Source organism: Nerophis lumbriciformis, linkage group LG20 (assembly GCF_033978685.3).
Source record: "Nerophis lumbriciformis linkage group LG20, RoL_Nlum_v2.1, whole genome shotgun sequence".
NCBI lineage: Eukaryota > Metazoa > Chordata > Actinopteri > Syngnathiformes > Syngnathidae > Nerophis > Nerophis lumbriciformis.
In genome coordinates this window covers 3,556,732-3,628,820 of record NC_084567.2, presented here as the reverse complement: position 1 = coordinate 3,628,820, position 72,089 = coordinate 3,556,732, and the positions used below count along the sequence as shown (strand labels likewise).

The 72,089-nt window shown below is 41.4% G+C and overlaps 2 protein-coding genes across 2 annotated transcripts in view; both read left to right on the top strand.

Moving 5' to 3' along the window:
- Nucleotides 1–2,789, top strand: part of LOC133619226 (uncharacterized) — a 12,862-nt gene extending 10,073 nt beyond the window's left edge. The window contains exon 2 of the mRNA XM_061980168.2: nt 623–2,789. Coding sequence (XP_061836152.2) covers nt 623–1,521 — 899 coding nt within the window. The 3' untranslated portion in view covers nt 1,522–2,789. The remainder of the gene's footprint in view (nt 1–622) is intronic.
- Nucleotides 2,790–11,960: 9,171 nt separating this feature from the next.
- On the top strand, nt 11,961–71,171 carry LOC133619742 (uncharacterized). The gene is made up of 5 exons (XM_072915502.1): nt 11,961–12,399; nt 24,137–24,947; nt 50,562–50,704; nt 56,628–56,879; nt 69,660–71,171. The coding sequence occupies exons 1-5, from the start codon at nt 12,216–12,218 to the stop codon at nt 70,817–70,819; spliced, it is 2,550 nt and encodes an 849-aa protein (XP_072771603.1). The 5' UTR covers nt 11,961–12,215; the 3' UTR covers nt 70,820–71,171.
- The last annotated feature ends 918 nt before the right edge of the window (nt 71,172–72,089 follow it).

The following is a 72,089-nucleotide window of genomic DNA, read 5'->3' as shown; positions in this document are numbered from 1 at the left end:
CCATGCTATTGACAGGACTATTAATTTTAATGAAGTTAGCTTACCATGTTTACAGTATGATAATTGTGATAGAAATGTGAATTTTAGGCACAGAATATTTTTTACAATTGAACAAGGCAGTAGATTATACAAGCTTGGACAGAAAGTTAATAATGACACCAATTTTTTTTTTTAATGGAATTGTTTAGTACTGTTTTACCATTTGTTTACTGTAAAAAGTGTTTATACTGTTTATACTTTCAATGAACAAATTGAAGTCTTGTGAAAGGTTGACAGGATAACTGGCATTAACTGTCAAAATAATTTCAAACTATTGAAGTTAGCTTACAGAATAAACATGTCAATCAACCCATATGATTTTTGCTGTAATATTTTTGTTTTGAAAAGTCACTGTGACTGATAGAAAAGTGATGGTTTTAGCAACATTTTAACCTGTCTGAATGCTAATAATCATTTTGCGTCGGGGGGCGAACCTGAACCCCCCACCAGGACTTTGTCCTGGACCTACCGGGGCCTGCGGCCCTTGGACCCTGGCTACTAGGTTTTTCTGATTTCAAAAGTTGGCAGGTATGGAAACATCTCATGGATCATGTCTGAACTAAAGTGTGTTTTTGTTCTGCAGACGTCCAGCAGAAAATTGGTCATCCGGACGAACTTCCCCCTCAGTCGCACGGGGAGAGTTCCACTTTAAAGAAGGAGGCTTCCCAGCCCCACCACCCTAAAGGAGAAGAGGAGGAACTCTGCATCACTCAGGAGGAAGGGTGTCTTTTAGGACCACAGCAAGCTGATCTCACCAAGTTGCCACTGACTGTTGTCTCTGTGAAGACTGAAGATGACGAAGAGAAACCACAACCAGACCACCTCTTAGCTCCACTATCAGATAGAGAGGCTGGAGACGAGGTTGAAGTAACTTTGAGCAGCGATACAGACTGTGAAGGTGATATGAGGACTCACGCTGACAACAAACACTCTGAAAGTTCTGAAAAGAAGAGAGGTAAAAAACGTTTAAGCTGCTCAGTTTGTGGCAAAAAATTTGCCCGAAAGAGCCATTTGGCTGAACACATGGGAACACACACAGGCGAAAAAACATTCGGTTGTCAAGTTTGTGGTAAAAGCTTTTCTCTCAAGACCTATTTGACGAGACACATGAGAATGCACGCTGGAGAAAACCCATTTAGTTGTTCAGTTTGTGGTAAACCTTTTTTTTCCAGGCTGGGTTTGACTCGACACATAATGAAACACACCGGAGAAAAACCCTTCAGTTGCTCCGTCTGTGGTAAGCGCTTTTCTCAAAGGGGCCATTTGACTGAACACACGAGAATCCACACAGGAGAAAAACCATACAAGTGTTCAATTTGCGGCAGAAACTTTTCTCGCAGGAGCGGTTTGACTGGCCACATGAGAACGCACACTGGAGAAAAACCATTTGTTTGCTCAGTTTGCGGTAAAGGCTTTTCCATCAAGTCCTGCTTGATAGGACACACGAAAACACACACGAGAGAAAAAACAATTAATTGTTGAATTTGCGGTAAAGCTTTTTTTTTTACCAGACAGTGAAACACACTAGAAAATAGCATGCCTGTGTGGTAAAAGAAAGACACGAGAGAAAAAACATTCACCTGTTTGTGTTAAAAGCTTGAATCAAATTAGCATTTTGTCTGATCACGTGAGAACTGTCATGTCTGTGTGATCATGTTTTTGTTTTGGTCATGTTCGGTTTTGTTTTTGGACTTTTTGTGCACTTTTGTTTTGTCACCATAGCAACCATTAGTTTTCACCTGTCACGTCACGCACCTGTTTCACGTTTTGAGTCACGCACCTGTTTTCGTTAATCATGTCTATAGTATTTAAGTTCATTGTTTTCAGTTTGTCGTTCTGACGACATCCTCACATTTATGCTCTGCACAGTTCTGACTCTTTGTTCATGTCCATCGTTCACGCTGCTCCTTTTCGTCCATGCCAAGTAAGTTTTGTTTATTATTGCCACAGTTAGTGTTTTTTGTTGTTCATAGTTTTTGCCTTTGTGCAAGTATTTGGTTTCATAGTTTGTTCTCCGCCATTGTGCGCGCCTTTTGTTTACTTCCTTTTTTTGTAGTTTAAATAAAAATTTACTCACGTTCCCGTCTCGCCCGAGCCAACTTTCCGTTGCATCCCAGAAAAGCAAACACCCAGGACCAAGTCATGACAAGAACACACAGGAGAAAAACCCTTTAGTTTCTTACTTTTGTTGTAGAAAAATAAAATGGTGCAATACATAATAAAACAGATTGAACAAAAGTTCAATTTGCGGTAAAAGAGTCTCTCTGAAATAACTGATGGTACATAAAAAGGCACATAAGTGAATCTGGTGTCATACACTCAACAGATCAACACTTTTAGGTGACTTCTCACATTACACTTTTATGCTTTGATGATCTTTTAGCACAAACCTGACAACTGAAGGATTATTTTTTCCTGCGTGTTTCAGCATGTGTCGGTCGGATCAAACTTTGCGAGTGCTAAAATCTTTACCTCAAACCATCCATCCATCCATCCATCTTCTTCCGCTTATCCGAGGTCGGGTCGCGGGGGCAGCAGCCTAAGCAGGGAAGCCCAGACTTCCCTCTCCCCAGCCACTTCGTCCAGCTCTTCCTGTGGGACCCCGAGGCGTTCCCAGGCCAGCCGGGAGACATAGTCTTCCCAACGTGTCCTGGGTCTTCCCCGCGGCCTCCTACCGGTCGGACGTGCCCTAAACACCTCCCTAGGGAGGCGTTCGGGTGGCATCCTGACCAGATGCCCGAACCACCTCATCTGGCTCCTCTCGATGTGGAGGAGCAGCGGCTTTACTTTGAGCTCCCCCCGGATGGCAGAGCTTCTCACCCTATCTCTAAGGGAGAGCCCCGCCACCCGGCGGAAGAAACTCATTTCGGCCGCTTGTACCCGTGATCTTGTCCTTTCGGTCATAACCCAAAGCTCATGACCATAGGTGAGGATGGGAACGTAGATCGACCGGTAAATTGAGAGCTTTGCCTTCCGGCTCAGCTCCTTCTTCACCACAACGGATCGATACAGCGTCCGCATTACTGAAGACGCCGCACCGATCCGCCTGTCGATCTCACGATCCACTCTTCCCTCACTCGTGAACAAGACTCCGAGGTACTTGAACTCCTCCACTTGGGGCAAGATCTCCTCCCCAACCCGGAGATGGCACTCCACCCTTTTCCGGGCGAGAACCATGGACTCGGACTTGGAGGTGCTGATTCTCATCCCAGTCGCTTCACACTCAGCTGCGAACCGATCCAGTGAGAGCTGATGATCCTGGCCAGATGAAGCCATCAGGACCACATCATCTGCAAAAAGCAGAGACCTAATCCTGCAGCCACCAAACCAGATCCCCTCAACGCCTTGACTGCGCCTAGAAATTCTGTCCATAAAAGTTCAGAACAGAATGGGTGACAAAGGGCAGCCTTGGCGGAGTCCAACCCTCACTGGAAACGTGTCCGACTTACTACCGGCAATGCGGACCAAGCTCTGGCACTGATCATACAGGGAGCGGACTGCCACAATAAGACAGTCCGGTACCCCATACTCTCTGAGCACTCCCCACAGGACTTCCCGAGGGACACGGTCGAATGCCTTCTCCAAGTCCACAAAGCACATGTAGACTGGTTGGGCAAACTCCCATGCACCCTCAAGGACCCTGCCCAGAGTATAGAGCTGGTCCACAGTTCCACGACCAGGACGAAAACCACACTGTTCCTCCTGAATCCGAGGTTCGACTATCCGGCGTAGCCTCCTCTCCAGTACACCTGAATAGACCTTACCGGGAAGGCTGAGGAGTGTGATCCCACGATAGTTAGAACACACCCTCCGGTTCCCCTTCTTAAAGAGAGGAACCACCACCCCGGTCTGCCAATCCAGAGGTACCGCCCCCGATGTCCACGCGATGCTGCAGAGTCTTGTCAACCAAAACAGCCCCACAGCATCCAGAGTCTTAAGGAACTCCGGACGGATCTCATCTACCCCCGGGGCCTTGCCACCGAGGAGCTTTTTAACTACCTCAGCAACCTCAGCCCCAGAAATTACCTCAAACCGACCATCGAAAAGATTGTTTTAATTCGGCGTGCTATTTATTGTGTTACAGTACTTGCCTTCTGGGTTCATCTCTTAGAGCAAAATGTTTTTTTCTGTCACAGTGATTCTAAGAACAGCAGCTGCACAACTTTGATTAGTTGAGAACAACATGGATGGGGTTTCCCCTCACCTTCCTTTTGTATTACAGAAGTAATGATCATGAAATTGTGTTTGTGTTGTATAATAGTGTTGTACATGCACACAGAGTGTAAGTCTATGCTCAACAACACTTACATTTGATTTGATATAGAATTAAGGACTGTCATGTGACACAAACATACGATTATTAAGGAGGCAATGACAATGTGGTGTCCTCTTTTGGGACATATGCTTTTTTACATATTTTTTTTCTTTCTAAATATCTGTGCTACAACTTTTTTTTAAATATACTTCAAAGAAATTCTGAGTCCTAGTTGATACTACAATTGCATGCAAATCTTATGTAATGAGAAGCTAAATGAATTAAATGTTTTTTAAGGCGCCATATACCGTATTTTCCGCACTATTAGCCGCACCTAAAAACCACAAATTTACTCAAAAGCTGACAGTGCGGCTTATAACCCGGTGCGCTTTATATATGGATTAATATTAAGATTCATTTTCATAAAGTTTAGGTCTCGCAACTACGGTAAACAGCCGCCATCTTTTTTCCCCGTAGAAGAGGAAGTGCTTCTTCTTCTACGCCAAGCAACCGCCAAGGTAAGCACCCGCCCCCATAGAAGAGGAAGCGCTTCTTCTTCTACTGTAAGCAACCACCCGCCCCCGTAGAAGAAGAAGAAGCGCGCGGATATTACGTTTCATTTCCTTTGTGTGTTTACATCTGTAAAGACCACAAAATGGCTCCTACTAAGCGACAGGTTTCCGGTTCATGAAAAGACGCAATCTCTCCATCCGCACACGGACTACTATTTCACAGCAACTGCCTAAAGACTTTCAAGAAAAGCTGGCTACTTTCCGTGCATATTGTAAAAACAAGATAGCTGAAAAAAAGATCCGGCCAGAGAACATTATCAACATGGACGAGGTTCCACTGACTTTTGATATTCCTGTGAACCGCACTGTGGATACAACGGGAGCACGTACGGTGAATATTCGCACCACAGGGAATGAGAAGTCATCCTTCACTGTGGTTCTAGCTTGCCATGCTAATGGCCAGAAACTTCCACCCATGGAGATATTCAAAAGGAAGACCTTGCCAAAAGAGACCTTTCCAGCCGGCGTCATCATAAAAGCTAACTCGAAGGGATGGATGGATGAAGAAAAGTTGAGCGAGTGGTTAAGGGAAGTTTACGCGAAGAGGCCGGGTGGCTTTTTTCACGCAGCTCCGTCCATGTTGATATACGACTCCATGCGCGCCCACATCACGCTGGTTTTTAATATATTATTAAAGTTTGACTGACCTATCTGACTGTTTTTTTGACATTCCTTTAGCGCAGTTAGATGCGGCTTATAACACGGGGCGGCTTATAGGTGGACAAAGTTTTGAAATATGCCGTTCATTGAAGGCGCGGCTTATAACCCAGGGCGGCTTATGGTGCGGAAAATACGGTAATATGTTTGATATACTGATGACTCAGTCAGTACTAGTGTTAGTGCAGCAGAGGGCGCCAGAGCAATGATGTAATGCTGACTATATGGACATGAGGGATGTGTGTTGAAGCAACGTGATTAAATTAACCAAAATAGCTATATAAAAAAAAGAATGTCACACCCTAGTTTGGGTTGCTCCTTAAAAATGAATGTTGAATCTAAAAAAACAGTTCTTGTGTGGAATAAAAACTGTTGGGTTCTACCTGAGCTGCCTACCTACCTCTAAAATCAGCACGTCCCTCGTGTTTGACAACTTGATTTAATTTGTAAGATTTGCAGAGCAACTCTGAAGTACACTGGATATTTAAAAGGCCACACCTTCTGTTCTTTGTTATGTGTAGATTTTTTTTTTAATTATTTTTATATCATCCTGTCAAACAAAAATATGTTCATTCATCATGTCTTTTCTGGTCTATGTCTAAAAATAAATATAAAATATATTTAACATGTGATGCATGTTTTTCTTTACTTGATCTTTGCCTTACATAATTTTTGGGGATAAATGTTCCATTCGTCCATGTTCTTCCGCTTATCCAAGCTTGGGTCGCGGGGGCTGCAGCCTAAACAGATGTAACGAATCTGGACTTGTGGTGACTTTGTAGACAGGACCTCTTTACAGGAGGTTTTATTCTGAAAATGAAGTAAAAATCCTTCTCTGTGACTCCTTGTACTGCTCTGCTTCCTACACATAGAAAACATAGTTTTTTACCAACAGGACATAGTGGTCACGTGACATGAAAGAGGACCGCTTCAAACAAATCGCGCCAACACTTGTCACTCAAACAAAACGCGTGTAGCGCTCAAAATAGCGGTTGAAATATCACAAAAACACTTGATATCTTAAGGGTAAATAAAAAGTAAACAATGTACGGCAATCATTTGTTTTAGTTAGAAAACGACACATCGCAAGCAGGAAGTGAGGAGGAAGGGGAGGAGCTACACAAGCTGGAGGAAACTACGGAGGCCTGACGGCTTATTTGAGACCTATTTGGGTTAAAAATATTTTATGCAAAGCAGTACCGTATTTTCCGCACCATAAGCCGCCCTGGGTTATAAGCCGCGCCTTCAATGAACGGCATATTTCAAAACTTTGTCCACCTATAAGCCGCCCCGTGTTGTAAGCCGCATCTAACTGCGCTAAAGGGAATGTCAAAAAAACAGTCAGATATGTCAGTCAAACTTTAATAATATATTAAAAACCAGCGTGATGTGGGCGCGCATGGAGTCGTATATCAACATGGACGGAGCTGCGTGAAAAAAGCCACCCGGCCTCTTCGCGTAAACTTCCCTTAACCACTCGCTCATCTTTTCTTCATCCATCCATCCTTCGAGTTAGCTTTTATGATGACGCCGGCTGGAAAGGTCTCTTTTGGCAAGGTCTTCCTTTTGAATATCACCATGGGTGGAAGTTTCTGGCCATTAGCATGGCAAGCTAGAACCACAGTGAAGGATGACTTCTCATTCCCTGTGGTGCGAATATTCACCGTACGTGCTCCCGTTGTATCCACAGTGCGGTTCACAGGAATATCAAAAGTCAGTGGAACCTCGTCCATGTTGATAATGTTCTCTGGCCGGATCTTTTTTTCAGCTATCTTGTTTTTACAATATGCACGGAAAGTAGCCAGCTTTTCTTGAAAGTCTTTAGGCAGTTGCTGTGAAATAGTAGTCCGTGTGCGGATGGAGAGATTGCGTCTTTTCATGAACCGGAAACCTGTCGCTTAGTAGGAGCCATTTTGTGGTCTTTACAGATGTAAACACACAAAGGAAATGAAACGTAATATCCGCGCGCTTCTTCTTCTTCTACGGGGGCGGGTGGTTGCTTACAGTAGAAGAAGAAGCGCTTCCTCTTCTACGGGGGCGGGTGCTTACCTTGGCGGTTGCTTACCGTAGAAGAAGAAGCGCTTCCTCTTCTACGGGGAAAAAAGATGGCGGCTGTTTACCGTAGTTGCGAGACCTAAACTTTATGAAAATGAATCTTAATATTAATCCATATATAAAGCGCACCGGGTTATAAGCCGCACTGTCAGCTTTTGAGTAAATTTGTGGTTTTTAGGTGCGGCTAATAGTGCGGAAAATACGGTAAATATAGTCTGCAAATGATGTGTTGTTGTTGAGTGTCGGTGCTGTCTAGAGCTCGGCAGAGTAACCGTGTAATACTCTTCCATATCAGTAGGTGGCAGCAGGTAGCTAATTGCTTTGTAAATGTCGTATCTTAACGCTTAAACCAAAAAAATAAACAAAAGGCGAGTGTCCCTGAAAAAGGCATTGAAGCTTAGGGATGGCTATGGAAAACGAGACTAAAACTGAACTGGCTACAAAGTAAACAAAAACAGAATGCTGGACGACAGCAAGGAATTAAACAGAGACAGAATTCAATTTAGCTCAATTGAGGAGAAACGCGTAGACAGTGTCGTCCCACGCTCTGATGAAAGATTGTATGCCTCCTCTTTTATTTGGACTTTCCCTGATTACATGGCAACCGCTGTTTCTAAGGGAGGGGGGTCGTAAACAGCCGCCGCCTTTGGTTACAAAACAGTTCAAAGAAAAGGCGCCTGGAGGGGAGTCAGGCCCTGTTACCTCTCCGCTTTGTAGATCTCGGGTCAAGACAAAATCTTCCTGTGGATTACAATACATCAAAGAAACCGACGTCTTCATGTCGCTCCCCGTCCTACACAGTGGAGTTTTACAAGCCTTTTGCTTGGTAAGATCAAAGACAGCTTTTGTCCTCTCGCCGGGAACTCATTGAAACACAAAGTTTTGTGACAACTTAGATACAATTATTCTGACAAGTTTCATGTCTTCCTTTGAGCACCATTCCCCGCGCCTGCTTTGTTTTCGCAATCAAGACTATTCCAGTAGTACGGACGCTATCCTTTCTTTGTGGACGCCGTCTGCTCCACACGCTGTAAGTCTTTGCTGTCGTCCAGCATTCTGTTTTTGTTTACTTTGTAGCCAGTTCAGTTTTAGTTTCGTTTTCCATAGCCATCCCTAAGCTTCAATGCCTTTTTTAGGGACACTCGCCTTTTGTTTATTTTTTTGGTTTAAGCGTTAGATACGACGTCTACAAAGCAATTAGCTACGTGCTGCCACCTACTGATATGGAAGAGTATTACACGGTTACTCTGCCGAGCTCTAGACAGCACCGACACTCAACAACAACTCATCATTTGCAGACTCTAATTTTGTATTTCTCCCCATGACTAATGTCAATTTGTTGTTCTTCGCTGACATTTGTAATGTATCGGTACGTTTTATTTTGACAGCGTTTGTGGAAGTTGCAATGCATGACGCATACTTGCCAACCCTCCCGAATTTTCCGGGAGACTCCCGAAATTCAGCGCCTCTCCCGAAAACCTCCCGGGACAAATATTCTCCCGAAAATCTCCCGATTTTCAGCCGGAGCTGGAGGCCACGCCCCCTCCAGCTTCATGCGGACCTGAGTGAGGACAGCCTTTTTTCACAACGGGAGGACAACAGGGTGACAAGAACTAAATCATCCAGATTAGAGATAAATTGTATTATTATGTTTATCTTACCTAAAAATAAATATATTGATTATTTAAAAAAAAAAAAACTAAATACATTTTTACTATATTTTGCTAAAAACATCAAAATTAATTGTATTTTTATTTGTATTTTTTATGACTCCTTATTACATCCAGCCATAGAATTATACATTAAAATAAACATATTTGAAATAATTAATTTTAAATGATCATAATAATTCATTTAAAATGACCATATTTAATTATTAAAATAGTTGTTTGTTTATCAACAACTTTAGCATTTTATTCATTACATTTTGAAACTCTCAGAAGCCAAGTTATGTTATATTCCTTAATATTTATATATGCAAGTTTGAAGTATCAATTATCTAAACACAGTTTTTTTTGCATATTTTCAGGATGTGTGTGTATATATATATATATATATATATATATATATATATATATATATATATGTATGTGTGGGAAAAAAATCACAAGACTACTTCATCTCTACAGGCCTGTTTCATGAGGGGTTCCCTCAATCATCAGGAGAATAATTGTATCTAAGTTGTCACAAAACTCTGTGTTTCAATGAGTTCTCGGCGAGAGGACAAAAGCTGTCTTTGATCTTACCAAGCAAAAGGCTTGTAAAACTCCACTGTGTAGGATGGGGAGCGACATGAAGGCGTCGGTTTCTTTGATGTATTGTAATCCACAGGAAGATTTTGTCTTGACCCGAGATCTACAAAGCGGAGAGGTATCAGGGCCTGACTCCCCCTCCAGGCGCCTTTTCTTTGAACTGTTTTGTAACCAAAGGCGGCGGCTGTTTACGACCCCCCTCCCTTAGAAACAGTGGTTGCCATGTAATCAGGGAAAGTCCAAATAAAAGAGGAGGCGTACAATCTTTCGTCAGAGCGTGGGACGACACTGTTAAGGGTACAGTGTCTAAGCGTTTCTCCTCAATTGAGCTAAATTGAATTCTGTCTCTGATGATTGAGGGAACCCCTCATGAAACAGGCCTGTAGAGATGAAGTAGTCTTGTGATTTTTTTCCCACACATACATATATTGCGCTCTACTACGGTATCGAGCACTATTTTTTGGATAACCTTATTAAGACATATATATATATATATATATATATATATATATATATATATATATATATATATATATATATACATATATATATATATATATATATGAAATACTTGACTTGGTGAATTCTAGCTGTCAATATACTCCTCCTCATCTGGTACAACCCCCCATACAGCAAAAACGTCTCAACTAACATTGGACACAAATTCCTCAATCTGATTGACAAACACTTTCCCAAAGGCAACACCCTAAGAAAAGTATTCAACAAGAACAACATTAAATTGAGCTACAGCTGCATGAACAATATACGACAAATCATCTCAAACCACAACAAAACAATTGCAAATGAGCCGTCGGCCCCCGGACAGAGCGACTCCAAAACCAACAAAGGCTGTAACTGTCGAAAGAAACCTGATTGCCCTCTCAACGGGGGGTGCTTACAAACATCAGTTGTCTACCAATCTAAGGTAATACGCAAGGACATTAACACATCCGACACATATGTAGGATTAACCGAGGGAGAATTCAAAACCAGATGGAACAATCACAAGGCTTCTTTCAGGAACCAAAACCTGCGGAATACCACAGAACTCAGCAAACACATTTGGGACCTCAAAGACAATAATGTTGAATATTCAATAACATGGCAAATCCTTGCATCCAGCACACCTTACAATAGTGGTAATAAAAGATGCAACCTATGCTTGAAAGAGAAACTGTTTATTATTTACCGTCCAGACCTGTCATCCCTCAACAAGCGCAGCGAAATTGTAACAGCATGCCGCCACAGACGGAAACACCTCCTAGGTAACACATGAGCCAATCACCACGCCCCTACGCCAGCCTGTACCCACCCACTCTGTGCCCTATATAAACCATGGTATGCGAATGCTCCCATTAAAATCTCCTGATGATTGAGGGAACCCCCCCTCATGAAACAGGCCTGTAGAGATGAAATAGTCTTGTGATTTTTTTCCCCACACATACATATATATATATATATATATATATATATATATATATATATATATATATATATATATATATATATATATATATATATATATATATATATATATATATATATATATATATATGAAATACTTGACTTGGTGAATTCTAGCTGTCAATATACTCCTCCCCTCTTAACCACGCCCCGCCCCACCCCTGACCACGCCCCCCGCCCCCCACCTCCCGAAATCGGAGGTCTCAAGGTTGGCAAGTATGGCATGACGGGAACACGTCACTTGTGTTTTAAGCCTTCACGCGCTTCAGAAAGTAACGACCCTGTAAATAAATAAGTTGATTGAGGGTTACAATTACAAGATTATGTCATTTTTAGGTGTCTTATGTTCGTTATTAGAGATCGTTTTATAGTGAGGCGAATGTATTCATCGGCGTTTGTCGCCATCTTGTGGTTGTTTTGGGTACAACAATCTGCCTGTTTTTTCACAGATTATTTTGTGACGTCATAACTGATGATACTACAATTGTTTATGCAAAGTATAAATGCTATTGCATGATCGTAATCATACATATTATGTGTATTCAAAGTATTTCCATGAATGTAACAACCTGAGTTGATGAAGAAATACCGCTAAAGACCAGCGGGGGGCAGCAACATGCCAACGATGCCTTTTGTCTGCCGGAAATCGAAAGAAGAAGAAGACAAGATTGCGAGGCCTTTTTTGACCGCGTGGGAAGCTCCTTAGTCGGCCACGTTTGGACAAAATCCACGGACGTGTTGTCGTTAAGTCTGCGATCATCTTTCATGCTAATTCTTCTAGCCTGTCAGGATAAACCGGACTCGTCTCGGTCAACTTTGAATCTTCTCTTAGCTTGTTGTTAGCTTAGCATTGCTAGCTGCTAACAAAGTGACGCGGACGTTGTCCTCTTGGGAGCGCAAAGTGTTGTGATCGCGTGGAAAATGTGTCGCGTACAAATGCTGAGAGTGTTGGTGAATCAGCGGCTAAATGCGGCCGTTGAGGAAATATTCGGCGTGTTGGAAAGAGCGCTGGCGGAGTACGAGGAGGAACTTTCTCGCACAAAAGAGGAGAACGAGCGACAACGTCAACTACTGGACGCTTTTTACAACAAGTCCCAAGTAGCAGGTTTGTTTTATTCCTACTTTATATTGGACTTTTCACATGAAATACCAGTTGTAACTAGATCGATCAATCAATCAATGTTTATTTATATAGCCCTAAATCACAAGTGTCTCAAAGGGCTGCACAAGCCACAACGACATCCTCGGTACAAAGCCCACATAAGGGCAAGGAAAAACTCACACCAGTGGGACGTCGATGTGAATGACTATGAGAAACCTTGGAGAGGACCGCATATGTGGGTAACCCCCCGCCCCCTCTAGGGGAAACCGAATGCAATGGATGTCGAGTGGGTCTAACATAATATTGTGAGAGTCCAGTCCATAGTGGATCTAACATAATAGTAAGAGTCCAGTCCATAGTGGATCCAACATAATAGTGAGAGTCCAGTCCATAGTGGATCCAACATAATAGTAAGAGTCCAGTCCATAGTGGATCTAACATAATATTGTGAGAGCCCAATCCATAGTGGATCCAACATAATAGTGAGAGTCCAGTCCATAGTGGATCTATCATAATAGTGAGAGTCCAGTCCATAGTGGATCTAACATAATAGTGAGAGAGTCCAGTCCATAGTGGATCTAACATAATAGTGAGAGTTTAGTCCATAGTGGATCTAACATAATAGTGTGAGAGCCCAGTCCATAGTGGATCTAACATAATAGTAAGAGTCCAGTCTATAGTGGATCCAACATAATAGTGAGAGTCCAGTCCATAGTGGATCTAACATAATAGTAAGAGTCCAGTCTATAGTGGATCCAACATAATAGTGAGAGTCCAGTCCATAGTGGATCTAACATAATAGTGTGAGAGTCCAGTCCATAGTGGATCTAACATAATAGTGTGAGAGTCCAGTCCATAGTGGATCTAACATAATAGTAAGAGTCCAGTCCATAGTGGATCTAACATAATAGTGTGAGAGTCCAGTCCATAGTGGATCTAACATAATAGTGAGAGTCCAGTCCATAGTGGATCTAACATAATAGTGAGAGTCCAGTCCATAGTGGATCCAACATAATAGTAAGAGTCCAGTCCATAGTGGATCTAACATAATAGTGAGAGTCCAGTCCATAGTGGATCTAACATAACAGTGAGAATCCAGTCCATAGTGGATCTAACATAATAGTGAGAGTCCAGTCCATAGTGGATCTAACATAATAGTGTGAGAGTCCAGTCCATAGTGGATCTAACATAATAGTGAGAGTCCAGTCCAAAGTGGATCCAACATAATAGTGAGAGTCCAGTCCATAGTGGATCCAACATAATAGTAAGAGTCCAGTCCATAGTGGGGCCAGCAGGACACCATCCCGAGCGGAGACGGGTCAGCAGCGCAGAGATGTTCCCAACCGATGCACAGGCGAGCGGTCCACCCCGGGTCCTGACTCTGGACAGCCAGCACTTCATCCATGGCCACCGGACCTGTGTCTCCCCCTCCACAAGGGATAGGGGGAGCAGAGGAGAAAAGAAAAGAAACGGCAGATCAACTGGTCTAAAAAAGGGGGTCTATTTAAAGGCTAGAGTATACAAATGAGTTTTAAGATGGGACTTAAATGCTTCTACTGAGGTAGCATCTCTAATTGTTACCGGGAGGGCATTCCATAGTACTGGAGCCCCAATAGAAAACGCTCTACAGCCCGCAGACTTTTTTTGGGCTCTGGGAATCACTAATAAGCCGGAGTTCTTTGAACGCAGATTTCTTGCCGGGACATATGGTACAATGCAATCGGCAAGATAGGACGGAGCTAGACCGTGTAGTATTTTATACGTAAGTAGTAAAACCTTAAAGTCACATCTTAAGTGCACAGGAAGCCAGTGCAGGTGAGCCAGTATAGGTATATATATATGTGTATATATGTATATAAAGGTATATACAGTATAGGCGTAATATGATCAAACTTTCTTGTTCTTGTCAAAAGTCTAGCAGCCGCATTTTGTACCAATTGTAATCGTTTAATGCTAGGAATTGCGTGTGAATAGAATAGAATGGACTTTATTGTCATTATATTCAGTGTTGGGTTAGTTACTGAAAACCAGTAACTAGTTACAGTTACTAGTTACTTTATTACAAAAGTAACTCGGTTACTAACTCAGTTACTTACACCAAAAAGTAATGCGTTACTGTAAAAAGTAACTATTTAGTTTTTTGTTTTTTTTAAAGCTCCCATTAATGCCCTTTTAGCCTTCATTTCAGTACTTTTATTGCACTGGAGAATAATACAATGTGTTGATCAACTTGACATGCATTTGCATCACTCAACTCTGCTAAGCAATGTGCTCTACATACAACACACAAAGACAAAGATATGTTTCAAAGGGCCAATTTGTTTCAGCCCAGAACAAATTGACAAAACTATTTTAAATAGCTGCAACATAACATACATAAGTAACAAACAGCATAATAACAACATAGCTGTAAACCTGGCTTCACCTAAGGAAGGCACACATGACATACACAAAGCCTAACCAGGCAGATTTGAAATGCAATTTTGGGCAGGAGATGGGGTCTTTGATCCAAGACACAACTTACATTTACAGACACACAGACACACAGAGCGCGCCTCCGGCTTGTGACGTAAGAACATTCGGAAGGACGACACCGCAGCGCTCCAATAAAACACACTCAGATCTTCTGTTTCTAGCCGATACTACATAAAAAATAATGCAGTAATGCATCATGTAGTAACGGTAACTGAGTTACTGAATATAAAAAATAACGCGTTAGATTACTAGTTACCGCCGAAACTAATGGCGTTACTTGGTAACGCGTTAGTCCCAACACTGATTATGTTTGCATATAACGAGATTAAGGACTCCAACTAAAGGTGTGTTAGTGGAAACAAATATGGAATAAAAATAAATCACACAAGAAGTACTAAAGATAAAAAATAAGAATTGAAATAAACAGAATACTATCCAATAAAAACAATAAGCAATCCTGTACAGCAGTGGCCCCCAACCTTTTTTGCACCAGGGACCGGTTTAATGTAGGCATTATTTTCAGGGACCGGCTTTCCACTTGCAACATAACATACATAAGGAACAAACAGCATAATAACAACATAGCTGTAAACCTGGCTTCACCCAAGGAAGGCACACATGACATGATTATAGGTCATGTCACTACCGTATTTTCCGCACCATAAGGCGCCCTGGGTTATAAGCCGCGCCTTCAATGAACGGCATATTTCAAAACTTTGTCCACCTATAAGCCGCCCCGTGTTATAAGCCGCATCTAACTGCGCTAAAGGAATGTCAAAAGAACAGTCAGATAGGTCAGTCAAACTTTAATAATATATTAAAAACCAGCGTTCTAACAACAACTCTGTTCACTCCCAAAATGTACGCAAATGTGCAATCACAAACATAGTAAAATTCAAAATAGTGCAGAGCAATAGCAACATAATGTTGCTCGAACGTTAATGTCACAACACACAAAATAAACATAACGCTCACTTTCTGAAGTTATTCTTCATTCATAAATCCCTCGAATTCTTCCTCCTTCGGTGTCCGAATTGAAAAGTTGGGCGAATGTGGGATCCAAAATGGCCGGCTCCGTCTCGTCGAAGTCATCGGAGTCAGTGTCGCTGTTGTCCAGCAGTTCTGTGAATCCTGCCTTCCGGAAAGCTCGGACCACAGTTGTGACCGAAATATCTGCCCAGGCATTTACGATCCACTGGCAGATGTTGGCGTATGTCGTCCGGCGCTGTCTCCCTGTCTTGGTGAACGTCACGTGTGTTCGCCTTCTGTCATCCACTGTTCCCACGCAGTTAGCAGTCTAGCTTCGAATGCCCTGTTGACACCAATATCTAGCGGCTGGAGGTCTTTTGTCAATCCACCCGGAATGACGGCGAGTATTGAATTAAGCGCGTAAGCGTGTCTCTCAATGTGATGTTATGAGCTAGCAAATATAACAACTACACTACCCAGCATGCAACGATAGTGACGAGCATGCGCGGTAGCCCTGAGAAGCGTTGTTGTATGCTGGCAGTTAGAATGTGGTTATGAGCACGCTGTGAGTAAACGTTGAGAACTCAGTTAACACGCCTCGTCTGCATTATTTATAATTAGACAGAAAACACACTTAATAGGAGCCATTTTGGGGTCTTTACATAAACACACAAATGGAAATGAAACGTCATATATCCCAGCATGCACCGCGCTCTTCTTCTTCTTCCGGGGCGGGTGGTTGCTTACAGTAGAAGAAGAAGCGCTTCCTGTTCTATGGGGGCGGGTGCTTACCTTGGCGGTTGCTTGCGTAGAAGAAGAAGCGCTTCCTGTTCTACCGGGAAAAAAGATGGCGGCTGTTTACCGAAGTTGCGAGACCGAAACTTTATGAAAATGAATCTTAATATTAATCCATGTATAAAGCGCACCGGGTTATAAGGCGCACTGTCAGCTTTTGAGAAAATTTGTGGTTTTTAGGTTCGCCTTATAGTGCGGAAAATACGGTATATACAGCACACATACTGCTATACACACGCCTAACCAGGCAATTTTTTTCTCTCAAGGAATTGTGAAATAAAATCATGTCTTCAGGACATCAAGACTGTACTGAAGCCCAGAACACTCTACGCATGTCCCCAGTTTTAGTTTAGAGATAAGGACAGATTGGCCTGGCCCACGAGGATCCCTCTTTATGTTTGTGAACTTTATAGTCTATACATTTAGAGTGATGTGATAATCAAACACTCAAGAAGTCTAGAATGAAAGAGTATATAAGACAATTGACAGAGTGTGTATACCTTCAGTGCTGAATGATGAGCAGAGGCAGAGTTTTTAATGTTTTCTTTAGCTCGCTTTCCATGTTTATGTCCTCACTGTCCAGGTACTTGGAACATGTTTTCGTGCCATTTGTTGTTTGACTCCACTGTAGAAATAGCCTGCATGTCTTCTAGCACATACGCTGCAATGGCTCTATCAATGTTGTCCTGGCTAGCAGTCCCTCCGTTAATAGCCAGCCGCTGTTGCTTAGGTGGAGGTGGAGGTGGAGGTGGAGGTGAAGTGGCATCGGAGTCTGTCCCTGTCTTTACTAGCTTCGTCGAAGCATGTTGCTTTTGTAGCTGTTTCAGCAGATTTGAATTGCTGTTTTGGGCAGTAGATAGGATCTTTGATCCAAGACACAACTAACATTTAGCTAAAATGTGCTTTGCTTTGTGATCGACGAAAGAAAAGTAGTGAGAATATCTCCATCTTAAGAAACTCGACTTCAGCTCTGCCATGATGTCTTGTTAGTAAACACAGACACGCCCCCCCCCTCCTCCCTCCCCACCCAGACACACAGAGCGCGCCTCCGGCTTGTGACATAAGAACATTCGGAAGGACGACACCGCAGCGCTCCAATAAAACACACTCAGATCTTCTGTTTCTAGCCGATACTACATAAAAAATAACGCAGTAACGCATCATGTAGTAACGGTAACTGAGTTACTGAATATAAAAAATAACGCGTTAGATTACTAGTTACCGCCGAAACTAATGGCGTTACTTGGTAACGCGTTAGTCCCAACACTGATTATGTTTGCATATAACGAGATTAAGGACTCCAACTTAAGGTGCGTTAGTGGAAACAAATATGGAATAAAAATAAATCACACAAGAAGCAATTAAAAAAAAAAAAAAATTGAAATAAACAGAATGCTTTTCAATAAAAACAATAAGCAATCCTGTACAGCAGTGGCCCCCAACCTTTTTTGCACCACGGACCGGTTTAATGTGGGCATTATTTTCAGGGACCGGCTTTCCACTTGTGCCAGATAAATACAGCAAAAATAAGTGCATGAAAAATACAAGTGACTATAACACTGAATTAGCCCTGGACTTGTTTCTTTGCAATGAGCTGCAGATGGAAATCAGCCTTTGGCTACAATCTGTCACATAATGTGCATTTTATCATGTCACAAAGTTATACAAAATATAACAAATGGAAAATCCCTATGAGGAGTTTTATTGTACATCTATAAACTTAGACTTCCTTTTATTGTCATTCAAATTTGGACTTTACAGTACAGACAAGAACTAAATTTTGTTGCATTAGCTCATGGTAGTGCAGGATAAAAGAGCAATAAGGTGCAGATATAAATAAATAGATTACTGTACAGATAAATATATTGCACTTTTGCATATGCATCGACGTTTATGGATGTATGTTATATTGTCTTTATATTCCAGTGAGTTAATCCATTTTTGGGGGGAATTGGGGGGATTATTATGATGCGAAACAAGCTTATAGGTGTGTCTCGTGGGACAAGCGAAAGTTAAGTCTGAGAAAATGCAGTCGTTTATCAAATCAAATCAAATCAACTTCATTTATAAAGCACATTTAAAATTTACCACAGGTGTAGCCAAAGTGCTGTACAATGAACAGGTTAAAAGATAAAACGAGTACCGAGCAAACACAACACAACACAAACAGAACACGATAAAAAATAAATAATTAAAATAGAATAAATAAAAACATAAAAACAGGTTCACAGCAGGTGTATTATGGGGCGCCATTGCAGGATGGATATCACTCAGTGTTAAAAGCCATGGAATAAAAGTATGGTTTTTAAGAGAGATTTAAAAACCGGAAGAGAGGAGGCTTGTCTAGGTCGTTCCAGAGCTTGGGAGCAGCAACGGCGAAAGCTCTGTCACCTCTAAGCTTCAGCCTTGTGTCAGGGACCGTCAACAGCAGCTTTTTTTTAATATTTCTCTGCGGCCCGGTAGCAAATACGTCACGGACCGGTGGTTCGGGACCACTGCTGTACAATGTACAAAACAATATACAAAATACTGTACAATATGCAGAGCAAAACAAGAGTAATAAAGTAATAACAATCAGTGTCGGACCTATTGCACTCGAAGGGTAATATTGCACAGTAGGGTATTAGGGTAGGATATTGTATAGGGGTGAAATTATTTATTGCAAGTGTATTATTTATTACAAGTTTTGAATGCTCCAATGCTGAAGTTGAACTGAAATCCGGGAATTTTTATTTTTTTTAGAATTGTTGAGGTAGAGCACACAATTCCCAAACAGGTTGAATATTTTGAAGTTGAAACAGGTTGAATCAGATGGAAAAATGTGGGAGTTGTGGAACTTTGAAGAATGTCCCATTGATTTCAATAGGTATTTCCAAATTTTTGGGGAATTTCGGAAAAGCAGGAATTTTTTGGAAAATGGTAAAAAAAAAATGGAAGGGTCTCAATGAGTTGAAATGGTCGGTGTTGGATTTTTTTAAAATCGGTTGAGAAATGTTCAAGTAGTAACATGTTGAATTGGGAAATGGAATTACGGAATTCCTATAATTTTTCCCGTTAAAAAAACAACTTTGTTTTTTGTCCTGATTAAGAGGAATGTTTTGACGGTGGAACGGTTGAAATGCGTTGAAAGGAGTAGTCGGCAGAAAAAAGACCTTTGAAAACCATGAATTCTGGAAAATCTTGGAATTTTTTTTAACTTGGAAAAGTTTAGTTTAAATTTCCAGGATGGTGGAATGTGTTGAAGGTGGAACGGTTTGAATCGGTTGAAAAATGTGGAAATGGTGGAAGTTTGAAAAATGGCCAATTCATTTTGAACGGGAAAAATGTCCCGGAAACCTGGAAATCTGGGAATTTTTGGAATTTGTCAAGGGAAAGTCCGCGATTCCCGAACAGGCTGAATATTTTGAAGTTGGAACAGTTTGAATCAGATTTAGTTTAAATTTCCAGGATGGTGAAATGCGTTGAAGGTGGAAAGGTTTGAATCGGTTGAAAAATGTGGAAATGGTGGAAGTTTGAAAAATAGCCTATTCATTTTGAATGGGAAAAAAACCCTGGAAATCTGGAAATTTTAGGAATTTGTCAAGGGAAAGTGTGCGATTCCCAAACAGGCTGAATATTTTGAAGTTGGAACAGTTTGAATCAGATGAAAAATGTGGGAGTTGTGGAACTTTGAAGAATGTCCCATTGATTTCCATGGGAATTTCCAAAATATTTGGTAATTTCGGAAAAGCAAAATGTTTTGGAAAATGGTAAGAAAAACTTGAATGGTCTGAATGAGTTGAAATGGTTGGTGTTGGAATTTTTCAAATGTTAAAGTAGTAACATGTTGAATTGAGAAATGGTATTATGGAATTTCGGGAAAACCGGGAATTTTTCCCGTTCAAAAAACAACTTTGTTTTTTGTCCTGATTAAGAGGAATGTTTTGACGGTGCAACACATTGCAAAAAAGTTGTCACGGGGGCATTTTTACCACTGTGTTACATGGCCTTTCCTTTTAACAACACTCAATAAACTTTTAGGAACTGAGGAGACACATTTTTGAAGCTTTTCAGGTGGAATTCTTTCCCATTCTTGCTTGATGTACAGCTTAAGTTGTTCAACAGTCCGGGGGTCTCCGTTGTGCTATTTTAGGCTTCATAATGCGCCACACATTTTCAATGGGAGACAGGTCTAGACTACAGGCAGGCCAGTCTAGTACCCACACTCTTTTACTATGAAGCCACGTTGATGTAACACGTGGCTTGGCATTGTCTTGCTGAAATAAGCAGGGGCGTCCATGATAACGTTGCTTGGATGGCAACATATGTTGCTCCAAGACCTGTATGTACCTTTCAGCATTAATGGTGCCTTCACAGATGTGTAAGTTACCCATGTCTTGGGCACTAATACACCCCCATACCATCACACATGCTGGCTTTTACACTTTGCACTCATAACAATCTGGATGGTTCTTTTCCTCTTTGGTCCGGAGGACACGACATCCACAGTTTCCAAAAACAATTTGAAATGTGGACTCGTCAGACCACAGAACACTTTTCCACTTTGTATCAGTCCATCTTAGATGAGCTCAGGCCCAGCGAAGCCGACGGCGTTTCTGGGTGTTGTTAAGGAACGTAAACATGTTTTATATTTAAAGGGGAACATTATCACCAGACCTATGTAAGCGTCAATATATACCTTGATGTTGCAGAAAAAAGACCATATATTTTTTTAACCGATTTCCGAACTCTAAATGGGTGAATTTTGGCGAATTAAACGCCTTTCTATTATTCGCTCTCGGTGTGACGTCACATCGGGAAGCAATCCGCCATTTTCTCAAACACCGAGTCAAATCAGCTCTGTTATTTTCCGTTTTTTTCGACTGTTTTCCGTACCTTGGAGACATCATGCCTCGTCGGTGTGTTGTCGGAGGGTGTAACAACACCAACAGGGACGGATTCAAGTTGCACCAGTGGCCCAAAGATGCCAAAGTGGCAAGAAATTGGACGTTTGTTCCGCACACTTTACCGACGAAAGCTATGCTACGACAGAGATGGCAAGAATGTGTGGATATCCTGCGACACTCAAAGCAGATGCATTTCCAACCATAAAGTCAAAGAAATCTGCCGCCAGACCCCCATTGAATCTGCCGGAGTGTGTGAGCAATTCAGGGACAAAGGACCTCGGTAGCACGGCAAGCAATGGCGGCAGTTTGTTCCCGCAGACGAGCGAGCTAAACCCCCTGGATGTCTTGGCTCACACCGTCCCTTATGCCACCGAAGATGGTCAAGAGAAGAATATCGACCCTAGCTTCCCTGGCCTGCTGACATGAGGGTATGTCTACAGAATATATTAATTGATGAAAATTGGGCTGTCTGCACTCTCAAAGTGCATGTTGTTGCCAAATGTATTTCATATGCTGTAAACCTACCATATTTTCCGCACTATTAGCCGCACCTAAAAACCACAAATTTACTCAAAAGCTGACAGTGCGGCTTATAACCCGGTGCGCTTTATATATGGATTAATATTAAGATTCATTTTCATAAAGTTTCGGTCTCGCAACTACGGTAAACAGCCGCCATCTTTTTTCCCCGTAGAAGAGGAAGTGCTTCTTCTTCTACGCAAGCAACCGCCAAGGTAAGCACCCGCCCCCATAGAACAGGAAGCGCTTCTTCTACTGTAAGCAACCACCCGCCCGCGTAGAAGAAGAAGAAGCGCGCGGATATTACCGGTACGTTTCATTTCCTTTGTGTGTTTACATCTGTAAAGACCACAAAATGGCTCCTACTAAGCGACAGGGATCCGGTTCATGAAAAGACGCAATCTCTCCATCCGCACATGGATTACTATTTCACAGCAACTGCCTAAAGACTTTCAAGAAAAGCTGGCTACTTTCCGTGCATATTGAAAAAACAAGATAGCTGAAAAAAAGATCCGGCCAGAGAACATTATCAACATGGACGAGGTTCCACTGACTTTTGATATTCCTGTGAACCGCACTGTGGATACAACGGGAGCACGTACGGTGAATATTCGCACCACAGGGAATGAGAAGTCATCCTTCACTGTGGTTCTAGCTTGCCATGCTAATGGCCAGAAACTTCCACCCATGGTGATATTCAAAAGGAAGACCTTGCCAAAAGAGACCTTTCCAGCCGGCGTCATCATAAAAGCTAACTCGAAGGGATGGATGAAGAAAAGATGAGCGAGTGGTTAAGGGAAGTTTACGCGAAGAGGCCGGGTGGCTTTTTTCACGCAGCTCCGTCCATGTTGATATACGACTCCATGCGCGCCCACATCACGCTGGTTTTTAATATATTATTAAAGTTTGACTGACCTATCTGACTGTTTTTTTGACATTCCTTTAGCGCAGTTAGATGCGGCTTATAACACGGGGCGGCTTATAGGTGGACAAAGTTTTGAAATATGCCGTTCATTGAAGGCGCGGCTTATAACCCAGGGCGCCTTATGGTGCGGAAAATACGGTAAAAGAAATCTGCCGCCAGACCCCCATTGAATCTGCCGGAGTGTGTGAGCAATTCAGGGACAAAGGACCTCCGGTAGCACGGCAAGAAATGGCGGCAGTTTGTTCCCGCAGACGAGCGAGCTAAACCCCCTGGATGTCTTGGCTCACACCGTCCCTTATGCCACCGAAGATGGTCAAGAGAAGAATATCGACCCTAGCTTCCCTGGCCTGCTGACATGAGGGTATGTCTACAGAATATATTAATTGATGAAAATTGGGCTGTCTGCACTCTCAAAGTGCATGTTGTTGCCAAATGTATTTCATATGCTGTAAACCTAGTTCATAGTTGTTAGTTTTCTTTAATGCCAAACAAACACATACCAATCGTTGGTTAGAAGGCGATCGCCGAATTCGTCCTCGCTTTCTCCCGTGTCGCTGGCTGTCGTGTCGTTTTCGTCGGTTTCGCTTGCATACGGTTCAAACCGATATGGCTCAATAGCTTCAGTTTCTTCTTCAATTTGGTTTTCGCTACCTGCCTCCACACTACAACCATCCGTTTCAATACATGCGTAATCTGTTGAATCGCTTAAGCCGCTGAAATCCGAGTCTGAATCCGAGCTAATGTCGCTATAGCTTGCTGTTCTACCCGCCATGTTTGTTTGTATAGGCATCACTATGTGACATCACAGGAAAATGGACGGGTGTATATAACGATGGTTAAAATCAGGCACTTTGAAGCTTTTTTTAGGGATATTGCGTGATGGGTAAAATTTTGAAAGAAACTTCGAAAAATAAAATAAGCCACTGGGAACTGATTTTTAATGGTTTTAACCCTTCTGAAATTGTGATAATGTTCCCCTTTAAAAATTATTTTTTTTCCCATGAGTATTGCTTCAGATATTCCCTGATGTATGCTATGGTTATGACATGAGTGTCAGCATGGTGACTGATGAGATATTTAGACACATTATGAGAACAAATGCCGGTGCAGGACCGTGTATCACGTGACTGAGACTTTTCTAAAGCACGTGTTTGCCTTTTGTGTCCTGCAGACGTCTGTGAAGAACCTCTTCTCCCTGAGCAGCAGGAGTCACAGCCCCCCGCCATTAAAGATGAAATGGAGGAACACGGCATCGGTCAAGATGGAGAGCATCCTGAAGGGCTGGAGGAGGTAGAGGTCACCAAGATGCCATTGACTGGTGTCATAGTGAAGAGTGAAGATGATGAGGTCAAAGGTGAAAGTGAGGCGGAGCCTCCAAGCAGCAGCTCAACACAACACATGACAACAGAAGCTGATGGAGACCACTGTGGAGGATCACCAGCAGACAAACTCTTAGCTCCACTATCAGATAGTGAGGACACAACGTCACACTTTCCTGACACTGACGATGATGAAGACTCTAAAGCTGATAAGACATGTCACACTGACAACACACACTTGAAATGCCCTCACTGTGGCAAAACTTTTAATCACCGCGGCGATTTGAAAACACACGTGAGAATGCACACTGGAGAGAAACCATTCATTTGCTCAGTTTGCGGCAAAAGATACACAAAGAACCAGTATTTGAAAATACACATGAGAACGCACACAGGAGAAAAACCATTCATCTGCTCCGTGTGCGACAAAGGCTTTATGCAGAGTCAGCATTTGAAAGCGCACATGAGAACACACGCCGGCGGGAAATCGTGTCCCTGCTCGAGCTGCGACAAAAGCGTTGGCGAGCAAATACCACTGGTGGTGTACATCAGAAAACCCACCCCTGAGAAAGTGTTGAGTTGCAGCGTCTGTGACGAAAGATTCTCCTACAAGTACCAGCTGAAGAAACACAAGTGTGCTGGGGAGAACAGCGGCAGCAAATGAAGCTGCAGGTTTTTTTTAATAAACTGTCAAAGTTCACCCAAAACGAGGGAGTTGAGTAAACTTTAAGACTTACCGTATTCTCTGGACCATAGGGCAACCGGATTAAAAGGAGCACTGCTGATGAGCGGGTCTATCCATCCATCTTCTTCCGCTTATCCGAGGTCAGGTCGCGGGGGCAGCAGCTTAAGCAGGGAAGCCCAGACTTCCCTCTCCCCAGCCACTTCGTCCAGCTCCTCCCGGGGGATCCCGAGGCGTTCCCAGGCCAGCCGGGAGAGATAGTCTTCCCAGCGTGTCCTGGGTCTTCCCCGTGGCCTCCTACCGGTCGGACGTGCCCGAAACACCTTCCTAGGGAGGCGTTCGGGTGGCATTCTGACCAGATGCCCGAACCACCTCATCTGGCTCCTCTCGATGTGGAGGAGCAGCGGCTTTACTTTGAGCTCCCCCCGAATGACAGAGCTTCTCACCCTATCTCTAAGGGAGAGCCCCGCCACTCGGCGGAGGAAACTCATTTCGGCCGCTTGTACCCGTGATCTTGTCCTTTCGGTCATAACCCAAAGCTCATGACCATAGGTGAGGATGGGAACGTAGATCGACCGGTAAATCGAGAGCTTTGCCTTCCGGCTCAGCTCCTTCTTCACCACAACGGATCGATACAGCGTCCGCATTACTGAAGATGCCGCACCGATCCGCCTGTCGATCTCACGATCCACTCTTCCCCCACTCGTGAACAAGACTCCGAGGTACTTGAACTCCTCCACTTGGGGCAAGATCTCCTCCCCAACCCGGAGATGGCAATCCACCCTTTTCCGGGAGAGAACCATGGACTCGGACTTGGAGGTGCTGATTCCCATCCCAGTCGCTTCACACTCGGCTGCGAACCGATCCAGCGAGAGCTGAAGATCTTGGCCAGAAGAAGCCATCAGGACCACATCATCTGCAAATAGCAGAGACCTAATCCTGCAGCCACCAAACCAGATCTCCTCAATGCCCTGACTGCGCCTAGAAATTCTGTCCATAAAGGTTATGAACAGAATCGGTGACAAAGGGCAGCCTTGGCGGAGTCCAACCCTCACTGGAAGCGTGTCCGACTTACTGCCGGCAATGCGGACCAAGCTCTGGCACTGATTATATAGGGAGCGAACTGCCACAATAAGACAGTCCGATACCCCATACTCTCTGAGCACTCCCCACAGGACTTCCTGGGGTACACGGTCGAATGCCTTCTCCAAGTCCACAAAGCACATGTACACTGGTTGGGCAAACTCCCATGCACCCTCAAGGACCCTGCCGAGAGTATAGAGCTGGTCCACAGTTCCACGACCAGGACGAAAACCACACTGTTCCTCCTGAATCCGAGGTTCGACTATCCGGCGTAGCCTCCTCTCCAGTACACCTGAATAGACCTTACCGGGAAGGCTGAGGAGTGTGATCCCACGATAGTTGGAACACACCCTCCGGTTCCCCTTCTTAAAGAGAGGAACCACCACCCCGGTCTGCCAATCCAGAGGTACCGCCCCCGATGTCCACGCGATGTTGCAGAGTCTTGTCAACCAAGACAGCCCCACAACATCCAGAGCCTTAAGGAACTCCGGGCGGATCTCATCCACCCCCGGGGCCTTGCCACCGAGGAGCTTTTTAACTGCGGGTCTATTCTGGTCTATTTTCATACAAAAGGTGCACCGGTTTACGAGGCGCATTAATGCTATCATATTATAATATTTTTCTACATTTAAAAGACTTCCTTGTGGTCTACATAACATGTGATGATGGTTCTTTGGTCAAAATGTTGCATAGATGATGTTTTACAGACCATCTTCAAGCCTTTTTCCTACTGTAGCTTGTTACATCAAATAATATTGAGTTAAGAGCTGCATTTGCATGCTTTATTGCTTTTTTTTCTGTCAAAATTTAGACACGTTAATCAATAAAGATGAAATAAAGTTGATGCTCATTCTTTCCAGGCAATCGTGAGCCACAAAGAATGATGTGGCGGGCCAGATGTGGCCCCCGGGCCTTGAGTTTGACACAGGTGAGCTAGAGAGTAGCATTAAACCAAGTGAGAGTGAGTGGAGAGTTTGAGCAGGAAATGTTGTATTCTCTATGATTTACGAGAGTTGTAGGTCATTTAATTTACGAGAGTTATGTCATTTAATTTACAAGTTCCACATAATTTACGAAAGTTGTTGGTAATTTTATTTACGATAGTTCCACATAGTTCACGGGAGTTGTAGGTAATTTTTTTTACTTGACCTCCTCCAGGTACTGCAGTCCTGTGTAATGAGGCTTGCTTGTAATAAAGTAACTTTTTGTTCAGCCAAGCGTCACCGACGTCTCTTTTGATCCAGGCTCACTGCCGCGTCGCCCTTCTGTCCGGGAGAGGGTGACAAGACCAGAAATACACATCAACATCAATGCTTTACTTCATCACCAGGAAGGCAAAGTGAGCCATTTGCTGGACACACCTGGTTTTCTATGGAATGCCGGAGAAATAAAACAAGCAAACACATCTGAACAAAATTAGAAATGGGGCGAAAAGACTTAAAACCCACCTTTTTGATTTGGCTTTTACCTAATATGTATTAATTGTATTGAAGTAATTCATACTTTAGTATCTTATTAGTTATGCAAGATTTTATTTAGTTATATATATAAATATATATATATATATATCTTTCTTCATATGTCTTACTTGTATTTTATCCTTTATCTCTACTCATGGTTCTTACTATTTTACAGGTTTTATTTGTACTTTCCAGCGTTCCTCAGAGGTCTGATGACCTCCTGGTGCAGATGGCTCTTGTGATAGTGTTTACTCACCTGGCTCCTCTGTACTCAGCCATGCATTCATTTGTTCATATAGGTGCGCATGTGTGTGATAATGGGGCATACTTGCCAACCTTGAGACCTCCGATTTCAGGAGGCGGGGGTGGGGCGGGGTCGTGGTTGGGGGTCGGGCGGGGGTCGTGGTTGGGGGCGTGGTTAAGATATATATATATATATAAATAAGAAATACTTGACTTTCAGTGAATTCTAGTTATATATATATATTTTTTTATTAAATATATATATATATATATATATATACAAATAAATAAATAAAATAAATACTTGAATTTCAGTGTTCATTTATTTACACATTTACACACACATAACACTCATCTACTCATTGTTGAGTTAAGGGTTGAATTGGCCATCCTTGTTCTATTCTCTGTCACTATTTCAGAACACACACATTATACAAATATACATTATAAAACCAATAAGAAAACGGGAGCTCTAATTTGGGAGTCTGAATTAGGATCAGAAGTTCCTATATAAACATTGCGCACTCACGTCGCCTTTTTGTATTGATTACTGCAGCTGTGCGCTGGATTCATTCACAAATACAAACTACAACTCACAAACACTTTACAGTTAGGCTCCACCATCAGAATGTGTACTTAAACTTATAAAGATCACATGGATATTATTCAGTGAGTTGATTCACCAAAACTAACCTGTTATACAGGAGGAAAAAGCACACAGGACGTTTCAATTGTTCACAGACTGGTCGCTCTCATCAGAATGACAAGACACTTCCGGTCTGCAGGTGATAGCATTCAATTGGGAAGAAACGCCCTACTGCCCCCTACTGACCAATGTGAATACTGATAAATGTGGAATGACAGCTCCAAAAACGAATTCAAACCACAAAATAAAATAAATAAATCAACACAAAAATGTGACACATTATGGGTGGGTCACATATGCATGTACAGTAGATGGCAGTATTGTCCTGTTTAAAAGTGTCACAACATTGCTGTTTACGGCAGACGAACTGCTTTACGGTAGACGAAGACTTGACTGCTGTTGTTGTGTGTTGTTACCGCGCTGAATGAAACTGCCTAACAATAAACCCACAGAAGAAACCAAGAAGTCGCCCTCCATCATTAGCTGTTCATATTGTGGGAAAGCGGACGTGTGAACAGGCTGTCAACACGTCACTCAGGTCCGCGTGGAGCTGGAGGGGGCGTGGCCTCCAGCTCCGCCTGAATTTCGGGAGATTTTCGGGAGAAAATTTGTCCCGGGAGGTTTTCGGGAGAGGCGCTGAATTTCGGGAGGCTCCCGGAAAATCCGGGAGGGTTGGCAAGTATGTAATGGGGGCATCTGGGTGTTGTTTTTAGGTCTGTAAAGCACTTTCCGTTGCATTTCTGTCACTTATGAAAACAGCTTTATAAATAACGTTTGATTTGAACGTAATCCGAAAAGGCTGAAATGTTCTTTATTATTTCACAGGATGACATTTGGTTCAAAATGACTCCTCTTTAGTTTATTTCCAACATGCATACTGATACAGTGTATATACGTCACATATTCACAATACAACATTCCTACAAGTCTAGAAATAAGTAGGAAAAAACAGCTTATATTAGCTCATATGTACTTAACTGAAATAAACACTGAAAACATCTACTTTATAAATGTTATAGAACAGGGGTGAGAGCTACTTTTCAATTGACCAAGTCGAAAGGATTTACATCATTCATATACAGTATATAATTTATATGCATTTATTTGTGAAAGAGAGGTTTTTGTTAACTAGTTAAATGTGTTTAATGATAATACAAACTTGTTTAACATTCCTTTCTTTCATGAAGACAAGAATATAAGTTGGTGTATGACCGGATTCTGATGACTTGCATTGATTGGAATCAGACAATAGTGATGATAACTTTCAGAATAATTGTATGTGAGTTATCACAAAACTTTGTGTTGCCATGAGTTACCGGCGAGAGGACAAAAGCTGTCTTTGATCCTACCAAGAAGAAGGCTTGTAAAACTCCACTGTGTAGGATGGGAAGCAACATGAAGGTGTTCTGTTTCTTTGATGTATTGTAATCCACAGAAAAATGTTGTCTTGACCCGAGACCTACAAAGCGGAAAGGAAGCAGGACCAGACTACCCTTCAGGCGACCTTTTCTTTGAACTCTTTTACAACCTTTTCTTTGAACTGTTTTGTAATCAAAGGCGACGGCTGTTTACGACCCCCCTCCCTTAGAAACATTTGTTGCCATGTAATCTGGGAAAATCCAAATAAAAGAGGAGGCGTACAATCTTTCGTCAGAGCGTGGTGAGACTCTACAAAGAGTACAGTCCAGACGTCTCGCCTCATCCATCCATCCATTTTCTACCGCTTATTCCCTTCGGGGTCGCGGGGGGCGCTGGAGCCTATCTCAGCTACAATCGGGCGGAAGGCGGGGTACACCCTGGACAAGTCGCCACCTCATCGCAGGGCCAACACAGATAGACAGACAACATTCACACTCACATTCACACACTAGGGCCAATTTAGTGTTGCCAATCAACCTATCCCCAGGTGCATGTCTTTGGTCTCGCCTCAATTGATCCAAATGTAATTGTCTTTGTTTAATTCCTTGCTTCTTGTCTTGTTTAATAGATGTCATCAGTGTTCGAACCTGACAATAACGTCCACATTTTCAAATGGAGGAGAAAAAAAAGTCCTCTTTTCTGTCCTATACCACATGGAAGTGGTTGCTTGTTGCCGTCTTATTTGTCCAGCTTCCATACTCCTTTTTTATACACTTTACAAGAAATACATTGGCGGCAAACCCCGTAGCTGGCTAGCTTGTGCGCGGCAGCTTTCTGAGACTCTTATTTTGTTAGCGCGGGCAGGATGAAGCAGCGCTTTTATTGTGAAAACAGGAACTGTGTAGACTTTTGACAGCAGGTACAGCGCGAGTTTGTCGAAATGAAAAGTGTTTCTCACCTTCCTGTCGGTCATTTTTTCTTAATAATGATCTGGCAGCAGCCAGTGCCATTGGGTGCCGTGAATGTCAATCAAGTTACGGAAGAGATCGCTAACTTTTAGGTCTATTTTTTTTTAATGCCTGGCTGACGATCGACTGACACACCCTCCACTATCCACCGGGAGCTCGCGATCGACATAATGTGCACCTCTGTTACAGAAGCATAATAAGATTGTGTTACAAACACAATGATGTCACATATGTTAAAAAGTTAACATAATAGGAGAATCTTTCGCCACACAAATTGCAACTCAACACTTTCCCACCAAAGTTTATCTCTATTGTGTATTCGCACGTGTTTTGCAAGATTTGATCGTTGACAAACATTTTTGATGGAGCCTGAACAGGAAAATGATTCCTCCCCAGTGTATCATTTCAGATTTGGATTTTGGACAAAACTGTCAGAATAATTGTATATAAGTTATCGCACAACTTTGTGTTCCCATGAGTTCAGGTCGCCCTGCGAGAAGACAAAAGGCTTGTACACCTCCACTGTGTGCGCTGGGATGCGACGTGGAGGTGTGGGTTTCTTTGATCTATTGGACAGCCACAGGAAGACCTTGTCATGACCCGAGGTCTACAAAGCAGAGAGGGGGGAAACCTGACACCGCTCCAGGCACCTTTTCTTTGAACTGTTTATGAACCCCCTCCCCTTAGGAGCAGCTACGTAATGTAATGTACCGTATTTTTCGGAGTATAAGTCACTCCGGAGTAGGGATGTCCCGATCCGATCCAAATATCGGATCGGGACGATATTTGCCAAAAATTGCGTATCGGCAAGGCATTGGAAAATGCCGATCCAAATCCAGTTTAAAAAAAAACTCCGGTCCGTGTTTTCCAACGCACCGATTTAAATAATACATTGCACTTTTCTGCTGCTCTGTAATTTCCGTTCCGCATTTTCCAGCACACCTTCAACACATCCACAGGTCTGTGAATTCTCACGCAGTTGCTTTTAGCTGCTGGCATTACACGGCAGGCTCTTCTCACTCTTTCCCGTGTCTCCCTCTCACAGACAGCAAGCGCACCTTCTTACACACGTCACATACTGTCACGTCATATGTCACATACTGTCACGACATACGTCACATACGTATACGTCCTCCCCGAGCAGAGAGGTAGCAGCATGGCTAACGTTAGCTGTGATGCTAGCGCAGCCGTGCGAGCAACGCTCCCTCTAAGGTGCTCGCCTGTGCAATTGCGCACTGTTTAAGCGTCCTCTGCGCATCGCAAATCTATGCCACGCACAAAATCTAATAAAAAAATAAGCGCATAACAATTTTCGACACACGGACACGACAGAGAAAACAGTTTTCGTCATCATTGTTCAAATATTGTGACGTCTGTCGAGACGCTTATCTCCATTTGGTGCCACACGTCCACACCATCAAAATGCTGAGGCAAACATTTACACAACACCGTATGAAAAAATTTGTGATTTTTTTAGTTGTGATTTCCTTCTCTGCATGAAAGTTTAAAAGTAGCATATATTAATGCAGTATGAAGAAGAATGTTTTAATGTAGACATGCAAGCCTTGAAAGAAAATTTTGAAAATCAAGACTACATTTCCTGCAAATGGGTGCATTTCTACCCTATATTTTAACTTTAGATTTATTCTCATATCAAACTCTTTTGGCTGTCTTTTTGACACTTACATCCGGCGCCCCCCTCCACACCCTGGATTATAAATAATGTAAATAATTCAATGTGATTATCTTGTGTGATGACTGCATTATGATGAGAGTATATATCTGATAGTATATATCTGTATCATGAATCAATTTAAGTGGACCCCGACTTAAACAAGTTGAAAAACTTATTGGGGTGTTACCATTTAGTGGTCAATTGTACGGAATATGTACTTCACTGTGCAACCTACTAATAAAAGTCTCAATCAATCAATCAAAACACATAGAATCATCATACTGCTGTGATTATATGCATCAAGTGTTCATTCAAGGCTAAGGCAAAATATCGAGATATATATGGTGTATCGTGACATGGCCTTAAAATATGGCAATATTAAAAAAAGGCCATATCGCCCAGCCCTAGTTCAATGATGCCATTTCTGTTTGTCATGTATAATTTTGTCTATTTTGTGTTTATCCTTGAATAAACAGGTCAGTTTCTTGTTACCAACCATTGTGTATTATTCAAACTCCCCTAATTCAGCTGGCTAGTTGTTATCAAGAGTACTAAAACCCTTTTCAACATGATTCTGACAACTAAGTAGGCTAAATAACTTTAAACTTTAATACATGCTCGGGATAGGCCAGTATCGGTATCGGTCAGTATCGGTATCGGATCGGAAATGCAAAAACAATATCGGTATCGGATCGGAAGTGCAAAAACCTGGATCGGGACATCCCTAATCCGGAGTATAAATCGCACCGGCCGAAAATGCATAATAAAGAAGGAAAAAAACATATATAAGTCGCACTGGAGTATAAGTCGCATTTTTGGGGGAAATGTATTTGATAAAAGCCAACACCAAGAATAGACATTTGAAAGGCAATTTAAAATAAATCAAGAATAGTGAACAACAGGCTGAATAAGTGTATGTTATATGAGGCATAAATAACCAACTGGTATGTTAACGTAACATATTATGCTAAGAGTCATTCAAATACCGTAACTTTAACATATAGAACATGCTATACGTTTACCAAACAATCTGTCACTCCTAATCGCTAAATCCCATGAAATCTTACACGTCTAGTCTCTTACGTGAATGAGATAAATAATATTTGATATTTTACGGTAATGTGTTAATCATTTCATACATAAGTCGCTCCTGAGTATAAGTCGCACCCCCGGCCAAACTATGAAAAAAACTGCCACTTATAGTCCGAAAAATACGGTAATGTAATCAAAAAATGCCCAAATAAAAGAGGAGCTCGTTGGGACTGTCTTCAGAGCGTGGTGGGAGGCTGTAGCTGAGACGTTTCTCCTCATGCGCTAAATTGAATCCTGTCTCTGTTTGATTCCTTTACTTCTTGTCTTGATTACCGTATTTTCCGCACTATTAGCCGCACCTAAAAACCACAAATTTACTCAAAAGCTGACAGTGCGGCTTTTAACCCGGTGCGCTTTATATATGGATTAATATTACGATTCATTTTCATAAAGTTTCGATCTCGCAACTTCGGTAAACAGCCGCCATCTTTTTTCCCGGTAGAACAGGAAGCGCTTCTTCTTCTACGCAAGCAACCGCCAAGGTAAGCACCCGCCCCCATAGAACAGGAAGCGCTTCTTCTTCTACTGTAAGCAACCACCCGCCCGCGTAGAAGAAGAAAAAGTGCGCGGATATTATCATTTCCTTTGTGTGTTTACATCTGTAAAGACCACAAAATGGCTCCTACAAAGCGACAGGGATCCGGTTCATGAAAAGACGCAATCTCTCCATCCGCACACGGATTACTATTTCACAGCAACTGATATTCCTGTGAACCGCACTGTGGATACAACGGGAGCACGTACGGTGAATATTCGCACCACAGGGAATGAGAAGTCATCCTTCACTGTGGTTCTAGCTTGCCATGCTAATGGCCAGAAACTTCCACCCATGGTGATATTCAAAAGGAAGACCTTGCCAAAAGAGACCTTTCCAGCCGGCGTCATCATAAAAGCTAACTCGAAGGGATGGATGAAGAAAAGATGAGCAAGTGGTTAAGGTAAGTTTAAGTTTACGCGAAGAGGCCGGGTGGCTTTTTTCACGCAGCTCTGTCCATGTTGATATACGTATGTTTGTGATTGCACATTTGCGTACATTTTGGGAGTGAACAGAGTTGTTAGAACGCTGGTTTTTAATATATTATTAAAGTTTGACTGACCTATCTGACTGTTTTTTTGACATTCCTTTAGCGCAGTTAGATGCGGCTTATAACACGGGGCGGCTTATAGGTGGACAAAGTTTTGAAATATGCCGTTCATTGAAGGCGCGGCTTTTAACCCATGGCGCCTTATGGTGCGGAAAATACGGTAATAGATAGTTCGGTGTTTGAACCTGACAAAAGCCTTTAACTCAACCGACAAAAGTTGTTTCACAATCGTGCATTCTTGTGTGTCTTATCAAATTTTGCTTCCGGGAGAATCCTTTACTACAAACTGAGCACGTGAATGTCTTTTCTCCCGTGTGCGTTTTCATGTGCACTTTCAAATCGCTATTTTGTATGAAGCCTTTGCCACAGATTGAACATGAAAAGGGTTTCTCGCCGGTGTGCACTCGCGTGTGTCTTATCAAATTTTGCTTCAGAGAGAATTTTTTACAACAAAACGAGCACACGAATGTTTTTTCTCCAGTGTGTGTTCTCATGTGTATTTTCAGATTAGTGTTCTGTATGAAACCTTTACCACAGATTGAGCAGGAAAAAGGTTTATCGCCCGTGTGTATTCTGGTGTGTACTTTCAGACTGCAGCTGTGGTTAAAGGTTTTGTCACAGTGAGGGCATTTGAAGTGCGTGTTGTCAGTGTGACATGTCTTCTCAGCCTTAGAGTCTTCATCATGAGAGAGTGACGTCGTGTCGTCAATATCTGACAGTGGCGCTAAGAGTTTGTCTGCTGGTGATCCTCCACAGTGGTCTTCTGTTGTCATGTGTTGAGTTGAGCTGCTGCTTGGAGGCTCCGCCTCACTTTCACCTTTGACCTCATCATATTCACTCTTCACAATGACAGTCAATGGGAATTGAGTGACGTCAACCTCCTCCACTTCTTCATCTTCCTCCTTAAGAGAGGCTGCCTGTGACCTATCCTCTTCCTCTTTAGTGTCATGGGGCTGTGGCTCCTCCTGCTCCATCCTTAAAGCCCACTCCTGCTGCTCAGGGAGAAAATAATCTTCACAGACGTCTGCAGGACACAAGAAGACAAACATATGCTTTAGAATCAGAATCAGAAATACTAAAAGGCTTAGTGGCCACATGCGTGGACAGCACCTTTTAGCTCTTATTTCCAAAATTGTGTACCGTATTTTCCGCACTATTAGCCGCACCTAAAAACCACAAATTTACTCAAAAGCTGACAGTGCGGCTTATAACCCGGTGAGCTTTATATATGGATTAATATTAAGATTCATTTTCATAAAGTTTTGGTCTCGCAACTACGGTAAACAGCCGCCATCTTTTTTCCCCGTAGAAGAGGAAGTGCTTCTTCTTCTACGCAAGCAACCGCCAAGGTAAGCACCCGCCCCCATAGAACAGGAAGCGCTTCTTCTTCTACTGTAAGCAACCACCCGCCCCCGTAGAAGAAGAAGAAGCGCGCGGATATTACGTTTCATTTCCTTTGTGTGTTTACATCTGTAAAGACCACAAAATGGCTCCTACTAAGCGACAGGTTTCCGGTTCATGAAAAGACGCAATCTCTCCATCCGCACACGGACTACTATTTCACAGCAACTGCCTAAAGACTTTCAAGAAAAGCTGGCTACTTTCCGTGCATATTGTAAAAACAAGATAGCTGAAAAAAAGATCCGGCCAGAGAACATTATCAACATGGACGAGGTTCCACTGACTTTTGATATTCCTGTGAACCGCACTGTGGATACAACGGGAGCACGTACGGTGAATATTCGCACCACAGGGAATGAGAAGTCATCCTTCACTGTGGTTCTAGCTTGCCATGCTAATGGCCAGAAACTTCCACCCATGGTGATATTCAAAAGGAAGACCTTGCCAAAAGAGACCTTTCCAGCCGGCGTCATCATAAAAGCAAACTCGAAGGGATGGATGGATGAAGAAAAGATGAGCGAGTGGTTAAGGTAAGTTTACGCGAAGAGGCCGGGTGGCTTTTTTCACGCAGCTCCGTCCATGTTGATATACGACTCCATGCGCGCCCACATCACGCTGGTTTTTAATATATTATTAAAGTTTGACTGACCTATCTGACTGTTTTTTTGACATTCCTTTAGCGCAGTTAGATGCGGCTTATAACACGGGGCGGCTTATAGGTGGACAAAGTTTTGAAATATGCCGTTCATTGAAGGCGCGGCTTATAACCCAGGGCGGCTTATGGTGCGGAAAATACGGTACACTACTGAATTGGGGTCTTATGGCCGCTTATGTGGACACTTATACTGCCATCTGGTGGTGTCAGAAGAGTATAACATACATTGGAATTTGGAAAAAGAAAAAGTGTAAAAATAAGAATTAGCATGTCACTAAACATGAAGTACACTTTTGTGTACTTATGGACTAAGTACATAAGTCAGCTGGAGGCGTGTCTTAATGAAATTAAACTATGGATGTCCGCTAACTTCTTGCAACTCAACGCCAAGAAAACGGAAATGCTGATTATCGGTCCTGCTAAACACCGACATTTATTTAATAATACCACCTTAACATTTGACAACCAAACAATTACACAGGGCAACTCGGCAAAGAATCTGGGTATTATCTTCCACCCAACTCTCTCCTTTGAATCACACATTAAGAGTGTTACTAAAACGGCCTTCTTTCATCTCCGTAATATCGCTAAAATTCAATCTATTTTATCCACTAGCGACGCTGAGATCATTATTCATGTGTTTGTTACGTCTCGTCTCGACTACTGTAACGTATTATTTTGGGGTCTCCCTATGTCTAGCATTAAAAGATTACAATTGGTACAAAATGCGGCTGCTAGACTTTTGACAAGAACAAGAAAGTTTGATTATTTTACGCCTATACTGGCTCACCTGCACTGGCTTCCTGTGCACTTAAGATGTGACTTTAAGGTTTTACTACTTACGTATAAAATACTACACGGTCTAGCTCCGTCCTATCTTGTCGATTGCATTGTACCATATGTCCCGGCAAGAAATCTGCGTTCAAAGAATTCCGGCTTATTAGTGATTCCCAAAGCCCAAAAAAAGTCTGCGGGCTATAGAGCATTTTCTATTGGGGCTCCAGTACTATGGAATGCCCTCCCGGTAACAATTAGAGATGCTACCTCAGTAGAAGCATATAAGTCCCATCTTAAAACTCATTTGTATACTCTAGCCTTTAAATAGACCGCCCTTTTAGACCAGTTGATCTGCCGTTTCTTTTCTTTTCTCCTCTGCTCCCCTCTCCCTTGTGGAGGGGGGGGACACAGGTCCGGTGGCCATGGATGAAGTGCTGGCTGTCCAGAGTCGGGAGCCGGGGTGGACCACTCGTCTGTGCATCGGTTGGGGACATCTCTGCGCTGCTGACCCGTCTCCGCTTGGGATGGTGTCCTGCTGGCCCCACTATGGACTGGACTCTTACTATTATGTTGGATCCACTATGGACTGGACTCTCACAATATTATGTCAGACCCACTCGACATCCATTGCATTCGGTCTCCCCTAGAGGGGGGGGGGGTTTTACCCACATATGCGGTCCTCTCCAAGGTTTCTCATAGTCATTCACATCGACGTGAAGTGAGATTTTCCTTGCCCTTATGTGGGCTCTGTACCGAGGATGTCGTTGTGGCTTGTGCAGCCCTTTGAGACACTTGTGATTTAGGGCTGTATAAATAAACATTGATTGATTGATTGATCATTAATTAGTTGTTTGTTAACATGCAAATTAGTAACATATTGGCTCTTAACTAGTCATTATTAAGTAACTATTAATGCCTTTTTCGGCATGGCCTTATTATAACCCTAACCCTTTAACCCTGACCCTAACCAAATAACTCTAAATTAAGTCTTTGTTACTTAGAATATGTTCCCCTAGTGTCCAAATAACTCTAAATTAAGTCTTTGTGACTTACAATATGTTCCCCTAGTGTCCAAATAACTCTAAATTAAGTCTTTGTTACTTAGAATATGTTCCCCTAGTGTCCAAATAACTCTAAATTAAGTCTTTGTGACTTACAATATGTTCCCCTAGTGTCCAAATAACTCTAAATTAAGTCTTTGTTACTTAGAATATGTTCCCCTAGTGTCCAAATAACTCTAAATGTAGTCTTTGTTACTTAGAATATGTTCCCCTAGTGTCCAAATAACTCCAAATTAAGTCTTTGTTGCTTAGAATATGTTCCCCTAGTGTCCAAATAACTCTAAATTTAGTCTTTGTTACTTAAAATATGTTCCCCTAGTGTCCAAATAACTCTAAATTAAGTCTTTGTTACTTAGAATATGTTCCCCTAGTGTCCAAATAACTCTAAATTAAGTCTTTGTTACTTAGAATATGTTCCCCTAGTGTCCAAATAACTCTAAATTAAGTATTTGTTACTTAGAATATGTTCCCCTAGTGTCCAAATAACTCTAAATTAAGTATTTGTTACTTAGAATATGTTCCCCTAGTGTCCAAATAACTCTAAATTAAGTCTTTGTTACTTAGAATATGTTCCCCTAGTGTCCAAATAACTCTAAATTAAGTCTTTGTGACTTAGAATATGTTCCCCTAGTGTCCAAATAACTCTAAATTAAGTCTTTGTTACTTAGAATATGTTCCCCTAGTGTCCAAATAACTCTAAATTAAGTATTTGTTACTTAGAATATGTTCCCCTAGTGTCCAAATAACTCTAAATTAAGTCTTTGTTACTTAGAATATGTTCCCCTAGTGTCCAAATAACTCTAAATTAAGTCTTTGTTACTTAGAATATGTTCCCCTAGTGTCCAAATAACTCCAAATTACCGTATTTTCCGCACCATAAGGCGCCCTGGGTTATAAGCCGCGCCTTCAATGAACGGCATATTTCAAAACTTTGTCCACCTATAAGCCGCCCCGTGTTATAAGCCGCATCTAACTGCGCTAAAGGAATGTCAAAAAAACAGTCAGATAGGTCAGTCAAACTTTAATAATATATTAAAAACCAGCGTGATGTGGGTGCGCATGGAGTCGTATATCAACATGGACGGAGCTGCGTGAAAAAAGCCACCCGGCCTCTTCGCGTAAACTTACCTTAACCACTCGCTCATCTTTTCTTCATCCATCCATCCCTTCGAGTTAGCTTTTATGATGACGCCGGCTGGAAAGGTCTCTTTGGCAAGGTCTTCCTTTTGAATATCACCATGGGTGGAAGTTTCTGGCCATTAGCATGGCAAGCTAGAACCACAGTGAAGGATGACTTCTCATTCCCTGTGGTGCGAATATTCACTGTACGTGCTCCCGTTGTATCCACAGTGCGGTTCACAGGAATATCAAAAGTCAGTGGAACCCTGTCGCTTAGTAGGAGCCATTTTGTGGTCTTTACAGATGTAAACACACAAAGGAAATGAAACGTACGGTAATATCCGCGCGCTTCTTCTTCTTCTACGCGGGCGGGTGGTTGCTTACAGTAGAAGAAGAAGCGCTTCCTGTTCTATGGGGGCGGGTGCTTACCTTGGCGGTTGCTTGCGTAGAAGAAGAAGCACTTCCTCTTCTACGGGGAAAAAAGATGGCGGCTGTTTACCGTAGTTGCGAGACCGAAACTTTATGAAAATGAATCTTAATATTTATCCATATATAAAGCGCACCGGGTTATAAGGCGCACTGTCAGCTTTTGAGAAAATTTGTGGTTTTTAGGTGCGCCTTATAGTGCGGAAAATACGGTAAGTCTTTGTTACTTAGAATATGTTCCCCTAGTGTCCAAATAAATCTAAATTAAGTATTTGTTACTTAGAATATGTTCCCCTAGTGTCCAAATAACTCTCAATTAAGTATTTGTTACTTAGAACATGTTCCCCTAGTGTCCAAATAACTCTAAATTAAGTATTTGTTACTTAGAATATGTCCCCCATACGAAAGTTTTACCAAAAACATATAACTTTGTCATGAATTTGAAAAAAAAAAACATGTTATTTTCCACTAAAGAAGGGTTCGGTGAATGTGCGTATGAAACTGGTGGGGTTTGGTACCTCCAACAAGGTTAAGAACCACTGTGTTAGTGAATGTGGAGATAAAAAGCAACATTTTTGTAGATGATATTGAAATGTTGTGCTTACTTGGACTGTGATGAAGCTGTGAGGACTCAGGTGGTTTCTCTTCACGGTCTTCAGTCTTCACAGAGACACCAGTCAGTGGAAACTTGGTGAGATCATCCTCCTCCTGTCTTGGAAGACACTCTCCTTCCTGAGTGATCCAGAGCTCCTCCTCTTCCTCTTTAATGTAGGCGGGCTGTGGTTCCTCCTTTTTCTCTTTCACTGTAAGAGAATGTGGATCTTCCTCTTTAAAACGGACATCTGTTGGGTAAATAAGTAAATAACAACAAGCGAGAGTACCGTATTTTCCGCACTATAAGGCGCACCTAAAAACCACAAATTTTCTCAAAAGCTGACAGTGCGCCTTATAACCCGGTGCGCTTTATATATGGATAAATATTAAGATTCATTTTCATAAAGTTTAGGTCTCGCAACTACGGTAAACAGCCGCCATCTTTTTTCCCCGTAGAAGAAGCGCGCGGTGCATGCTGGGATATGTGACGTTTCATTTCCATTTGTGTGTTTATGTAAAGACCCCAAAATGGCTCCTATTAAGTGTGTTGTCTGTCTAATTATAAATAATGCAGACGAGGCGTGTTAACTGAGTTCTCAACGTTTACTCACAGCGTGCTCATAACCACATTCTAACTCCCAGCATACAACAACGCTTCTCAGGGCTACCGCGCATGCTCGTAACTATCGTTGCATGCTGGGTAGTGTAGTTGTTATATTTGCTAGCTCATAACAGCACATTAAGAGACACGCTTACGCGCTTAATTCAATACTTGCCGTCATTCCGGGTGGATTGACAAAAGACCTCCAGCCGCTAGATATTGGTGTCAACAGGGCATTCGAAGCTAGACTGCTAACTGCGTGGGAACAGTGGATGACGAAGAAGCGCGCGGTGCATGCTGGGATATGTGACGTTTCATTTCCATTTGTGTGTTTATGTAAAGACCCCAAAATGGCTCCTATTAAGTGTGTTGTCTGTCTAATTATAAATAATGCAGACGAGGCGTGTTAACTGAGTTCTCAACGTTTACTCACAGCGTGCTCATAACCACATTCTAACTCCCAGCATACAACAACGCTTCTCAGGGCTACCGCGCATGCTCGTAACTATCGTTGCATGCTGGGTAGTGTAGTTGTTATATTTGCTAGCTCATAACATCACATTAAGAGACACGCTTACGCGCTTAATTCAATACTCGCCGTCATTCCGGGTGGATTGACAAAAGACCTCCAGCCGCTAGATATTGGTGTCAACAGGGCATTCGAAGCTAGACTGCTAACTGCGTGGGAACAATGGATGACAGAAGGCGAACACACCTTCACTAAGACGAGGAGGCAGCGCCAGACGACGCCAACATCTGCCAGTGGATCGTAAATTTGCCCAACTTTTCACTTCGGACACCGAAGACGAAGGATTTACGAATGAAGAATAACTTCAGAAAGTGAGCGCTATGTTTATTTTGTGTGTTGTGACATTAACGTTCGAGCAACATTATGTTGCTATTGCTCTGCACTATTTTGAATTTTACTATGTTTGTGATTGCACATTTGCGTACATTTTGGGAGTGAACAGAGTTGTTAGAACGCTGGTTTTTAATATATTATTAAAGTTTGACTGACCTATCTGACTGTTTTTTTGACATTCCCTTTAGCGCAGCGTAGGCGCGGCTTATAGTCCGGGGCGGCTTATTGGTGGACAAAGTTATGAAATATGCCATTCATTGAAGGTGCGGCTAATAATCCGGTGCGCCTTATAGTGCGGAAAATACGGTATAAGTAATTGTCGACTGACACTGTTAACGCAATGAGATGTGTTGGGTTAAAAGTGTCTAACTAAAGAACCAATAAAACACATGGAAAGGAGATTATTTTGTCCCAGCCACTAAAATCGCTTCAAAAACAGTTTAGTGAGTAGAAAAATAGGGCTTTGAAATTGGGGTGTGGGGGGTTGGATTAGGTCGGGGGTCAGCAACCCGCGGCTCTTTAGTGCTGCCCGAGTGGCTCCTTGGATCATTTTTAAAAAAAGGATTGAAAATGGAAAAAGATGGGGAACATTTTTTTTGTTTTGTCCTACTAATTTTGGCGGCTCTTGAACCCGCCATAGTGTGCACTGTGACGCAACAGTTTGTTTACATGCAAAATCTTCCACTCCTTTGTCTCATTTTGTCCACCAAACGTTTTAAAGCGTGCGTGAATGCACAAAGGTGTGCTATGTTGCTGTTATTGACTTGTTGGAGTGCTAATCAGGCATATTTGGTCACTGCATCACTGCAAGCTAATCAATGCTAACATGCTATTTAGGCTAGCTGTATGTACATATTACAAACCCCGTTTCCATATGAGTTGGGAAATTGTGTTAGATGTAAATATAAACGGAATACAATGATTTGCAAATCCTTTTCAACCCATATTCAATTGAATATGCTACAAAGACAACACATTTGATGTTCAAACTGATAAACATTTTTTTTCTGCAAATAATCATTAACTTTAGAATTTGATGCCAGCAACACGTGACAAAGAAGTTGGGAAAGGTGGCAATAAATACTGATAAAGTTGAGGAATGCTCATCAAACACTTATTTGGAACATCCCACAGGTGAACAGGCGAATTGGGAACAGGTGGGTGCCATGATTGGGTATAAAAGTAGATTCCATGAAATGCTCAGTCATTCACAAACAAGGATGGGGCGAGGGTCACCACTTTGTCAACAAATGCGTGAGCAAATTGTTGAACAGTTTAAGAAAAACCTTTCTCAACCAGCTATTGCAAGGAATTTAGGGATTTCACCATCTACGGTCCGTAATATCATCAAAGGGTTCAGAGAATCTGGAGAAATCACTGCACGTAAGCAGCTAAGCCCGTGACCTTCGATCCCTCAGGCTGTACTGCATCAACAAGCGACATCAGTGTGTAAAGGATATCATCACGTGGGCTCAGGAACACTTCAGAAACCCACTGTCAGTAACTACAGTTGGTCGCTACATCTGCAAGTGCAAGTTAAAACTCTCCTATGAAGGCGAAAACCGTTTATCAACAACACCCAGAAACGCCGTCGGCTTCGCTGGGCCTGAGCTCATCTAAGATGGACTGATACAAAGTGGAAAAGTGTTCTGTGGTCTGACGAGTCCACATTTCAAATGGTTTTTGGAAACTGTGGACGTCGTGTCCTTCGGACCAAAGAGGAAAAGAACCATCCGGATTGTTATAGGCGCAAAGTATAAAAGCCAGCATGTGTGATGGTATGGGGGTGTATTAGTGCCCAAGACATGGGTAACTTACACATCTGTGAAGGCACCATTAATGCTGAAAGGTACATACAGGTTTTGGACCAACATATGTTGCCATCCAAGCAACGTTACCATGGACGCCCCTGCTTATTTCAGCAAGACAATGCCAAATCACGTGTTACATCAACGTGGCTTCATAGTAAAAGAGTGTGGGTACTAGACTGGCCTGTCTGTAGTCCAGACCTGTCTCCCATTGAAAATGTGTGGCGCATTATGAAGCCTAAAATAGCACAACGGAGACCCTCGGACTGTTGAACAACTTAAGCTGTACATCAAGCAAGAATGGGAAAGAATTCCACCTGAGAAGATTAAAAAATGTGTCTCCTCAGTTCCCAAACGTTTACTGAGTGTTGTTAAAAGGAAAGGCCATGTAACACAGTGGTGAACATGCCCATTCCCAACTACTTTGGCACGTGTTGCAGCCATGAAATTCTAAGTTAATTATTATTTGCAAAAAAAAAAAAAAAAGTTTATGAATTTGAACATCAAATATGTTGTCTTTGTAGTGCATTCAATTGAATATGGGTTGAAAATGATTTGCAAATCATTGTATTCCGTTTATATTTACATCTAACACAATTTCCCAACTCATTTGGGAACGGGGTTTGTACATCATTATGCCTCATTTGTAGGCATAATTGAGCTCACTTAATATCCTTTACTTTCATCCTCTTTGTATATAATTTAGTTTTGCATGTTTCATGACACATTTCAGATAGTTGTTTGTGTGCCATGTTGTTCCAGACCACAGCAAACATTACCTAGCTTGCCAAAGATTGAAATAAATCTGTTAAAAAAAGACAGCCTACTGTTTCCTTTCACATGGACACACACATATATACCTTTGGCCATTAAAAGCAACAATATAATATCAATTGTTTTCCCTCTTTTTAGTGACAGTGGTGGCTGGGCAAAAATATATTTGGTAACTGTGTAAGTTTTGTGTAAACATGTTATACACAGTGCTACAAACTGAGAGTCATAAACACTGTGTTATTTTCATAAACAGTAGAAAAAAACATCCACTTGCAGTGTTTCCCACAGGACAGGCATCTATTTGTGGTGGTGTGGTCGGGGGGTGGGGGGCGGCAGCGGCGATGACCAAGAAGAACGCGGAATTGGAATATAATTACAACACTTTATGTACATATTTATATATAGATTTGAACAATTAGTTATTCACTGAAATATATTTATTAATTGTGGTTCTTACAAAAAATATATCTTATAAAATATAAAAGCTAAAATGTCTCTTAAAGCTCTGCCCCTTTAATTAGTGCATACTAAATAATTTAACTTTAGCCTACTACTACAACCATATTATTTACCAGCAACATAAAGTGAAACAGAGGCAGAGGTGTCCTGCCACAGTCAGTCAACCTCCTCCTCCTCCTCCTGCTGCTGAACAGGTCGCACTGGAGCTAGTCTCACTTGACAGACCCTCCTCCAGAGAAGAGGGAGACACTGGAGCTTACCGTGCTGGGTGTTATACAGCCATGACTTAAATTGTGGCATTTTAGCCATTCTGAATCGAAACCAGTCGCTCTATGTTTTGTTGTGGTCCTCTCTATAAGGCACATAAGAATATAAATTAGGACCCTTTTCATGAGAAAAGTGCATTTCTGATCTGACCCTGCTTTATTTTTCAGTGTTTGCTGAGTCTCACCTGTTGCCTCCGCCCTAGCTGGCTCTACATGCTGCCTGTCTTCCTCCTCTCCTACAACATCTCCCTGCGTACTTACTATCCCTTCCTCCTCGCCCTCTCTTACTGCCTCAGCTGCGCCAGCTGCCACAGCTGCGGCACTAGTTGAAGCCTGGAAGTATTGGAAGCAAATTAATTTTCACACTGATGGACGTCTGTTCACTTTCCTTATGATATTTCTAAGTGTCTACACCGTTTTGTAATACCTCCTGTGGTCCGGACTGTAGGCCTACCTCCTCTCCAAGTCGAGCCCTTTTCGGCCGTTGAGAATATTTTTCTATACTCATCTGTGTGAAGGAGTGAACATCCAACATTAGAATGTATTACTAACGAGCAGAAGCGCTCTATGTACAGTGCCGTCTAACCTTAAGCGGCAGCAGCTCAACACATGCAGGGTTCAACGTTAAGGTTTTTTTCTACTTGCCCGACTTCTCAAATCTACTTGCCCCAATATTTTTACTTGTCCTGCCTAGGTTTTTTTCTGGCTGTGTAGTGCTCATAGCTTATATCTTAATAAAATTCTTCCCGTTGACTATTTACAACACTACACAGTATTTATTATTAGTATTATTATCTATAATTACATTTAAATGGCATTGCATACATGTAAAATTAAATGCTATTTCACATTATTTGACCAGTAGCAGTTACACCCATCTGAACAGGTCAGCCACCTGTTTAAAGCCCGATCACAGTTGAAATCTTGAAATGAAGGGCCTTTAATGGCCAAAACATTAACCTGGACAACATTTTAACAGCTGCTTGGCTCAGATTTTATTATTTTCATTGCATTCACATGCTGCAGTGGACAGTGGACAATTATCTTCAGTATTAATGCAGTATCTGAAGCACCGTCTCCACGTGTGTTTATTGACAACAGGGTTATAACCTGGACACGTTAGCTCGTCGGTATGGTAACACGTGACTGTTACTGCGTGCGTCTGCCCCGGCCCCCGAGTCAAACAGCGGCGGTGTTAATGAAGCAGCGTCAGGCTGCTCACCGTCAGTGAAACGCTCGGTTAAATCGCGGATTAACGTTAAATATATGACGAGCCGCGAGCGATGCAGCTATAACCTATTTACCTATAACCTACCGTATTTTCCGCACTATTAGCCGCACCTAAAAACCACAAATTTACTCAAAAGCTGACAGTGCGGCTTATAACCCGGTGCGCTTTATATATGGATTAATATTAAGATTCATTTTCATAAAGTTTCGGTCTCGCAACTACGGTAAACAGCCGCCATCTTTTTTCCCCGTAGAAGAGGAAGTGCTTCTTCTTCTATGCAAGCAACCGCCAAGGTAAGCACCCGCCCCCATAGAACAGGAAGCGCTTCTTCTTCTACTGTAAGCAACCACCCGCCCGCGTAGAAGAAGAAGAAGAAGCGCGCGGATATTACGTTTCATTTCCTTTGTGTGTTTACATCTGTAAAGACCACAAAATGGCTCCTACTAAGCGACAGGGATCCGGTTCATGAAAAGACGCAATCTCTCCATCCGCACACGGACTACTATTTCACAGCAACTGCCTAAAGACTTTCAAGAAAAGCTGGCTACTTTCCGTGCATATTGTAAAAACAAGATAGCTGAAAAAAAGATCCGGCCAGAGAACATTATCAACATGGACGAGGTTCCACTGACTTTTGATATTCCTGTGAACCGCACTGTGGATACAACGGGAGCACGTACGGTGAATATTCGCACCACAGGGAATGAGAAGTCATCCTTCACTGTGGTTCTAGCTTGCCATGCTAATGGCCAGAAACTTCCACCCATGGTGATATTCAAAAGGAAGACCTTGCCAAAAGAGACCTTTCCAGCCGGCGTCATCATAAAAGCTAACTCGAAGGGATGGATGGATGAAGAAAAGATGAGCGAGTGGTTAAGGGAAGTTTACGCGAAGAGGCCGGGTGGCTTTTTTCACGCAGCTCCGTCCATGTTGATATACGACTCCATGCGCGCCCACATCACGCTGGTTTTTAATATATTATTAAAGTTTGACTGACCTATCTGACTGTTTTTTTGACATTCCTTTAGCGCAGTTAGATGCGGCTTATAACACGGGGCGGCTTATAGGTGGACAAAGTTTTGAAATATGCCGTTCATTGAAGGCGCGGCTTATAACCCAGGGCGCCTTATGGTGCGGAAAATACGGTATATTACCCTCGTATTTTGATCCGGTCGGTCCGTTCTTTTACTTTGTCGTCTTCTTCTTCTTCTTCTGGTCCACCAGGTGAATTAAGTGCTATTGGCGAGTTACAATGCATAGTAGGCTACCGCCACCTACTGCACCGGAGTTGTAACTACAAGGTACATTCACAGACAGAGTCCCATTGTTTTTATGAGCGGTCGAGCGAGTCAAAAGCCGAAAAATCCATTTGTGGCGGACGCAATTCTTTCGTGGTGGGCCGCCACAAATAAATGAATGTGTGGGAAACACTGACTTGACACTCCTGTGGGGAAACTTTGCTTTGATCAGAAAAATCCGCCGCTTGTTCCAAAATGATTGTGTGTCTGTCTCCTATGTAATTGCGCTCTGGAATAATGTTGTGCTGGGTCAAAACGTGCTCCCTTCCTAACAGCTATTTACTTACTAACAAAGTCAAAGAGATATCTTTCAAAATCATTCCTGGTTATTACCCTGTAAAGACTGTGATGGTTAGAGACAAGAAGGAGTCAGGACATTAATGTTACCTGCACCTTATGTAACATGCATGTTGCACCTTATGTAACTTGCATGTTACACCTTATGTAACATGCATGTTGCATCTTATAATAATAATAATAATAATAACTGGGATTTATATAGCGCTTTTCTAAGTACCCAAAGTCGCTTTACATGTGGAACCCATCATTCATTCACACCTGGTGGTGGTAAGCTACTTTCATAGCCACAGCTGCCCTGGGGTAGACTGACAGAAGCGTGGCTGCAATTTGCGCCAACGGCCCCTCCGACCACCACCTATCATTCATCATTCAGTTCACCGGTGTGAGTGGCACCGGGGGCAAAGGGTGAAGTGTCCCGCCCAAGGACACAACGGCAGCGATTTTTGGATGGAAGAGGCGGGGAGCGAACCTGCAACCCTCAGGTTTCTGGCACGGTTGCTCTACCCACTACGACCATGACTTCTGTTTTGTTTGATCAGCCGTTTTACTGCCATGTTACAGACACCGTTACGAAACAATTAAGGTATGTAAATAAACATTTACAGAATATTTTTGTGTACATAACTAATTTAACAACGCATATATATGCGGTTAATATAATGAGACATATTTTTTTCTTCTAAAATTTAGTGGGTGTGGCTGGAAGTAGAATTTCCGTTCCCTTTTCTCGCCGTCCACAGCGTTTCTACTCGTATGGACTCTTCATTCATCACTCCAAGCGACATTTGTAAGTTTTACAATATAACTAAAACAATCCTTACATACTAAAGCGTCCCATGTGTGATGTCTGTAGGAGTGTTTTCATGCATGTGCCATCGTAATGTAATCAAGCTAACGTCGTTAGCATTAGCTAATATGTAACATGCATGTTGCACCTTATGTAACATGCATGTTGCACCTTATGTAACATGTATCCAGAGACTGTTTACCAGCTGTTTTGGACTTGTGAAAGCACTCCATCACTATGGCAGGCACGTGTCGCTTCGTCCTGGACAATATTCATGACAAATTTGTGCTTTGTTTTAAAGATGTGCTATTTGGATTTACACCGTATGAAAAAAAATGTGAAAAGGAATTTTACCTTTGCAGCCTCATTATACTATTGGCTAAGTTTTATATTCATAAATGTAAGTTTCTCAATACCCGACCTATTATTATTTCTCAACTGTTTGTAAATGTTGCAATTTATAAATAAAGGTTTATAGAATTAAAAAAAAAAAACAGTAGAAAAAAGCAATGACAGAACAATTCGTCTTCCTATCGACAATCTATTTAGGAATAGTGTTAACCCTTGTGTAATGTTCATATTGTTGTTACTCAGCCAGCGTTTGTGGGTCTGATGGAACCGTTGCATTTTGTGGCTTTTAATGCCTCACAATCAAACACGTTTATGTTAAAATACTGAACAGATGTTTACCTTATCCCAATACACATCTGTTCAGTATTTTAACATTCTTTTAATGAAAACGGGTCCCACAGACCCGAACACCACACAAGGGTTAATAATGAAATATAAGGTGAGTAAAGATGTGAGAGTGAGAAGTAAACAAACCTGTTCTGTGTGACACAACCTGATGCTCCTTGCAAACATCGTCCAGACGTTCATGTTGTCGCTCCTTCTCCTCTTCTGTTGGAGAAAGTTCCTCCTCGTACTTTACTATCATTCTTTCGCGCATTTTCTCACGATCACAACACTTTACACTCACACTTGTTAACTGCTAAGCGACGTGATGATAATAACCTCCGCGTCTCTTTGTTAGCTGCTAACGAGCTAAGCTAACTAGCCACCTCAACTAGCACAAGAAGCGCCAACGTGCGCTCAGACTAATGTATCCGAATACATGCATTTATTAACGCGCTTTACTTCATCGAACGATGTCTGTGTACCTGTGTGCAGGGAATAGGGACGTCGCACGCTAATAACTACAATAACGTCTTCTTCATCAAACGCCATCTTGTTTTTCCCCTCCTGCCGTTTTCTCGCGCAGATTGCCAAATCTCGCGAGAGTAAATTGAAAGAAGAAGAAGGTGGGGGGTAAAAAGACGTCGTTTGAGGCCTAAACGTTGGCGTTATGTTTCTGTGTTCCTAATTGATGCATACATGTCTAAAAAAAAAAAAGTAAACATCGATGATAGTAATAGTTTGTATCGGGATACATTAGTCCGAGCGCACTTTGACGCTTCTTGTGCTAGCTTAGCTTGCTAGTTAGCTTAGCTTGTTAGCAGCTAACAAAGCGACGCGGAGGTTATTATCATCACGTCGCTCAGCAGTTAACAAATGTGAGTGTAAAGTCTTGTGATTGTGGGGAAAATGTGCGAAAGAACGATAGTGGAGTACGAGAAGGAACTTTCGCCAACTAAAGAGAAGAAGGAGCGACAACATCAACTACTGGACGCTTTTTTCAAGAAGCATCACGTTGTGTTACACGGAACAGGTTTGTTTACTTCTCACTCTCACATTTTTACTAACTCTTTATATTTGACTGTTAAGACTTGTCTCCAACTCGTTTTCATTGAGGGCCACATCGCAGTTGTGGCTTCCCTCAGAGGGCCGCTTGTAACAGTACACAAAAATGATATAATAATCAAATGCATCCATCCATCCATCAATCTTCTTCCGCTTATCCGAAGTCGGGTCGCGGGGGCAGCAGCCTAAGGAGGGAAGCCCAGACTTCCCTCTCCCCAGCCACTTCGTCCAGCTCTTCCTGTGGGACCCCGAGGCGTTCCCAGGCCAGCCGGGAGACATAGTCTTCCCAACGTGTCCTGGGTATTCCCCGTGGCCTCCTACCAGTCGGACGTGCCCTAAACACCTCTCTAGGGAGGCGTTTGGGTGGCATCCTGACCAGATGCCCGAACCACCTCATCTGGCTCCTCTCCATGTGGAGGAGCAGCGGCTTTACTTTGAGCTCCCCCCGGATGGCAGAGCTTCTCACCCTATCTCTAAGGGAGATACCCGCCACCCGGCGGAGGAAACTCATTTCGGCCGCTTGTACCCGTGATCTTGTCCTTTCGGTCATAACCCAAAGCTCATGACCATAGGTTAGGATGGGAACGTAGATCGACCGGTAAATTGAGAGCTTTGCCTTCCGGCTCAGCTCCTTCTTCACCACAACGGATCGATACAGCGTCCGCATTACTGAAGACGCCTCACCGATCCGCCTGTCGATCTCACCATCCACTCTCATACCTGCCAACTACTCCGGTTTTCCCGTAATTAGTACGGTTTTCATCAACCTATTCCGGGTTACGGTTGCAGTGATAAAAAATACGGTTTTTCATTAATTAAAAAACTTTTTTTTTTTAAAGTTTTATTCACGAAATCGCGTAACAACAATGACATTCGACCTGCTTCCCGTAACTTCCTATCAAGCCATTCCGCGAGGCTATTTATAGCACCGCTGCCAAGCACGAGGCACCTGTTGTCATTGTTTCCAAACGAGCGAACGATCATGGAATCAGCCGGAGAAAAATCGCATACGAGTCTTAAACCGAAAAGAAAACTGCAGTCATTCCGTGAAGAATATTCAAAAGCCTATCCAGGAATAATTATCTGTTCCAAAAAGGGTGAAAACTACGCGAATTGCACCTTGTGCAGACAAGATTTTTCGATAGGACACGGAGGAATTAGCGATGTAAAAGACCACGTTGGGACAAAAAAACACAAGTCTAATGCCGTTGCTAGCGATACAAGTGGAAAACTTTCAACGTTTTTCGGATTTTAGCCACAAAAAGGTAATGACACCAATGTTATCTATTGGAATTGTTTAGTACTGTTATACTGTTAAAAGTGTTTATACTATTTATGCTTTCAAGTCCAAGTTGAAGAAATCTTGTTAAATGTTGACAGCATAACTACCAAAATACAGAAGTATGTCCTTAATATTTTTGCAGTGCTATTTCTGTTGAAAAGTTAAAATGATTACATTAGAGATGTGATGTGCCACTTTTCAAGTGTCTGATGGCTTAAATTAATTTTCATTAATTTTTCATATTTTGAATTCTTTTGAAAGGCTTACAAAAAAACTACATTTGAATTGTAATTCCATGCTATTGACAGGACTATTAATTTTAATGAAGTTAGCTTACCATGTTTACAGTATGATAATTGTGATAGAAATGTGAATTTTAGGCACAGAATATTTTTTACAATTGAACAAGGCAGTAGATTATACAAGCTTGGACAGAAAGTTAATAATGACACCAATTTGTTTTTTAATGGAATTGTTTAGAACTGTTTTACCATTTGTTTACTGTAAAAAGTGTTTATACTGTTTATACTTTCAACTAACAAATTGAAGTCTTGTGAAAGGTTGACAGGATAACTGGCATTAACTGTCAAAATAATTTCAAACTATTGAAGTTAGCTTACAGAATAAACATGTCAATCAACCCATATGATTTTTGCTGTAATATTTTTGTTTTGAAAAGTCACTGTGACTGATAGAAAAGTGATGGTTTTAGCAACATTTTAACCTGTCTGAATGCTAATAATCATTTTGCGTCGGGGGGCGAAGCCTGAACCCCCCACCAGGACTTTGTCCTGGACCTACCGGGGCCTGCGGCCCCTGGACCCTGGCTACTAGGTTTTTCTGATTTCAAAAGTTGGCAGGTATGCACTCTTCCCTCACTCGTGAACAACACTTCGAGGTACTTGAACTCCTCCACTTTGGGCAAGATCTCCTCCCCAACCCGGAGATGGCACTCCACCTTTTTCCGGGCGAGAACCATGGACTCGGACTTGGAGGTGCTGATTCTCATCCCAGTCGCTTCACACTCGGCTGCAAACCAATCCAGTGAGAGCTGAAGATCCTGGCCAGATGAAGCCATCAGGACCACATCATCTGCAAATAGCAGAGACCTAATCCTGCAGCCACCAAACCAGATTCCCTCAACGCCTTGACTGCGCCTAGAAATTCTGTCCATAAAAGTTCTGAACAGAATGGGTGACAAAGGGCAGCCTTGGCGGAGTCCAACCCTCACTGGAAACGTGTCCGACTTACTACCGGCAATGCGGACCAAGCTCTGACACTGATTATACAGGGAGCGGACAGCCACAATCAGACAGTCCGATACCCCATACTCTCTGAGCACTCCCCACATGACTTCCCGAGGGACACGGTCGAATCCCTTCTCCAAGTCCACAAAGCACATGTAGACTGGTTGGGCAAACTCCCATGCACCCTCAAGGACCCTGCCCAGAGTATAGAGCTGGTCCACAGTTCCACGACCAGGACAACCGCACTGTTCTTATAGGCAATTATGTAATATCATTAAGCAAATCCTTATACATTATATTCATATATACAGTACAGGCCAAAAGTTTGGACAAACCTTCTCATTTCAATGCATTTTCTTTATTTTCATGACTATTTATTTTATTTATTTATTTATTTTCATGACATTGTCGATTGTCACTGAAGGCATCAAAACTATGAATGAACACATGTGGAGTTATGTACTTAACAAAAAAAGGTGAAATAACTGAAAACACGTTTTATATTCTAGTTTCTTCAAAATAGCCACCCTTTGCGCCGAATACTGCTTTGCACACTCTTGGCATTCTCTCGATGAGCTTCATTCATTCATTTTTTTTCATTTATTTATTTATTTCAGGCAATGACATAAAAACAAAGTTGACAACACATAATAATACAAATTAATATAGTGCAAAAGCTCATGTATAGTATGTAATGCATGATTGTCCAGTTTTGCCTGAAAGGGAGTGGGAAGAAGATCATTTATTTAATCCCACCCCCAGTTCTCCATTCAGTGATTATTCACATGACTTTCACTCTTACTTTGTTCAAGGATTGTAATACAGATGTTGTATCATAGTGGCATTACCACAGGAAACAATAATTATTACACTTTAACAATCATTTGTATCAACAATGTAGGAATAATGAATATACCAACAATGGTAATAGACAACATAGCAACAATGGTAATAGACAACATAGCAATAATGGTAATAGACAACATAGCAATAATGGTAATAGACAACATAGCAATAATGGTAATAGACAACATAGCAATAATGGTAATAGACAAAATACCAACAATGGTAATAGACAACATAGCAATAATGGTAATAGACAACATAGCAATAATGGTAATAGACAACATAGCAATAATGGTAATAGACAACATAGCAATAATGGTAATAGACAAAATACCAACAATGGTAATAGACAACATAGCAATAATAGTAATATACAACATAGCAATAATGGTAAAAGACAACATAGCAACAATGGTAATAGACAACATAGCAATAATGGTAATAGACAAAATACCAACAATGGTAATAGACAACATAACAATAATGGTAATAGACAACATAGCAATAATGGTAATAGACAACATAGCAATAATGGTAATAGACAACATAGCAACAATGGTAATAGACAACATAGCAATAATGGTAATAGACAACATAGCAATAATGGTAATAGACAACATAGCAACAATGGTAATAGACAACATAGCAACGATGGTAATAGACAACATAGCAATAATGGTAATAGACAAAATACCAACAATGGTAATAGACAACATAGCAATAATGGTATTAGACAACATAGCAATAATGGTGATAGACAACATAGCAATAATGGTAATAGACAAAATACCAACAATGGTAATAGACAACATAGCAATAATGGTATTAGACAACATAGCAACAATGGTAATAGACAACATAGCAACGATGGTAATAGACAACATAGCAATAATGGTAATAGACAAAATACCAACAATGGTAATAGACAACATAGCAATAATGGTATTAGACAACATAGCAACAATGGTAATAGACAACATAGCAATAATGGTAATAGACAACATAGCAACAATGGTAATAGACAACATAACAATAATGGTAATAGACAACATAGCAATAATGGTAATAGACAATATAGCAACAATGGTAATAGACAACATAACAATAATGGTAATAGACAACATAGCAACAATGGTAATAGACAACATAGCAATAATGGTAATAGACAACATAGCAATAATGGTGATAGACAACATAGCAATAATGGTAATAGACAGCATAGCAATAATGGTAATAGACAACATAGCAACAATGGTAATAGACAACATAACAATAATGGTAATAGACAACATAGCAATAATGGTAATAGACAACATAGCAACAATGGTAATAGACAACATAACAATAATGGTAATAGACAACTTAGCAACAATGGTAATAGACAACATAGCAATAATGGTAATAGACAACATAGCAATAATGGTAATAGACAACATAGCAACAATGGTAATAGACAACATAGCAATAATGGTAATAGACAACATAGCAATAATGGTAATAGACAACATAGCAATAATGGTAATAGACAACATAGCAATAATGGTAAGGAAACATTGAGCACATGTTAACACTTTGAGACAGAGTACAGCAGCAGGTCAAATTAAAGACCCTCATCTCTATATTTGAACCAGACCCCATGTTTGTATAATAGTCTAAATCCATTAATAGTTTGGCATTGCTTGTGTTGTAAGTCCAGTTTGTTCCATAGTTTTACTGCGCATACAGACACACAACAACATAGTTTTACTCCGCATATAGACACACAAAAACAGTTTTACTGCGCATACAGACACACAACAACATAGTTCTACTCCGCATACAGACACACAAAAACGTTTACGAGTGGCTTGAGCTCTCGGCAATGAGAAATATCCAAGAGCTTCAAGAGGTAGTCTCCTGAAATAGTTTTCACTTCACAGGTGTCATAGTTTTGATGCCTTCAGTGACAATCTACAATCAATCAATCAATGTTTATTTATATAGCCCTAAATCACAAAAGTATCAAAAGGGCTGTACAAGCCACAACAACATCCTCGGTACAGAGCCCACATAAGGGACGTCGATGTGAATGACTATGAGAAACCGCATATGTGGGTAACCCCCCCCCCCCCCCCCCCCCCCTCTCTAGGGGAGACAGAAAGCAATGGATGTCGAGTGACATAATATTGTGAAAGAACAGTCCTTAGTGGATCTAACATAGTAGTGAGAGTCCAGTCCATAGTCTTAAAAATAAATGATGTGTCCTTTGGGAATGTTTTGATCAATACTGCCTCGTCCTTACAGAGGCTTTGCTAATTGCCCCCCCCCCCCCCCCCCCCCCAAATTTCCAAGGCTTATTTTTTTTACTCACTGGACTGCTTATGAATTTGATTTTAGTGCCTGGGACAAAATTAACTCCTTACCATGTTTTGATTGGTTGTTTAATTACACACTTTTAACATGAGTACACAAATAACCTCCATGTGTTAACAGTGTCTGTCAAAAACCACTTATAGTCTCACTGATTTACCCAACAGATGTCCAGCAGCCCCCCCATGTTGAAGACGATGACCCACATCCCCCTCATGTAAAAGAGAAAAAGGAGGAGCCACAGCCCGCCCACATTAAAGAGGAAGAGGAGGAGCTTTGGATCACTCAGGAGGGAGAGTGTCTTCCAGGACCACAGGAGGAGGATGATCTCACCAAGTTTCCACTGACTGGTGTCTCTGTGAAGACTGAAGACCGTGAAGAGAAACCACCTGAGTCCTCACAGCTTCATCACAGTCCAAGTAAGCACATATCATTTTATTCTCAAGCAAATAACTTCCTGCTCCTCAAGAACGATAAAATAACTTATTTATATCTAATCATTTTAATTGTAGATGTAATTGCGGTTTGTGAAAGACTGGAAGTAAGAAAGAGTCAAACAAAGGTTACCCGTACATTTGTCCTAACCAAATGATGATTATGGTGTTAGTTTATTTAGATCATGCAGACAATGACAATGTGATGCATCACATGTTTCTCGTTACATCATGTCTGAAAAAAGAGTAGGTTCAGAGCAGTTTTTAACACATTTGTGTGTACACAATTTGTAATAATAAATACAGAAATAGACAAAAGTGCAAGTAAAAAATATTAAATACACAATAAATAAAGTTCTCATGAATAAATAGTTGAATCATTTATGGTAAACATTATGAAATTAATACAATTATCTAATATTTTAATGAGGGTCAAGATATTCATCAAGATTCTTCTTTGTACTTTGTGAACACTTTGAGCATGAACAGTTTCTTAAAGGGGAACTGCACATTTTTGGGGAGTTTGCCTACCATTCACAATCATTGTGAACGACGAGAAAACACGTCGTTTTAAAGGAGCCATATGTAATCATTTCATGTCAAGTCATCATTAAAAGACCCTGATATGTCGAAAGGCATTAATAAATCATGTTCTTTTCCAATAACTTTATAACTGATAACAGTACCGTATTTTTCGGAGTATAAGTCGCACCGGAGTATAAGTTGCACCTGCCGAAAATGCATAATAAAGAAGGAAAAAAACCTATATAAATCGCACTGGAGCCCGGCCAAACTATGAAAAAAACCGCGACTTATAGTCCGAAAAATACGGTAGTTCATATGCTCATTTCAAAATTACATTTACAGCCCTGAAATCGTGTTATTGTTTTCATTTCGATGCCTCGCCCTCCACCGTTTGACCAATTAGAAAGTCTGTGAGTGTGTCACATCCGGTTACGCACCGCCCTCTTCGTCTGGCTACTGCCACTGGTAAAGTTACTAAACATGTCAGACCTTAGTCCATCTAAAAGTTACTATTCTCAACTTATTCATGACAAAAGCCAGGAACAAAACCAGCATTTGTATCGGGGATGCCTTTGAAAGATGGAGACCATTGAAGGCGCCAAACTTACTAATTTCCTCCTTGATAGGCAAGTCAGGCATTTACGTTTTCTTATGACTTGTAACAAATGGAAATGGACATTTGGTATGTCAACTATATTGTCCACTACAGTCTATGATCTTGTCTAACAAAGCTCGTATGTTCCTGCAACCAAGCACCATCACACTACTGTAGCTTAGCATGCTAGCCCGGTCAATGACACATGAACATATAGGCTAACATTGAGAGTGGGAGGGGACTACAGAATTTTGACCCTGATTGCAGTACCATTTCTGGCCACATTACTAAATCTGGCACCTTCAAACCGTTGTAGCCTTCAAAGCCTCTAAAACAACTCCAGAAACCTCCATCAACGTGTTATATACACACTGCAAGTATATATATATAATGTAGTAACAGACACCTTCATAACAATATGTAATATGTACAATATACACACTGCAAGTATATATATATATAATGTAGTAACAGACATCTTCATAACAATATGTAATATGTACAATATACACACTGAAAGTATATATATAATGTAGTAACAGACACCTTCATAACAATATGTAATATGTACAATATACACACTGCAAGTACCGGTATATATATATATAATGTAGTAACAGACACCTTCATAACAATGGGTAATATGTACAATATACACACTGCAAGTATATATATAATGTAGTAACAGACACCTTCATAACAATATGTAATATGTACAATATACACACTGCAAGTATATATATAATGTAGTAACAGACACCTTCATAACAATATGTGATATGTACAAGATACACGCTGCAAGTCTATATATAATGTAGTAACAGACACCTTCATAACAATATGTACAATATACACACTGCAAGTATATATATAATGTAGTAACAGACACCTTCATAACAATATGTAATATGTACAATATACACACTGCAAGTATATATATATATAATGTAGTAACAGACACCTTCATAACAATGTGTAATATGTACAATATACACACTGCAAGTATATATATAATGTAGTAACAGACACCTTCATAACAATATGTAATATGTACAATATACACACTGCAAGTATATATATAATGTAGTAACAGACACCTTCATAACAATATGTGATATGTACAAGATACACGCTGCAAGTCTATATATAATGTAGTAACAGACACCTTCATAACAATATGTACAATATACACACTGCAAGTATATATATAATGTAGTAACAGACACCTTCATAACAATATGTGATATGTACAAGATACACGCTGCAAGTCTATATATAATGTAGTAACAGACACCTTCATAACAATATGTACAATATACACACTGCAAGTATATATATAATGTAGTAACAGACACCTTCATAACAATATGTAATATGTACAATATTTACCGTATTTTAGTCAATTTAATCAATGCTGGGACTGACTTCTTCCGCGCATTGATTTCCGTTTCCATAGCAGTGCACTTCAGACTTCTGGCATACTTAGGCGCGTGTGTGTTCTAATCGTGGCAGACTTGGTAACAAACAACGAAGACGACTATTTTTTGGACAAATGAGGATTTAAAACCTTATCTTTTTGAAGCTGAATATACGGAGGATGAACTGCTGCTTCTAGAAGCGAGCACGAAGAAGAGGGTGAAATGTCAGAGCAGACGGAAGCCTACAGACTGAGGTCGGCGTGACATGAAACTGCAAATGTGGAACTTGGAGACAAGCTATTTCGACATAAATGGCGTGCTTACTCGAAATCTGGATCCTTTTAGTAAATGAAGGTGACGGTTTTTGAATGCATTTTCAAAGCGATTTCGAGGTAGAATTGATTGCTCCCATTAGCTGTTGTATATGGAAAAAAACACAATATTTGGTTTAACAAAAACTCACTTTTATTTTATAAGAAAAAAATAAAATAAAATAAATAAATATTGACTGTTACCCTCCTAAAAAATAAAATAAATAAATATTGACTGTTGTTACCCAAAGTAGTTTTCAGAAAAACAAATATATACAGTAACACAAAAACAACCTGTCTCTGTGATCACTAGAGGTGAATAGCCATGCCTTGAGGTGTTTTTTCCGGTCCATTATTTTTGCTGCTTGTGTGACATCACAGGAAATGACGTAGCTCAGTCATTAGACTGAGCTATGTAATTTCCTGTGATGTCCCACAGGGCATTTCTTGTGGGACGGGATTCGTTTCCAGGGATTCGAATAAAGAACCAACTGTTTTTCTTTACTATAGTGGCCTCGATAACGGGAACCGGTTCTCAAAAAGGGATTCAAGTCCATGAAATCGGTTCTTTTCTTATCAAACAACCGGGAGAACCGATTTCGAACATCATCCCAAATAACCACCCATGCATCACTATTGCTCTTGTCTCAAAGTAGGTGTACTGTCATATCATGTTGTGACTTATTTGAGTTTTTTGGTGTTTTCCTGTGTGTAGTGTTTTAGTCCCTGTCTTACGCTCCTATTTTGTTGTTGATTGTCATGTCATTTACGGATGTACTTTGTGGACGCCGTCTGCTCCACACGCTGTAAGTCTTTGCTGTCGTCCAGCATTCTGTTTTTGTTTACTTTGCAGTCAGTTCACTTTTAGCTTTGCATAGTCTTCCCTAAGCTCCAATGCCTTTTTATTAGACACCTGCAAACCATTGTTGTCGTTCCCGACATCTACAAAGCAATTAGCTACCTGCTGCCACCTACTGATATGGAAGAGTATTACACGGTTACTCTGCCGAGCTGTAGACAGTACAGACACTCAACAACGGCACATTTATGATCACACTATGATCAATGTTAATTACAAACTAACTGTGGGATATAAATAATAATAGAAGTATAATTGTTTGTATATAGTATATAATTGGTACAAAGGTTTAACTAACAGGTGTACAAGGATATTTCACATGTCTTTACTGTGTATATAATTGAACAGTATTTATGTTGTGTACAAAGTGTATTTATAATATGTTGTGCAAAGGAAATTTCATAATTTTTGGAAGCTCATCTTGTATTTGACATTGTCTATAGGGTTAGGCGCAATAAGTGTTCAACTTCAGCCTAAACCCTTTCGGTCTGCAACATTTTCAATTTATGAATGCACAACTGTTTGTTTATGTAAAACTGTTTGTTTATTTTGTTGACCACTGACCCAAGAAATAATAAACTAAACTAAAACTAAACTAAACATTTACGGATTATATGTATATTGGATTATATGTATATTGTAGCGTCCCGGAAGAGTTAGTGCTGCAAGGGGTTCTGGGTATTTGTTCTGTTGTGTTTATGTTGTGTTATGGTGCGGATGTTCTCCCGAAGTGTGTTTGTCATTCTTGTTTGGTGTGGGTTCACAGTGTGGCGCATATTTGTAACAGTGTTAAAGTTGTTTATACGGCCACCCTCAGTGTGACCTGTATGGCTGTTGACCAAGTATGCCTTGCATTCACTTGTGTGTGTGAAAAGCCGTAGATATTATGTGACTGGGACGGCACGCACAGGCAGTGCCTTTAAGGTGTATTTGCGCTCTTTACTTCTCCCTACGTCCGTGTACACAGCAGCGTTTTAAAAAGTCATACATTTTACTTTTTGATACCGATAATTTCCAATATCACATTTTAAAACATATATTGGCCGATAATATCGTCAGTCCGATATTATCGGACATCTCTAATTTTGTTTGCAAAAATATTTTTAACCCGATTAGGTGAAATTACATAATCTCCCACGATACACCAGACAATATCTCACGGTACACTAGTAGCTAGTACTAGTGGTTGACAAACACTGCATTAAAGGGGAACATTATCACAATTTCAGAATGGTTCAAACCATTAAAAATCAGTTCCCAGTGGCTTATTTTATTTTTCAAAGTTTTTTTCTAAATTTTACCCATCACGCAATATCCCTAAAAAAAGCTTCAAAGTGCCTGATTTTAACCATCGTTATATACACCCGTCCATTTTCCTGTGACGTCACATAGTGAAGCCAACACAAACAAACATGGCGGAAAGAACAGCAAGCTATAGCGACATTAGCTCGGATTCAGACTCGGATTTCAGCGGCTTAAGCGATTCAACAGATTACGCATGTATTGAAACGGATGGTTGTAGTGTGGAGGCAGGTAGCGAAAACCAAATTGAAGAAGAAACTGAAGCTATTGAGCCATATCGGTTTGAACCGTATGCAAGCGAAACCGACAAAAACGACACGACAGCCAGCGACACGGGAAAAAGCGAGGACGAATTCGGCGATCGCCTTCTGACCAACGATTGGTATGTGTTTGTTTGGCATTAAAGGAAACTAACAACTATGAACTAGGTTTACAGCATATGAAATACATTTGGCAACAACATGCACTTTGAGAGTGCAGACAGCCCAATTTTCATCAATTAATATATTCTGTAGACATACCCTCATGTCAGCAGGCCAGGGAAGCTAGGGTCGATATTCTTTTCTTGATCATCTTCGGTGGCATAAGGGACGGTGTGAGCCAAGACATCCAGGGGGTTTAGCTCGCTCGTCTGCGGGAACAAACTGCCGCCATTGCTTGCCGTGCTACCAAGGTCCTTTGTCCCTGAATTGCTCACACACTCCGGCAGATTCAATGGGGGTCTGGCGGCAGATTTCTTTGACTTTATGGTTGGAAATGCATCTGCTTTGAGTGTCGCAGGATATCCACACATTCTTGCCATCTCTGTCGTAGCATAGCTTTCGTCTGTAAAGTGTGCGGAACAAACGACCGACCATTTCGTCGGCTTTCCCCACAGCCTCGTATTTTGAACAAATTTCGTCCAATTTCTTGCCACTTTGGCATCTTTGGGCCACTGGTGCAACTTGAATCCGTCCCTGTTCGTGTTGTTACACCCTCCGACAACACACCAACGAAAGTGAGAAAATTGCTCCGAGAGCGAATAATAGAAAGGCGTTTAATTCGCCAAAATTCACCCATTTAGAGTTCGGAAATCGGTTAAAAAAATATATGGTCTTTTTTCTGCAACATCAAGGTATATATTGACGCTTACATAGGTCTGGTGATAATGTTCCCCTTTAAACCATACGCAATTGTATTTACTATCCCCAAAGTATGTGAAAATACTCTCTAAACATCCACAAAATGCCACAATTCCAGACGGCCAGTTTAAATATTCCGTAGAGTCAGGGTGAAATGAAGGAAATATTACGCAAAAAATGGAAAGAGGTGTGCTGTTTATCATTCACATCCTAATGTAAGACAAGAACACAAATGTTTTTCTTGTTGTATGCATTTTAAGTCGTAAATAAGTCCATTTAAAGGAGAACATTATCACCAGACCTATGTAAGCGTCAATATATACCTTGATGTTGCAGAAAAAAAGACCATATATTTTTTTAACCGATTTCCCAACTCTAAATGGGTGAATTTTGGCGAATTAAACGCCTTTCTATTATTCGCTTTCGGAGCGATGACGTCACAACGTGACGTCACATCGGGAAGCAATCCGCCATTTTCCTCAAACACCGAGTCAAATCAGCTCTGTTATTTTCCGTTTTTTCGACTGTTTTCCGTACCTTGGAGACATCATGCCTCGTCGGTGTGTTGTCGGAGGGTGTAACAACACCAACAGGGACGGATTCAAGTTGCACCAGTGGCCCAAAGATGCCAAAGTGGCAAGAAATTGGACGTTTGTTCCGCACACTTTACCGACGAAAGCTATGCTACGACAGAGATGGCAAGAATGTGTGGATATCCTGCGACACTCAAAGCAGATGCATTTCCAACCATAAAGTCAAAGAAATCTGCCGCCAGACCCCCATTGAATCTGCCGGAGTGTGTGAGAAATTCAGGGACAAAGGACCTCGCTAGCACGGCAAGCAATGGCGGCAGTTTGTTCCCGCAGACAAGCGAGCTAAACCCCCTGGATGTCTTGGCTCACACCGTCCCTTATGCCACCGAAGATGATCAAGCGAAGAATATCAACCCTAGCTTCCCTGGCCTGCTGACATCAACTCCAAAACTGGACAGATCAGCTTTCAGGAAAAGAGCGCAGATGAGGGTATGTCTACAGAATATATTAATTGATGAAAATTGGGCTGTCTGCACTCTCAAAGTGCATGTTGTTGCCAAATGTATTTCATATGCTGTAAACCTAGTTCATAGTTGTTAGTTTCCTTTAATGCCAAACAAACACATACCAATCGTTGGTTAGAAGGCGATCGCCAAATTCGTCCTCGCTTTCTCCCGTGTCGCTGGCTGTCGTGTCGTTTTCCTCGGTTTCACTTGCATACGGTTCAAACCGATATGGCTCAATAGCTTCAGTTTCTTCTTCAATTTGGTTTTCGCTACCTGCCTCCACACTACAACCATCCGTTTCAATACATGCGTAATCTGTTGAATCGCTTAAGCCGCTGAAATCCGAGTCTGAATCCGAGCTAATGTCGCTATAGCTTGCTGTTCTTTCCGCCATGTTTGTTTGTGTTGGCTTCACTATGTGACGTCACAGGAAAATGGACGGGTGTATATAACGATGGTTAAAATCAGGCACTTTGCAGCTTTTTTTAGGGATATTGCGGGATGGGTAAAATTTTGAAAAAAACTTTGAAAAATATAATAAGCCACTGGGAACTGATTTTTAATGGTTTTAACCATTCTGAAATTGTGATAATGTTCCCCTTTAACAATTGTGTCAAAGGGGGCTCTCTATTCCACCCATAAAGCCCTCAAAGAACTGAAACCAGGGAAAAAACAACTTTTAATAGCAGGCTCGGTGACTAATATTTATGACAATGAAACTGTAAGTAATAACAGTAAATTAGAAATGTGTGAATAATACGTAACGTTAGCAATATTAGCTCCAGTTCAAACCCTTCTAATATGATTGTCCTCAGACAAAACAAAGAATGATCTTCCTAAGAACTACTTTTAATTGGATCAGTACCTACTGCGTTTGGCAATGGACCAAACGTCCAGGATCTAGTATTAGAAGGATAAAGACTCGGTCGGTAGAAGTTTAACCTGAGTTAGTGTATAGTAGGGATGTCCCGATCCAGGTTTTTGCACTTCCGATCCGATACCGATGTTGTTTTTGCACTTCCGATCCGATACCGATACTGGCCGATACTGGCCTATCCGAGCATGTATTAAAGTTTAAAGTTATTTAGCCTACTTAGTTGTCAGAATCATGTTGAAAAGGGTTTTAGTACTCTTGATAACAACTAGCCATCTGAATTAGGGGAGTTTGAATAATACACAATGGTTGGTAACAAGAAACTGACCTGTTTATTCAAGGATAAACACAAAATAGACACAATTATACATGACAAACAGAAATGGCATCATTGAACTAGGGCTGGGCGATATGGCCTTTTTTTAATATCGCAATATTTTAAGGCCATATCGCGATACACGATATATATGTGGATATTTTGCCTTAGCCTTAAATAATCACAGCAGTATGATGATTCTATGTGTCTACATTAAAACATTCTTCTTCATACTGCATTAATATATGCTACTTTTAAACTTTCATGCAGAGAAGGAAATCACAACTAAAAAAAATCACTATTTTCTTCATACGGTGTTGATGTGGAAATGTTTGCCTCAGCATTTTGATGGTGTGGGCGTGTGGCACCGAATGGAGATGTTGACATGCAGAGTTTCAAACACTCTTCATTCTCTAGCAGGGGACTTTTCAAACAATGCTACATATTAGCAGTAATGCTACTTTTTATAGCAACACTTTTGCCCCACACTTGACGAATTACGGTTGTCTGTTCGACATATTCCCACTGGAATCCAAACCACCGCCAGACGATGGACCCCCTGCTAATTTTTCTTGGGAATTAATTATTTCTTCCTTCATTCGTATTACCACTCGCACGGCTGTGCTAGCATCACAGCTAACGTTAGCCATGCTGCTACCTCTCTGCTCGAGGAGGGCGTATATGTATGTGACGTATGACGTGACAGTATGTGACGTATGTAAGAAAGTGCGCTTGCTGTCTGTGAGAGGGAGACACAGAAAAAAGCGAGGAGAGCCTGTAGTGTAATGCCAGCAGCTAAAAGCAACTGCGTGAGAACGTATACTCCAATATCACCATATAGTCATTTTCTATATCGCACAGATATATTGACATATCGCCCAGCCCTAGTTTTAAGTCATAAAAACATATGGATGCACGATAATGGAACTTTGAACCGATACTAATCATTTCCGACCTAGGGGTGTCAAAAAAAAAAAATCGATTTTCTATTGAATTGTGATTCTTACTTGTAATGATTCTATTACAGTAAAAAAAAAAAATCGATTTTTAAAACAAAATTGTTTTTTTTTTAATATGTCCTGTCCAGCCACTCAGGCAAATTGTATCGTTGATGTAGATCAGATATGGCAGTTATGTTTGGCCCCAGAGGGCCGCTTCTAATAGTGAATACTATTATTATACAATTTTTTAATGCATTTTATTAGTAGATTTTTTTTTAAACTAAAATGTAAAAAAAAATATATGCTACGTTGCAATAATTTCACCTCAAAATGTAGTGTATATTACTGTAAATGGAAAAACACTACTGCTGTTTTTATGGTAAAAAAGGCAGCTCAGTTGCCAGAATTTTACCGGTACTGTAAAATTTACTTTTGTTTTTTTTACTGTAAATAAAAAAACAGCATTTTTACAGTACAATTTTGGCACCTGATCTGCCAGTTTTTTTAGTTGTTTTTTTCTCTCCGCAAATCAAAAAGTGTATATTTTTTGGTGTATTACTGTAAATACCAAAACGACACCACAGTTTATTACAGTAAAAAAAAGTACCGTATTTTCCGCACCATAAGGCGCCCTGGGTTATAAGCCACGCCTTCAATGAACGGCATATTTCAAAACTTTGTCCACCTATAAGCCGCCCCGTGTTGTAAGCCGCATCTAACTGCGCTAAAGGAATGTCAAAAAAACAGTCAGATAGGTCAGTCAAACTTTAATAATATATTAAAAACCAGCGTGATGTGGGCGCGCATGGAGTCGTATATCAACATGGACGGAGCTGCGTGAAAAAAGCCACCCGGCCTCTTCGCGTAAACTTACCTTAACCACTCGCTCATCTTTTCTTCATCCATCCATCCCTTCGAGTTAGCTTTTATGATGACGCCGGCTGGAAAGGTCTCTTTTGGCAAGGTCTTCCTTTTGAATATCACCATGGGTGGAAGTTTCTGGCCATTAGCATGGCAAGCTAGAACCACAGTGAAGGATGACTTCTCATTCCCTGTGGTGCGAATATTCACCGTACGTGCTCCCGTTGTATCCACAGTGCGGTTCACAGGAATATCAAAAGTCAGTGGAACCTCGTCCATGTTGATAATGTTCTCTGGCCGGATCTTTTTTTCAGCTATCTTGTTTTTACAATATGCACGGAAAGTAGCCAGCTTTTCTTGAAAGTCTTTAGGCAGTTGCTGTGAAATAGTAGTCCGTGTGCGGATGGAGAGATTGCGTCTTTTCATGAACCGGAAACCTGTCGCTTAGTAGGAGCCATTTTGTGGTCTTTACAGATGTAAACACACAAAGGAAATGAAACGTAATATCCGCGCGCTTCTTCTTCTTCTACGGAGGCGGGTGGTTGCTTACAGTAGAAGAAGAAGCGCTTCCTGTTCTATGGGGGCGGGTGCTTACCTTGGCGGTTGCTTGCGTAGAAGAAGAAGCACTTCCTCTTCTACGGGGAAAAAAGATGGCGGCTGTTTACCGTAGTTGCGAGACCGAAACTTTATGAAAATGAATCTTAATATTAATCCATATATAAAGCGCACCGGGCTATAAGCCGCACTGTCAGCTTTTGAGTAAATTTGTGGTTTTTAGGTGCGGCTAATAGTGCGGAAAATACGGTACAGTTTTTTTCATTTAGAGAAAAATGCTGTAAAAACCACAGTAAATTTCACAATTTGACCATGAAATCTATTGCTACTTTTACATTGTACAATTTGATGGATAACTTGCTTTGAAATCATTATTATTAGTATTTATTTCTATTTAAAAAATGGTTTGAATGTTTGATCATATATTTTTGTATAATTAGACAATATTTAAGTTAACATAATTAGTGATTCCACGGAGAACATATGTTTTTTTTACTCCCAAAATAGAAAGAAATAATACATTTAGTAAGAAAAGTTACAGTGATTTATTGATACATATTATTTCCAGGCTTTTGAGGGCCAAATAAAATGAAGTGGCGGGCCACATCCGGCCCCCGGGCCTTGAGTTTGACAACAGGGATGTAGAACAAGGCTACAACATTTTAAACATAAAAAACAAGTTTAAAAAGTTGCAACTATACACTCTTAGAAATAAGGGTTCTAAAAGGGTTCTTCTACAAGGGCTGAGGTTCTAACTGGAACCATTTGCTTCTGAAAAACCCTTTCCCGAAGAAAGGGTTTTTCAAGGGTTCTTGGTAACGCTAATGGTTCCAGTAAGAACCATTTTGATCCAGAGAACCCTTTAAAACCCCTTTTCTGAATAATTGGTTTTAAAAGGGTTCTAACTAACACTAGGGGTTCCAGGTAGAACTATTTTGATCCAGAGAACCGTTTTTGGAAGAAAGAGTTCTTCAGGGATTGTTGAAAGCATGGGTAAGATCCTGTGTCACCAGGGACATACTTCCTGATAACATTTGCCAATAATGGTGCCTATCTTTAAATAAATGTTTTTCTCATTAAAATGTTTTGAATGTTTGTTCAATGTCAACATGATAAATGACCACAATATAATATGAACTAAACTGATCTGTAGAATACAATATGGTTCTTTATAGAACCCTCAGAAGACAAGACGGTTATCGGTGAAAACCTTTGAAAAGGGATGTTTTTAGAACCCCCTGTGTCAGATCTAGATGAAACCCTTGAAACATGAAAGAGTTCTTTGTGGAACTCCCTGTGTGGGTTCTAGATGAAACCCTTGAAACATGAAAGGGTTCTTAGTGGAACTCCCTGCATAGGTTCTAGATGAAACCCTTGACAAACGAAAGGGTTCTTAGTGGAACTCCCTGTGTGGGTTCTAGATGAAACCCTTGAAATACGAAAGGGTTCTTAGTGGAACTCCCTGCGTGGGTTCTAGATGAAAGTCTTGAAATACAAAAGGGTTCTTAGTGGAACTCCCTGTGTGGGTTCTAGATGAAACCCTTGAAATACGAAAGGGTTCTTAGTGGAACTCCCTGCGTGGGTTCTAGAAGAAAGTCTTGAAATACAAAAGGGTTCTTAGTGGAACTCCCTGTGTGGGTTCTAGATGAAACCCTTGAAATACGAAAGGGTTCTTAGTGGAACTCCCTGCGTGGGTTCTAGAAGAAAGTCTTGAAATACAAAAGGGTTCTTAGTGGAACTCCCTGCGTGGGTTCTAGATGAAACCCTTGAAATACGAAAGGGTTCTTAGTGGAACTCCCTGCGTGGGTTCTTTGTAGAACCTCTCATGGGGGGTTCTGGGTGGAACCTTACACACACAGTTCTAGGTAGAACCCTCCAAAAGGGTTCCAGGTGCAACCTTTATAAAAAGGTTCTACCTGGAGCCAAAAAGGGTTCTCCTATGAGGACGAGCCGAAGAACCATATATGGTTCTACTTAGCACTTTTATTTCTAAGAGTGTAGGATATGTCCCCTTTTTTAATGTTTCATTGTCTTCTTGTGTCTTACAGACATCTGTGAAGAACATGGTCTTTCTGAGCAGAAGGAATCGACCTTCAGGATGGCGCAGGAGGAGCCACATCTCCCCCGCGTCAGCAAGGAGAAGGCTCGGTTTCAAGCCCCGCCCTTTAAAGAGGAAGGGATTAAAGAAGAAGAGGAGGAACACAGCATCAGTCAATATGGAGAGCAGTTTGAATGGTTGGAGGAGGTTGATGTCACCAAGATGCCATTGACTGTCATTGTGAAGAGTGAAGATGATGAGGTCAAAGGTGAAAGTGAGGCGGAGCCTCCAAGCAGCAGCTCAGCTCAACACGTGACAACAGAAGCTGACGGAGACCACTGTGGAGGATCACCAGCAGACAACCTCTTAGCGCCACTATCAGATAGTGAGGACTTAACGTCACTCTCTCCTGACACTGACGACGACGATGATGATGATGATGATGACGACGATGATGATGAAGACGAAGACTCTAAAGCTGACAACGGACAATTTCAGTGCCCTCATTGTGACAAAACTATTAAACACAGTTCTCATCTAAAAATACATATGAGAATACACACTGGTGAAAAACCATTTGTGTGCTCAGTGTGTAGCAAAAGGTTCTCTCAGAAGCAACATTTGAAAGTACACATGAGAATACACACCGGGGAAAAACCATTCATGTGCTCAGTTTGTAGCCAAACATTCTCTCAGAAGCATTGTTTAAAAATCCACTCAGCGATACACACGGGAGAGAAACCTTTTTCCTGTTCAATCTGTGCCAAACGTTTTATACAAAATATCGACTTGAAAGTACATATGAGAATCCATACCGGAGAAAAACCTTTTACCTGTTCAATTTGTGGCAAAGTCTTTTTGCGGAAAGATGCGTTTAAAATACACATAAGAAGACACACCGGCGAAAAGCCGTTTTCGTGTTCAAGCTGCAACAAAAGCTATTGTGACCAGTCGTCACTTTTGAAACACATTCGAACGCACAGTGGCGAAAAACCATATTCCTGTTCAAGCTGCGACAAAAGCTTTTATGAGCAATCAAAACTTGTGGTGCACATGAGGACACACACCGGGGAGAAAGTGTTCAGCTGCAGCGTGTGTGATGAACGATTCTCCTACAAGTACCAGTGTAAGAAACACAAGTGTGCTGGGGAGAACAGCAGCAGCAAATGAAGCTGCAGGATTTTTAAATAAACTGCCCAAATATTAACTTAAATTTTCTAACATTACCACATTAAACGTGTGACATCTATACTATTATGTTTTTTACTGTTTATAGATGACTGTTTTTATTTCTGTCAAGTACCGTATTTTCCGCACTATTAGCCGCACCTAAAAACCACAAATTTACTCAAAAGATGACAGTGCGGCTTATAACCCGGTGCGCTTTATATATGGATTAATATTAAGATTCATTTTCATAAAGTTTCGGTCTCGCAACTACGGTAAACAGCCGCCATCTTTTTTCCCCGTAGAAGAGGAAGTGCTTCTTCTTCTACGCAAGCAACCGCCAAGGTAAGCACCCGCCCCCATAGAAGAGGAAGCGCTTCTTCTTCTACTGTAAGCAACCACCCGACCCCATAGAAGGAGAAAAAGCGCGCGGATATCACCGTACGTTTCATTTCCTTTGTGTGTTTACATCTGTAAAGACCACAAAATGGCTCCTACTAAGCGACAGGTTTCCGGTTCATGAAAAGACGCAATCTCTCCATCCGCACACGGACTACTATTTCACAGCAACTGCCTAAAGACTTTCAAGAAAAGCTGGCTACTTTCCGTGCATATTGTAAAAACAAGATAGCTGAAAAAAAGATCCGGCCAGAGAACATTATCAACATGGACGAGGTTCCACTGACTTTTGATATTCCTGTGAACCGCACTGTGGATACAACGGGAGCACGTACGGTGAATATTCGCACCACAGGGAATGAGAAGTCATCCTTCACTGTGGTTCTAGCTTGCCATGCTAATGGCCGGAAACTTCCACCCATGGTGATATTCAAAAGGAAGACCTTGCCAAAAGAGACCCTTCCAGCCGGCGTCATCATAAAAGCTAACTCGAAGGGATGGATGAAGAAAAGATGAGCGAGTGGTTCAGGTAAGTTTACGCGAAGAGGCCGGGTGGCTTTTTTCACGCAGCTCCGTCCATGTTGATATACGACTCCATGCGCGCCCACATCACGCTGGTTTTTAATATATTATTAAAGTTTGACTGACCTATCTGACTGTTTTTTTGACATTCCTTTAGCGCAGTTAGATGCGGCTTACAACACGGGGCGGCTTATAGGTGGACAAAGTTTTGAAATATGCCGTTCATTGAAGGCGCGGCTTATAACCCAGGGCGGCTTATGGTGCGGAAAATACGGTACATGTGTTTAAACAAGCTCTGCTTCTTCCTACTCCCTTTCAGACATGATGGAATGTGAAATTGTAAATATGTGAT

Bases quoted from the DNA above. Each gene is read 5' to 3' on its own strand.
- LOC133619742 (XM_072915502.1), top strand. From the start codon at position 12,216: ATGTGTCGCGTACAAATGCTGAGAGTGTTGGTGAATCAGCGGCTAAAT. The intron at 12,400-24,136 runs GTTTGTTTTATT...TGTGTCCTGCAG, and splicing joins CAACAAGTCCCAAGTAGCAG to ACGTCTGTGAAGAACCTCTT. The intron at 24,948-50,561 runs AAGCTGCAGGTT...GTGAGTGTAAAG, and splicing joins GAGAACAGCGGCAGCAAATG to TCTTGTGATTGTGGGGAAAA.